At 40.0% G+C, this 71,192-nt stretch overlaps 6 protein-coding genes and 1 long non-coding RNA gene across 12 annotated transcripts in view; 3 read left to right on the top strand and 4 right to left on the bottom strand.

Moving 5' to 3' along the window:
- The window catches only part of ctnnd2a (catenin (cadherin-associated protein), delta 2a), a 247,828-nt gene extending 240,711 nt beyond the window's left edge, over positions 1–7,117 (bottom strand). For 3 of the 4 annotated variants that reach the window (XM_085762953.1, XM_085762950.1, XM_085762952.1), the window contains exon 1: positions 6,629–7,094. The gene's annotated coding sequence lies outside the window, so the exon portion shown is untranslated. Of the gene's footprint in view, positions 1–6,628 lie in introns of all 4 variants that reach the window. The other variant, XM_085762951.1, reaches the window with a different exon arrangement.
- Positions 7,118–13,433: 6,316 nt separating this feature from the next.
- Positions 13,434–18,841, top strand: LOC146966451 (uncharacterized). Its single transcript, XM_085762595.1, has 5 exons — positions 13,434–13,767; positions 15,351–15,476; positions 16,360–16,446; positions 16,901–17,020; positions 17,929–18,841. The coding sequence occupies exons 1-5, from the start codon at positions 13,765–13,767 to the stop codon at positions 18,082–18,084; spliced, it is 492 nt and encodes a 163-aa protein (XP_085618721.1). The 5' UTR covers positions 13,434–13,764; the 3' UTR covers positions 18,085–18,841.
- A 430-nt stretch (positions 18,842–19,271) lies between these two features.
- On the bottom strand, positions 19,272–28,802 carry zc2hc1a (zinc finger, C2HC-type containing 1A). 2 transcript variants are annotated; one of them, XM_085762591.1, is made up of 10 exons: positions 28,766–28,802; positions 28,001–28,074; positions 26,976–27,092; positions 25,942–25,968; positions 24,613–24,754; positions 24,385–24,527; positions 23,565–23,670; positions 23,364–23,439; positions 22,308–22,412; positions 19,272–21,009 (listed from the first exon to the last, which is right to left on the bottom strand). In XM_085762591.1, exons 1-10 carry the CDS (start codon positions 28,782–28,784, stop codon positions 20,874–20,876), a joined length of 945 nt encoding a protein of 314 aa, XP_085618717.1. In that variant the 5' UTR covers positions 28,785–28,802; the 3' UTR covers positions 19,272–20,873. The 2 variants fall into 2 exon arrangements, with proteins under 2 accessions (XP_085618717.1, XP_085618718.1); XM_085762592.1 differs by lacking the exon at positions 25,942–25,968.
- Positions 28,803–30,225: 1,423 nt separating this feature from the next.
- pkia (cAMP-dependent protein kinase inhibitor alpha) lies at positions 30,226–33,259 on the top strand. Of its 2 annotated transcripts, none has more exons than XM_085762593.1 (3): positions 30,226–30,355; positions 32,184–32,364; positions 32,886–33,259. In XM_085762593.1, the coding sequence occupies exons 2-3, from the start codon at positions 32,211–32,213 to the stop codon at positions 32,960–32,962; spliced, it is 231 nt and encodes a 76-aa protein (XP_085618719.1). In that variant the 5' UTR covers positions 30,226–30,355; positions 32,184–32,210; the 3' UTR covers positions 32,963–33,259. The 2 variants fall into 2 exon arrangements, with proteins under 2 accessions (XP_085618719.1, XP_085618720.1); XM_085762594.1 differs by lacking the exon at positions 30,226–30,355 and adding an exon at positions 31,767–31,865.
- Positions 33,260–33,660: 401 nt separating this feature from the next.
- LOC146966448 (uncharacterized) lies at positions 33,661–34,209 on the top strand. The gene is made up of 2 exons (XR_015034471.1): positions 33,661–33,876; positions 34,070–34,209. It is a non-coding gene; the product is annotated as an uncharacterized LOC146966448 (long non-coding RNA).
- A 1,777-nt stretch (positions 34,210–35,986) lies between these two features.
- Positions 35,987–41,983, bottom strand: bco1 (beta-carotene oxygenase 1). Its single transcript, XM_085762590.1, has 11 exons — positions 41,736–41,983; positions 41,514–41,642; positions 40,898–41,027; positions 40,375–40,522; positions 40,131–40,281; positions 39,422–39,642; positions 38,945–39,202; positions 38,749–38,854; positions 38,545–38,639; positions 36,669–36,780; positions 35,987–36,531 (listed from the first exon to the last, which is right to left on the bottom strand). The coding sequence occupies exons 1-11, from the start codon at positions 41,797–41,799 to the stop codon at positions 36,377–36,379; spliced, it is 1,569 nt and encodes a 522-aa protein (XP_085618716.1). The 5' UTR covers positions 41,800–41,983; the 3' UTR covers positions 35,987–36,376.
- Positions 41,984–51,659: 9,676 nt separating this feature from the next.
- On the bottom strand, positions 51,660–69,038 carry LOC146966446 (TLC domain-containing protein 4-B-like). The gene is made up of 7 exons (XM_085764047.1): positions 68,590–69,038; positions 63,201–63,370; positions 60,726–60,815; positions 59,366–59,424; positions 59,087–59,181; positions 54,597–54,670; positions 51,660–54,371 (listed from the first exon to the last, which is right to left on the bottom strand). Exons 2-7 carry the CDS (start codon positions 63,359–63,361, stop codon positions 54,053–54,055), a joined length of 798 nt encoding a protein of 265 aa, XP_085620173.1. The 5' UTR covers positions 63,362–63,370; positions 68,590–69,038; the 3' UTR covers positions 51,660–54,052.
- Between the last annotated feature and the right edge of the window lie 2,154 nt (positions 69,039–71,192).

Genomic DNA, 71,192 nt, shown 5'->3' with positions numbered 1-71,192 from the left:
GAAAACTGTCTAATTACTTTCTCACACATAGAGAACAAGTTGCTGTTTTAGTCAATAACAGTCCAACAGGAAAGTGAAGCAGAAATGCAAACAACACCATTTATTTACAGGAAGTCAAAGAGCAGCAGCTTTCTGTGGGAAAAAAAACATTGTATTAAATATACTCTGGCACACAGACTGCCCAACCTTTGCTCATTTAGTATATAAACTGTGATGAAGAACCCTCATACATGTAATAAAGGTCATAATCAAACACAAGCACACTTCCACACTTAGTCATTCATGGCAGAGCCAACCGTGGGTACATTTTCGCCCGGGGAAATCAAGATGATCTGTGCTCTAGCTATGGTGTCTCTTTGATGCTCAATTAGCCCTGGCAGACCTGGCTAGCTGAGCCAATTATTAATTCGGCTTAGCAAGTACAGTGTGACAGGTGCAGACGTGATGTCATGGCTAGGCAACCACAGACATATTGCTCTAACTGCAGGCCCCTGCACTGAGAACGTACCATTAGGTTTTTAATAGGCAGCATTTTCATTTCTGACACTTTTAAATATAGCATTCTGCAATAACTCTGCTTTTTTCCCGTCATCGTGCTGTATCGTGGTGTTGTTTTTTTGTCTTCACACCTCTGTTTTCTTTCATCTAATGATTCCTGGTTTTTAATTCAGCCTCCCCAACACGTTCTGTCACTAGCTCTTCATTTTCCACCTCTCTATCTTTCCCTTTACGCCCCATCTTCCCAATCTTTTCCACCATTTAGCCCTTCCCGTGAATTCCCTCTCCTCTCACCTGTATTCTTAACCCCCCTCGCACTCTTGATGCTTTTTGTCACATCAGATATTTTCCTTTCCGCTTCTCTCTCTCTCTATCTCTCCATCTCTCTCCTTATGTTGTTCTTCCTTCCTTCCTTTGTTTTCTCTTGTACTAAAAATTGAAGGGAAGGAGGGAGGATAATGGCGTGGAGAGGGAGGGGAAGGGCAGCGGGCTGACAGAGGGAGTCCCATCTGCAGCGAGCTCATTAGACGATGGGAGGAGAATTGGCAGCAGAAACACACTAGTAGGCATCCACACACACACACACACACACACACCCCTCTTGCTGTCTGCCTGTCTCTCCGTCTCTCATACACACATATTGCTTCCTATCTGGACTCATTCCAACACTGACACATCGCTACCTCCCCTCCCTCTCGTCCTCCCCGTCTTCTTCCTGCTGCGCTCCTCAAAGTCCTCCTCCCATTAATCACTACAATATACAATACACAGCAATTGCTGAATCGTTTTCCCTTTTATTACCTTCCAGTAGCATGAGGCCATATATTTTTACTACATGTAGCATCAATGAAAATCTAGCCATAAATCCAAAGCACTGTTAAAGTTGGACAACTTTTCTCCTTCTCTTTCTTTTACAGAGTCAAAAATAAGTGTGAGATGCATTACTGACAGAATGATTAAACGCTCATGGACACATTAGAGAGGACTTAATAGTTAGTTGCCTGTGCTTGATCCTGTTTTTGTAAATACTGTCATCACGCAACCTGCTAGACGTCTAAATGAATTTCCAACAGAACCATTCACCTGTAAGTCAATGTACATACACAATATTTATCTCTGCCATTTGGAGCCCAGTGAAATGTAAAGAGGCAGTTGCTGTCCAAGCTGCACTAATGTAATGACATTGTCCACTTCTTTGACCTCTGCGCTACTACTATAATTTTGTCGGTCTTCTCCAGCTTTCGTGTGAAGGTCAGCAGATGGTGAGGATACAATTATGGTGCTGGGAAGCATGAAAAAAGATGGGCGTCGCATCAGCATAAAGCCTACAGTATACTATACTAAAAAAAAAAAAGAAAAAAGTTTGTTGTGAAGCATCCTACGTGCCACCACTGTGTTGTCAATTGTTTTGAAGTGCATTAAACGTGTTTTTCTCCCCAAAGGGAAAACGTGTCATCCTGCTTCCCCCTCCCTATAAAAAAGGACAAAGAGTGTGAGACAAACCAACACCCTCAGAGCCGTGAGGGATTGTCCTGCTCAAGGACACTGCAGTGATGTACATGTAAATGGGGCCTTGACTTCAGACTTTTTGCTTGAGGAATGGGCTCTCCTACCACGCTGAACAGCTACCTATCAACATAAGTCTTTGTCTCAAGCAGAGTGATGAAAAGTCCCCTTGATCATGCTAAGTCACATGCATATTGATGAAAAAAAGTATATATTTGTTTGATTATGTGGTGTGTGTTTTTCCACAATGCAACTGAACATCATATACATCCCATATTCATCAACCATCTCACTGCAGAATCATTTATAAGCTGGGGCAGGGTGCTAATGTGTTTCATTCAAACTCTAATAAACTCTATAATGGTGCTGCTTTCTCAGATCCTCCCCCACATTTCCTCACTACAATAATAAAGAATGTCCTCCCGTGGACAAACCAAGGGACAAAGCAAGACATCTATGATATTACCTGGACATATCCCCCGTATGATAGCCATGTTGGGTGCACTACACGGCACCCTTGAGGGGAAGAAGAGTGACATTAGATGTTTAATGGAGTGTAACATGTATGCAATCTTGTAACAACTCCACTGTAATGGGGGATATTGTAAAATTGTCCATTAGCAGTGGCACATCAGTGTTTTTTTATATCGTTAAACCAGCTCATGAGCATCTCGCCACCAACACCAGAACCACGTCAGCTGATTGATGAAGACGCCGAGGTTGTCGATTAGCACGTTCCTCCTCATGTCCATGAATATGCAGTCAATGCAGTCAACAAGTATGGATCAAGTGTCAACCATTTGCCTAAGGCCCTTTCACATTGAACTTAAATGGATGTATAGGGAAAAAGACCTGAAAAAACATACGTATACAGCACATAACAGAGCTCAAGCACACCAACGTGTGAAATCAAAACGGTTGCTCTTCATTATCTTTTTCATCTTGATGGTGCTTCATGTTCTATAGCTGAATTTTCTCTGTGTTTTTTCCGTAAGTCATGCATTAGCAATAGGCTGGATAAAAAAACAAACACATATGCCACCTACATAAAGAAAACCTCCCCACCTCTTTTTATTTCCTTTGTTTGCACATAATAGCGGTCATTCAAATCAACAAAAATTAGACTGATGATAAAAAACGGAACTGTAACATTTTTTTTCCCACTATAGAATGACAAATGAGCAGCAGCTGATGTCGCCTCTGGGTTTGTCTCGCACGATATTTGAATCTTCTCTGGAGAAAAGCCATTTGTGATTCTCTCCTCTTCAACATCTAATCTAATCTAATCTCACCTAATCCCATATTTAGGTTCTTAGAAACAGATGAAAACAATATGATTTGGGATGTCGGCCCATCTTGTGTCTGGTGTTAAAAAAAAAAAAATGTACAGTGCGACATCTTGGGGAAGAACTTCTTGGTCTTGGGCCTTGAGGTCAGATTTAAGTATAGATCAGCACCTCTGGACATGGCAGAAACTCATTGTCTGGCTGACTGACAGGTGCTCCGGGTTCTGCCAGTATAGGACATTCTGGATGCTCCCAGTGCTGTCCTACATGTCATATGAATTATGAAAACTCCTGGAACAAGTCAAAGGAGAAAAAGATGGAGATCGCCTCTCATCCCACTGGTAGATTTCAGTCTTGTTATGAAATATAGATAAAATGAAATGATAAAATTTCACTGCAGACATCAAAATTTTACAATACTCAAAGTCATTAGACTGTGATTACATTACTGCGTCCTCTGTCAAATTTCTTCATCAAAGTGGACATTTGACTGGGGAGTTCCCTCCTCTCCTCATCACAGTCTTTGCTCATTATCATATGTCAAGATTTGGCTTTGCTCACAGCGTAGTAATCAGAGAAATTTCCTTCTTGCTGCGTGTTTCATCCAGTACAGTGAATAACAAAGTCTTACTGAAAGGTACTGGCCTGCTACGACATACAGATGGTGACAAATTAGAGGAAAAACCTGAAAAATGAGTGCAGAGATTGGATGATAATGCTCCCATCCATATATCACGAGAGGTCACGAGTGGTTTAATGAGTATGAAAATGATGTCAATCACACGCTATGGCCTTTGCAGTCACTAGATTAGAGCTAAGCGAAATGGCCTCGACATGAAATCTCTTCACATTTTTTCACACAATTTTATTCCCTCTTTAATACAAATTACACAAAATTAGACATAGAAATTATTCAAATATGTTTCAAGCTGGGTGGCTCCTACTTAAGTGATGTGACAAAATGATTCTGGTAATGTTAGCAGCGTGTTAGCAGCAGTTTTCCAAAGCTGCCACTGTCGACTGCAGCCCTCTAGTTGCCACAGACTTTTGTCAAACTGCAATGGACAGTTGTTTCATCAAGATCAGCCACTAAAAACATTCACTACACATTACTACAAAGGAGTGGCGACAGCTCTGTACTGTAATTACACAAGTTTAAGTGAGATTTCAACACCATCATAAGGCATTAATATGAATTCATCGATAAAACCGATCTAGCACCCAGCTCTAGATGCTGCTCTCCGCCAGCATCATCAATACACCAAATGAGGGAATATCTTTTGGAAGAGTGGAGTTGATCCTTCCAATACAGTTCAGAGACTTGGTACGATCAAAGCCACGAGGCGCTGACGCTGTTCTGGCACCATGTGGCGTCCCAACACCTGACTACTGTAACACTCTTTGTGCTGCTTCTTCCTTTCATTCGTCAGCCGTCTGTATCTTATCTGATGTGATCTGCACTAAACCACACCCAACCAACTTTTACTCTCTGAAGATGAAAAAAAAAAAATCAAACTAGTCAGAGTTACAGTATTTTTTATATCAAACCCCTCCCTGCCTCTGTGCTGGTACAGACAGGGATAACTATAATTCAGTGTCTTCCCTTCTCACCAGCACTACTCTATGAGGCAACTGCCGGGCCAGCTCATCCTGGCAACTCTTTGGACTGTCGTCAGCACTCCATCCTGTGAATGCCTGCCAGCAGCCCCTCCATCCGATCAATAGGCACCGGCGGCTAGCTTTCCCCCCTTTGCTCTCTCTCCCTGTCTTTCTCTCCCTCTCTCTCGGCTACCACAGTATAAAGACTGTTCTGTTCTGCCGGTGCAGCATAGTGATTAGGCATTAGGCCTGTGCTGCTGTGTGAATTAGCTTAATCTGTGTCCATGATGAAGGACAAGGCGTTTCATGCCCACTGGAGACATTCACTGGACATAAAAGAAGCTAATCTTCAGGAAATATAGAGATGGGATGAGTGAGTGTGTGTGTGCGTGCGTGCGTGTGCGAGACAAAAATAGTTGACACAGTTCCCACAGTGATTGGTCTTTTGTAAGTCTGCTTATCCTTCAGCAACAAAAAAAGAAAAATCTGAAGTTTCGAAGATGTGTGGCTCGTGAGCAAGGAGCGTGTTACACTGTCATCACTTAAAGAACTGGAAAAGTGGATAACATGCTGATTTAAACAGTCGGGAGCTGTGGTTGTCTGCGGAGAACATGGGAGGGAGGAAAGAAAATCTATATTCCTACACCAGAGGTCAGTTTAAGGGGAATTAGAGGGGATTGTGTTCTCCGTGTTACACGGCTGCTTACCTGGCCACAGAGGAAGCTGCTTAAACTACAAATCTCAACACAAAAGTTTTATATTTCCAGAGCGACACGGACTGGAAGACAAGGGTGTTAGTGTGAGGAAATACACTAAATACCCCTCCCTGCTCTGTACATCACTGCCTCTGTTGTCCATCATGCACCTGTGCTGACATGAAGGAGGCTGAACATGAACCCACTGCATGCTTAACAGCAGCCCTGCCCTCCTCCTCCACCTCCTCCTCCTCCTCTCCCCCTAACATCATCTGCTGGATATATTGTACGCCCTTGACAAACTGCCAGCACACAATCCCCCCCCTCCTGCAAATGTCTATTGATCAAAGCACAAGCAGGGCTGTGGGAAAGGTATGGAGTCTTACCCATACTCTTACCCTTGTATCACCTCGCATATCCCAGAACCACACAGACAAGAGGATATTCCATAAAACTTAATGGGCATCGGCAGACAATGAGATTTATGAGCAACATAATAACTGAGCCACTAAATTTGACCCACAAATAAATCATGTATCATACTATACAGTAACATCACAGCCAGATGTGCTAAGTACATACTGGAGTTGTCAAAACAAAAATAATAGTCATCTGGTGAGGAGGAGTAACCATATCCTCTTTGTTTACATGGCGCTTTCCGCACCTTTTGACCACTTTTACGCACAACCAATGGTGAAATTTGGGTCAGCAGTCAGCTGGAGCCAAATATCTGATGTGCTGGGTAATCTGAGCACAGCCGGACGTTGTTTCTGAGAGGAGCTGCGCAGCAAGCTTGTTATCAAAAGCAGGGCATCATGTCTTAAATCAGCACTTTCCCAAAAATCCATCCAGCACGCGTGATCCAGAAGTCATGTTCACATTTCTGCACATGCAGGCGCCTCTTGCAAATTGCAAAAGCACACGTCCCACTCTGATAAATCACAAAGGGGCTAAAGACACGGGCGTTTGAAGATAATGTCACCTTCTCCATCTGTGCCCAGTTAAATTAAGTGTCAAGCAGGGGAAAATAGCGCGATGACTTACCGAAATGAGATCCTGGCCACTGTCAGCGACCGGTTTCCCCCTCGTTTCCCCCCGCTGTACCTGGTCCGCTTCTCTTTCAAGTCAATCCGCAGTGTGCTCAGATCAGAACGGAGCGGTGCGCCTTCTCGCTGTGTCCTGCGTCCAGAGTTGCCGGGGATGGAGCGACCATTTGCCGGGATGCTGGGACGGGGGTGCAAGGCTGAGGCATCCGCAGGGAGTAGGAGAAGGATGTTGGAAGAGGTGGAAAGAGGAAGCGGAGGAGGAGGAGGAAGAAGAAGAGGAGGAGGAGGAGGGTGAGGAGGAAGCGACCAGGCGCTGGGTACGAAAAGCGAGACAGAAAAGAAAGAAAGAAAAAGAGAGAGAGAGAGGAAGAGAGAGAGAGAGGAAGAGAGAGAGAGAAGGGAGAGCAGCAGAGCACTGCAACGACGGGGAGGCAACACCATCGGAAAGGAGGAGGACAGGAGCTCTGTCTACCTCCCGGACTCGCTCGTGCAAATGCGCGCGCGCGTACCTTTGCCATCATAGCAAGACATGGAGCGCCATCTTCAGGTGTTGTGTAATAAAAAATAAAAAAAGAGGCTGGGTGTTGTCTCAAACAGTACAGTTGAGGTGCTGTATGATAGCATATGTCTACATTGTACTTTGAAAGACATATGTGTGGCTCTTTAAATCATTTCTGTAAAAAAAAACTCCCGCAAAAGAAACATTTAATTCTCGTCTCGGTACTAGACCTCCATCAGACAAACAGCTTGTTATACGGACAGGACGTCTTAAATGAGGAAGTGGTTACACACGTGTAGCCCATTATCATTATGACGTCAGAGTTTCAATCATGAGGACAACCAAAATGCATTATCACTAAAGAAAAGAAAAATATATCTAAAGAGATATTTCTTGTTATAAAGACTTTCATGCTAAGTATGGGTACTTTGGTAACAAAATATTCATCATCATCATCTTTACATCATAATATGTGACTCCAGAGCTGAATAACGGCAGTGTTCCATTGCTTTGTGAGAGTCATCCATGGTCCTAACAGCTTCCCAATCACACATTACACACTCATGCATCAACTCATTTCATTGAGGCCTAAACCTCACCATAATCACTACAGGTCCAACCTCAACTCTCACCCTAAACCTACAGTACAAGCTCAAGCCCTCACCAAAACCATGATGTTAATCGACAAGTGAAGTGACTGTATTCTATTAATTCTGGCGTAGCTGTCTTCTCAGGGTTTACATTCCTGATAAACCTAAAGCCTATAGCGTTATATCATAAAATATAGCACATGCCATGTTTGCATATATTTGTGTAATCTGAAATCTGAATATGTTGGGAATTTTGATTCTATTTTCGTGAGCTGTGATGTCATGGATGTGTTCAAAACAACCCATAATACCATTACAGCCAATAGGGAATTTGAAAGATAAATACTAAAATCTTTCCCATATTGCAACTGAATTGCGTTAATCTGTTGCATATCTCTGCCTGCTGCTTACTGGCTTGTTTACAGCCTGGTAACAGATTTTTAATCAACTTTATAAATGTCAATGAAAGTGAAGTGTAGTGTGGTCAATTGGATTTTAATCCAATGACAGATGTTTTAATTTACACATATACTGCGAGTGGAAGTTCAACCACCAAACCCATAAGCAGGAGAACCTATATACACCTGCTTGTCCATGTGGTTATCCATTCAGCCAATTACAAGGCACCAGTGACATGCATGTTTAATCATGCAGATGCTACAGGTCAGGAGCTTTAGCATGAAAACATTAAGATCTTACTGACCTTATTGGTGTGATTGTCTCATTTTATCTTCATTTTGTCATGGTTATCATGTTTTCCATGTCACCTCTGCCGACTAGATTGAATATACATAGTGCATACATAGAATATATATAAGATCTGTGTATGGAAGTGTCACGTTGTTACTACTGTAGATGTTAAAAGAAAGGCTACAGCGACTCAGATAACCACTCTTAACAAATGTGGAGAGCAGAAAAAGTGTCTCTAACTGCACAATGTGTGATGGTCAACAGCTGCAGAGGACCACATCAGGTCGAAGCCTAGAAAGGCCATCATCATCATCGGATGAATCTTGATTTCTTGTGAGCCACGCAGATGGTGGGGTCACAATTTTGCGTCAACACCATGAATCAGTGCTGGTGATGTCGTAGTGAGGAATGTTTTCTTGGCACACTTTTGCTGCTTAGTACCAGTCTATCACAATCTAAATGCCACAGCCACAATTCACCTTTATAATGCTGGAAGTAGCCATATTGGAAAGCTATGGTCATCTCAAACTGGTTTTATTTAAGAAAAAAAAAAAAGAAATCAGTGGGTTCAGTGTAACCTGTGGCCTCCTCCGTGCCACCACACCTGAATCCAGTAGTAGAATAGCTTTTGGTGGAAGTGCAAAAGACAAGTCGGCGTAAATTATGTGATGCAATCATGTCAACCTGTAGCAGAATGTAAAGGAACAATTGAACTTGTTTTGAAAAGAAATCAGTTACCCAGTATTAATGGCTATGACGGTGTGTTTGCACATGCACATTTGAAGAATAACCACTAGATGGTGCCACTAAACTGAGATACAACATGTAGCCTTGTATGCGTTTCAGATTCAAGGTACAAGATCCATGAAGGTCCAAAGGTTATGTTGGTTTATCAATACAGCTAAACAAATATTTGTTTGTTTGTCGAGATGCTTTATACAGGGCAGTGTATCATTCAATCCTTAACCTTTGGGCAACTTGTTGCACAGTTACTTTATATGCATGTCCATGATGCGGTTTTTAGTGGACACTTGCGGTCACATTTAGTTTACATTTAGTCACATTAAATAGTGTTTAATGGTCACAGAACTGCAGACAATGGAAAGAATGACACAACTTCCACCTTAAATGACTCTACACAAAGAATCCACAAGGGTATAAACATTGGTTAAAATTTAGTTTTGTTCTCATGTTTATGACAATTTCTATGACTTTGATTTACTTTTGGAAAACAGATTGGGTCATTCATTCCACACTTAACCTAAAACAGAATTGGGTGAAAGTTGCATCAAACACTATTCTTCAACACCATAACACAAGTCACAGTATATTGCTGTCTTTTTGTGCCGAAAATGTGGAAAAAGAGGATGTTGCAGCATCTGCTGAAGAAAACAAAGTCTGGGTTTAAATATAGCTGGTTTCATTCATGCGTGGACAACTCAGAGACTTAACAGCAGCAGGGTGAAACAATGAATCAATCAATTGACTGTACTGAAGTACAGTGAAAAACATGTGAACTACAGTATAGGGTATTATTTTAGGAAGTTGGAAATGTCTTGGCTATACTGCCAAATATGACGAGCTATCTCACAAGCGTCTCAAACAGCAAAGAAAGAAACCCCCAGATAATACTTATAATAATAATACTAATAAGACAATTTTAAGGGTGAAATCACACTTGCATGTTATTGTTGAATATCTCCGTCCACCATCATGGGCATTCACCACTACTCTGTTTTCCAACTTTCCACCAGATTCTGCAGTTTGGCTGCAGTTATAGTTGTGACACTAGCTGTCCATGCAGGCCAGCTGTGCTTTTCCATTCACTCAGAAAACTGTTTCTTTATGGATATGATTTTGTGCAGTGAGGCATTGTTATGTTGCAACAGTGAAGTTCAAGGTAATTTAAAATACCATTTTAAACCGTAAACCGTGGGTATGTGCTACTTTTTTTTTTTTGCAAATGCGGGTGATATTTCATTTGGTAGTTTATACATCTTCAAGGACAGAACAGTCGTTCCACACTGCACGTATACAGGACATGGATACAGCATGGTACAGTGCACGTGCAACACACAAGACAATTCCAGTAATACTTGCCGATTTGCTCCCCCCTACTTTCAGTGGATGTGTGACATTACACAAGATCGACCAAATTCCTGTTTTTTATTCTCCTTTCTGTCCGTCTGGTCAAACCTTCCCATTCATAAAATGTATTGCAACACAACTTACGAGAAATGTTCTCAGCAAATGTAGTTTTCTCACAAGAATATTGAGCAACTATCTAGCCCAGGATCCATTTCATAGTCACACCCACATGTCATAAAGTGTGTGTGGGTGTGTACTTGAAGCAAAACGAAACAAAAAGGTTAACTATAAAAGCAAAATTGATCAAAAAATCATCAGGATTTTTGTTTCTCGTCAGACCAATTTGTGAGGTTATTATGTTCATTATCTGTCATCCTTGGCTGCACAAGTCTATTCCATGAGTAGTCAAGGGATTAGTAACACTTACGTATATAATTTACTAAAAGTAATGTGTAATAAGTCACATGTAGTAATAATAGGCCATGTGATATAGACAGCTGTTAAAAATACAGGAGGATGCTTAACCACTTAACCATGTGACCTCATTAAAAGTCAAATAATTAGAGGTGTGTGCCATGACTAGGTTGCTGGATGACAAATAAAGGAGACACACCCAAAATAACGAATTGACATTTATTTCAAAAAATAATAACAAATAAAATGCAGTATTTTACAATCCCTCTGCTTAGAGACAGTCATAAAAGGAAAGAAATGCAGCAAAAACGGTCACTGGGTGGATTGTTGGGAAAAAGAAACACACACTGGTGCGTGAATATTTAAATTGGCCCAATACTGAAAAGTACAACAAACAAGGCTGGCTCACAAACCACAGAAAAGTTGCAGAAAAGTTGCCTTTTCCCTCCTTCATATTCACTCGTCTCACAGAAAATGTCCTCCAAACAACTGGACTATTAGTCTCTTGATCTGATCAAAAAAAAAAAAAAATGAACCAAGCCAGCACACACACACATACAAAGCCAATAGTAAAGAAAACAAAAAACCTACAACTTTGATTTAACTTTCTACCGTCCTGTGTTGTCAGTTAAATTAGATTAAGATGCAGAGAACCAACATATTTTTGTCTTTCATAACATAATTTGCTGTAAATTACTATGTGAATGCTGCTCTATCCCATGTACAGTGCCATTTACAGTCTATCCAGACAGAAGACAAAAAATTATTGGACAGCCAAGAGGAACTTGAATTCATTCCAGTGCAAACCTCTCCCATCCGGAGCACCACAGTGACCCCACAAAGGTAAATGATCATTTGTAATACTTAATGCAATTGTTCAAATATTTCTTTTTATAACATCCACAGTGTGGATGGATCCAAATATTCAAAGCTAACAAGTTAAACAGGGAGAAGTTTGCATTGTCCCACAAGTGTGAGACAATCAGCTTGAAAGAAATATAATTACTGAGACACCTTTGATGTTGTCAGTACACCCCACACATAGTTGGGATATGAATCACAACATACCAGGAAACAAGAAAAATCCTGCTCTGAAACCTAATCTGTGTGTGATTGCTGTTGTTACAGTTACCCTGGGCTCCTTCCGAGTCCCACGATGCAGTGCTTCCTGGCACCACTGTCATATGTTGATGGATGTGTTTAACTGCCAACTCCAATACTGTAAAAATAAAAACATGAAGCATGAAAAAATTATGCAAAGTCTGTTCTGTGCATGTGTCTTATCTCACATGTAACTTTGACACAGTCTGAGTAAAAACACTAGGCTGTGTCCAACATGGGTTATTTGAATGCACATGCAGGAACTAGGTCGGTAACAGTCATAGAACTTGTTTTTATGATCTAAACCAAATGAGCTCAACCTTTATTCTACTGAAAAATGTTATTACACATTTTCTGATCACATCTCAGTTCGCATTCCAATAATGGCCCACTAGGTAGTAAACATGATCTGAGCTAAGATGTGGGGCAGATGGAGTCTATTATGAAATTTCTGTAGTAAGTGCGCCACGATCTTGATTTATCCGGAAGCTCTTAAATCATAATGATAGGTTTTAAAATAGGCAGGTACATCAAACAAGTTAAATTTAGAACTATAAGTCGATAATATCTCATAATATTATTGCACTGGGGCACCTTTTTTGTTTAATCTTTCACACAGCTATACACTGACATTTGTTGAAAGGATCACTATGAAAGTGGATGTCCCTGAGGCTGGTACGGGGAAGCGGTGTTATTCAGAGGTGTTTCAATGCTACTACTATAAATATATATATTTTTTGTCACTTTGAGGTGGAAATTAAGTTCAGTGCAGGACCAGTTGTCACAACACGACAACAGACATGTTTATAAATGCCACTCCACCGGATAGACAACTTAATCTTATTAAACAATAAATCATGTTAATGTGCCAAATGCACTATTTTATCACTTAATGATTTCCTGTTAATAATTCAACAAATACCTGCCTTCAATGTGCCCAGGGAGAGTTTGTGGTACAACCACAAATGACTGGTAATGGATTGATTATAAGGCCTGAAAGCAGGTGAAGTCTGTTTTCTATCAGTACAGTGAAGTTCAAACCACTTGTCTGTCACCACCAACCTTAACCAAATCTCCATCCTACCCTCAAAACTATCATGCTGAGCCAGAACCTGTTCCCCATCTTTGAAATCTAATGTTTAGCAGCCACAAAGGGACACAGTAGGTGATGAGAATGAATGAATGAATGAATGAATCCAACTCCTAAGGGCAGTTTTGGATAAGTGAGCATGAATGACAAGATTAAGCTGTCTATCCTCAGTCCATCTCATCTGCAGCTACGCGTAAAGTCTTAGTTTTTTTTTCCCTTTACGTGGTGAGTGAATGAATGGTTCAACGCACAACGCACAGTCACCTAGCACGGAGTCATGCCCTGCACTCCAGCTGCCCCCACCACCACACGAGCCGCCAAACACTGGTTGAAACGCAGTTTGTCTCTATCCATCACCACGGTGCCAGCACATATTACTTTAGCCTTAACGTTTAACACCACAGTAAAGTGAAACCGCTGCAAGTGAGGACGGAAGTAAATATCACATGCTGTGGTTGCAGAACCGAGTTAGGCAGGACGTGGACGGACGGTATTCCTTTGCGCTCTAAAGCCTCCAGAACGCGGGGATAGTGACAGGACGACCGCGCTTGTCTCCACAGTGTAAAGCCAGACAAACGGAGCACCTAAGCCGCAATGAAGACGCACGAGAAAGTTTATGTTTCCAGATCTAGTCCGCGGTGAATATGAATGAAGAATGACCAATGGTAAGTAAATGGCACGGATGTGACTCAAGTGGCCTAAAGTGGTGACGCACTGAATTAAACTGACATTTTAAGACACCGCGTTTAAAATGAGCTGAAGCCGGAGTGTAGTCCACGTTAGTCCGGGGTGGAAAGAGCACATTGACGCAGTCTACGGCATGTAAAGCGGAGTCGGGGGGCGATTTCCGAAACTTACCGGGAGTGCGCATCCGTCCCTCTGCCTTCCCTGCCGAGCGACTGGCTGATGTGCTGTATGTTCGCTGGAAGGCTTTTCCAAACAGGGGAATTCCGTGTGAATAACTTCCCATGTGCCATTCATAAGGAAACTGAAATAGCCGTGGCTGACTATTTACGGGAATTTACCTGTGGCTTACAGGAACTGGCAGACTTCTGCAGGGCTCCCTCTGCCAACGCTCAAATCAAATGCTATGTTGAATACCCCAAATAATTATTAATTCACGCAAAAGTAACAATAAGATGTATAAAATACCACCTTACGAATCCTGCAGGTAATAATACACGTGGTTTACCACAGATTTAACAAGGTTAAAGAATACAATCAGCATGACTAGCTCTTACAGAGTGGATTTTAATTGCTAAGGTGTCCAATGTGAGCAGCATTATCAACATTAGCTGTTAGGTGTAGCCATAGGGGTGTAGCTACTGTCAACTACTTTGTGTACTGTGGGCTTCGTCACCTGTAGATATGTATTGAGTATAAAACACAAATGAGTCAAGAATACTGAAACCGGTAACTGGTTTCAATGTTGTGGCTGTTGTGGTTGTGTGTACATATACACTATGTACAGTGAGGTCCAGAAGCCTGAACTACTTCCCCAATGGTAAACCACAGTCCTGCATACACACACACACAAACTGAGGTGTGTGCAGTGTCTCTTGTCTATCAAAAATGAATTTCTCCCATGGGGACAATAAAGACTCATCATCTTATCTTATCTTAAACACATACTGATATAGGATTTACAACTTTAAAACATGTAATAGGTCTTAATTTTTTTATTTGACTAGTGTAAAGCTGTTATATACACAATATATTAATGAACTAGCTGGGCCTAGAGCTCTCAAACAGAAACAAGTGAAAAACTATTTCCCTCTGAAATGTATAGTGATGACAGATTCAAAGGATGGTAGTCGACGTAGTTTAAAGTATGTATTTCCCATCACTGGGTTTAAATACAACATTTTTAACTTGAAGCAATATTTCTGCCTCATGGGAGTTTGCATTGAGCTTACTGTAATTTCAGTAGCCGGGGTTTATTGTACTGTGTTTCTAAGATGAAATACATCATGTGAAAATGTGTAAAATATTGTAATTGCCCTATGGTTGTTATTTAGGCCAACTTCATAAAAGAAATGGAGCGAATGATTTATTCTACTTTGGTAATGTTTCTCTGGAGGGCTCAGTAACAAATGTGTTTTAAAATGAGCAGATATTCAGAGAGTTACAGTATGTTACACGAAGAAATGTCCATGTGTAATGTATGCAAACATTTTGGATTCTATAACTAACCCCTGTGTCTCTGTCTCTCTTTCTCTCCCTCACACCGTCCCCGAAAAACTCTCAGCCTCTTCTCTGCATCAGTCTCCTTGCTCTCCTCCTTCTACCTCTATCTCTTTCCTGCATAAGTGACAGGTCTGTGGTTCAATTAAAGGACAATTCGGAAATCGTCAAAGTTGATCTCGACAAGACAGTAAGACCCATTTCTTATACGTACATACACTATATATATGTTTTCCCACACTAAACACAGAGGCAATAGACATTTATTGTCCCTTTGTTAAAAAAAAAAAAAACGTTACAGATAAGCAATGACAGCTCATTGGATCAGTCTCATCAACTGTTCAACATATACGGGGCGATTTCTGGACATGCACAGATAAGTTGATTGCTGATATAAGTCATAACCCTTTGATGGTGTGACATACGGGAAGCAAACAATCAAGTGAAGCATATAAATTGGGGCTAAGTCCTGGAGATGACTATTATGCAAAAGAAATTGCGACCTGATATAAGCTATTAAATGTAAATCATTGTCTGTGCATGCACTATACAGTTTCATTGAAAAAAGAAAAAGCCCCGACATGAAAGCTGCAGCCCATCATACAAGGAAACTGAACTGAAATGCGGAAAGAAGCATGGTTGCAGGTTCGCTGGTCATAAAACAAAGACTCTCAGCCTACTGTTAAAAAATAACTGAATGAAAAATGGTATTTCACTCTCCCAAAGGTTGGGATTTGAACCAGCTGTCCTTAGAAATTCGTCATTATATACTGTAGTTATTTCCACCAAAGGGGACTTTGTAGATTATGAGATGTGCAAAGAATTTTTTTTTGTTGCAAAAACGTTTTGTTTCCTGTATGATGATCCATTCTCACTGGCTGCAACTAGAGGTTTTAAGTTGTAAATGTGCTGCGTCACCATAGAGGCCACCGTCCACCTTCTGAAACATTCTCTGGAAGTAATAAAACGATAAAATAAAATAGAGAGATTAAATAAGTAAAAAGACTTTAATCTACCCACCTCTTCAGTTGTGTTACTAATATTGTGCACTGTCATGTTCTCATTCATTCAAGAAAGAAAGCATTATGGCCTTGCTGCATAATTCATCCTGCCATAGATCATACGTCAAAATACCTCACTGCACACCACCAGACATCGCAGTAAGTAATAATCATCTTTGTAGTTGTCAGCTAAAATGTTAATCAATGTGCTGTTTTTTATGCCTATCTTTCCTGTTACATAATTCAGTAATGTTTAAGTTTCTGAAATGTTGCCAAAAACATATCAAGTGGTTGTAAATCATGAAAACATTAGACTTTGTTTGATATCTACTGTGCCATACAGCTACTACACGGTATATAATAGCATCTCTATTTCGCAAAATGTCTTCATTGCTTACAGCAACATCTCTAACAGGTGGTTGGTGCACCCATCAACCTTTGCCCAACTACACAACTCACTGCCTTTTACAGTCAGTTCATTATGATGCATAGCACTAGGTCAAAGGCGGTTGATTACGTAGAAAACGGGATTCAGTTTTTATAGCCAGGTCACATTAGACACTGTATGATTCAAATGTTTCATCTGACTAATCTGCCTGTGTCTGTTCTGCAGAATGTCACGAGCACCTTGCACGACCTAACCTGCAAAATGAGGAATTTAAGGATTTCCGACACAGACGGACTGATTGCGTCTGTCATAAACTCATTAGTCTGCCCTTGTCCTGAGAAATCGGTAAGTGTTGCCACATTTGTTGAGCGTCAGAAAGTCGTTCTTTCAGTTTGAGATTTTGGCTCGATCCTAGCAAATACAGTGGAATGTTGGCATGCTGTGGTGTTTCTTTCTGCCACATAGGTGGTGACTCACCGATGGCTGACATAGCCAGTTGGCTTTGTGATTGTGTCCACAGTGTTTGTTTCGTTAAACTAGTAAACTGAGTGCCAGAGACAAGCTAGAGCAGAAAGTGGACATGCAGAAGTTCTTGCAGGTTGTTTGGTTACTGTGGCTGCATTTTCAGGCGTCTCACACTAGAAAGCCACAAAAATCAGATATCTGGTTAATTCATAAGTGTGTGTTTCTTTCTTTCTGAGGTCAGCTCAGTAAGATGAAGTACCTTTAAAAAAAGAAAAAAAAGCTGGAATTTAATATGTGTTTTCCCAAAATAAAAACCACACCCCTTAATCTCTAGATCAGTGACAAACTTTGCCGTTCACCTGAACTTCATTTTGAACATTGTGGCGTCAGAATCAGATTTGATGATTCAGGCTCATAGTTGAAGCCTGAGTCAGAGGCTCCTAAGAGCTTTAGGCTAAACAAGACCAGCACAGGCTTAAAACACTGGTTCACACGGTAACATGGCTTGATTTTTTAATTTTTTTTTTTGCAAACATACCAGACTTGTGCTTTGATTAAACACCATCAAAGGCATTAGACATTAGAAGCAGAAAGTAATTTTGCTGTATTAGGTCAGGCCTTTGATTTGTAGGGTGAGCCTGGTTTCAGTTTACAGTGATAAGAATAGTTAATTTGTGCCTTGGAGAAACAGACACAATCACTGAAATGCATGTAGTATTGAAGCTGTCAATAAATGGACTGAACTCTAATTAGCATGTTGTGTTTGTGTGTTGACCTCTATTGACAAGACTAAAGAGCCCAGCGCGAAGTTGAGGACGGCAACGAGACGAAGGCGGAACGAGCAGGGGAAAAAAGAAAAAAGAAAGCTCTGCAGAGCCAAGGCGATTCTGTCCAACATGACTGAATGCTACCAGATACTCAACACACTATTAGCAGACACCTGAGACCAAACTCCAGAGAATGTTGGGGCAAAAAGACAATCCCGTTGGATGCAAGACGAAGCCCCCTCCCGCCCCTCTTTCTTCATTTAAGCTCATGTCATGTATATACTGACTCTACACATAAATAGCCAAGCTATGTAGAAACAAGCTGTTAAGCCAACTGGGAAAGAATGCTCCAAGGCCAGCATATGGGAGGGCCACACACATCTGCTTTGGACTAGCTGTGTGCTGCAGGAACCGCCCACCACTGCCTAAAATTCCCACTCACACACTCCATACATCATGCACGACGCACCAAAGAAGCTCTTAGACGGTTGAAAGCGTGTACACAAGCGAAACTACTTTGTACGATTAAGTTACAAGGAAGTTTTTCGGAGTGATTACATTGTAACGAATACGCTATGACACGAGTGCTCAAGCGTGACCAGGAAATATTAAGGTTCTCCGATACAGTTTTGGTTTCACTTTGGATTAGGAGAGACTAGTCCTAGCACATCTCTCTGTTATCTCTGTTATCTAAAGCTCCTCTGTTGTTTTTGGGTGTGTGAAGGTCAGTTGGTGCTCAGTATGATTGATATTTTAAAAGCACAGATGGTTGAGTTTGTCTCACGGGCCTGACTCTGTTCTGGGATACATATAAAGAGGCTTTCTTGTCACGTTCAGATGGTGATTTGATAAATGGTATAACAGGGAATTTAAAAAAAATATATATATACTCACCAAGAATGTTCTGGAGCCAAAATGCACAACTGCCACAATTATTTTTATCACTGTAGAATTCACTGTTTGATGGTTTGTGTATCAGAAAAGAAAAAAAAAGCATGCATTCTTTTTTTGATAGTTCCAGGCTCCCACTTTCAGCGCAGCAGCTATTTTCTTCCTTAACGCATTATCAAGTCGCTAATTCTTGTTTGTAAAATGTTCTTGTTAACATTTAAAGCTACTAATATTGTATATGACCCTTGAAATGTGTATTCCAAATATATTTATATCTATGACAATGCAAAGGCTCATGTGTTAAATTGTACTTATTACCGTAAATGATAGTGGTAAATGATAATAATTAATTCCCATTTAGGGATTACCGGTAATAAAGTAATTGTTATTCTTAAATGATTTACAGCATTACAGCACTATAATGTTTTCTACTTCCTTTTCTCTTCAACAGACTCTCACAACTCCATCAAAGCTGTCGTAATGGAAGTTTATTGATAGTGGATATACATGGCATTAAGTGCACAACCAGGTATCCAGGCTAACAAGTGTTATAATCAGTACAAGAACACACCTGTCCAGTCTGTTTAAATATTCTCTGTCATTTAAGGTAATAGAGGTTGCTTCTTGGAACTTGGAACAAATGTCTTCTTGAAGATAATTATACCTAATCACTGTTAAATGACCGATAAAGAGTTTGGCGGTTAATGAACGTGAACTTGGGGTCACAAATAGCTTTCTATCAAGAAGAATGACGAACCGTATCCATACAGAGCTTTTAAAATGACCGTAGTGTTACCGCACTTTTGATCCTAAACACATTAGTGCATTGAATACTGACTGAATAGACACATTCAAGAAAAAAGAAAACAACTGCAACATATCCAGGTGCATTAAGGTTTCGTACTCATTCAATCAAAAACACATTTGAAGTTTTTTATAACATTAACAAAAGATGCAGTTCATTCAGTGGCAATTAAAGGGAATAAGAAAAATAAATAACTCATTTCATTGTATAAAATGAGAGGGAATAAAATAGACTGGGTACTTGCTACATTTCTCTAGGGACATCAGGCATGTGATGGTAACAGTAAGAGAACTGGAAACAAACTCCACCTTTATAGTGACAGTAAAGGGAGCACTGACTTAAAATTTTTTGGAGCGGCCCGTTTCAAACCAAGGTGATATCCTCCCTAAATTCCAATTTTTGTCTTTTATAAAAAATTGCATTATTTTCTTCAGTAGTCAATCATATTGCACTTCAATAGCATATTCCATTTGTGAGGAAGTGGAGAAAGATGGGACTAAGGGATGCATTTTAAATCATGGTTGACAGAGGACTGAGATTAAGGGACATTCAGATCCACCTCTAATGGTTTATCCAACAGTTTTCCTTTACCTTCTTTTTCACATTTGACAGCCCACCTTTTGGCTCGTCTCTATCCCTGTACACCTCTCTCCTCGTCTGTCTTCTAAGGATGCACCAATGGCTTTAATTGTTGATACTGACTCTGCTCTACAGGGTACTCTCTTACTCTAAAATTAAGATTTTGTAATAATACCAACTCACATCACATCATTTCCCTTGACTACAAAAAAATGGAGTGGGAATTGTTTGTTTTGTCTTATTACAAATTCTTAATCGCTCCATGGTTGGCCTCTAGTTTCACAGCAATAATGTGTATGAGTTGGTGGAAACAGCAGCGATGATGAGGGCAAATTGCAATCAATCAGCTGTGTGTGTTGCTACTGTGAAAATGTTCAGTTTAACACAGCTTTATAAAAGATAGATTAGATTTATATGATGAAAAAGGGCAGAATCTGTACCTTTTTGAATTTGTACATTATTCAGCAGGACTGCAGGAAAACTGTGATACTACGTACCAACCATTTTCCTATCACAACTTTATTTTTGATTCACCTTATTCTGGTCCATACAGCCATTATAAAATAAAAGACAAAGCCACTTTACTGCTGTGAAACGAGACCCTAGACCAGAGTGTGAAACGTTCACATTCTAGCTCGAGTACTGTGTGTACCTCCACTTTCCCTCTACCTTCCCCTTTGTTTGACAGCCATCAGATGCACATCCTCCTGACCCCGCACTCACAGCAGAATTTGGCGGACTCAACGGGGTACTTGGTCCCACAAGCGTGACAGAACTTGCTCTTCATTCCTCCGTTGTCGACCTGGTTCTCTCCATCAGCATCATTCCTGAACAGAAACACAGAGATCCATCTTTTTTTTTTACGATGCCTTAGGGCTGCTGCTGCTGATGTTGGCGATGATAACAGATTATTAGAAGTTTGAATAATGTAGATATTTGAAAATAGAACAAAATGAGTATCAACTGAGTTGGTATGAGCTGAACGATGATAATATATACAAACAGAATACAACTATAAATCATGAAATACATGTTTGGTTGTTGTATATGTCACTGCGATTGTAATAATGCTTCGACATTCCTACAAAGTTTACAGAATGTTATTAGCAGCTATCTGCGCCGACTGTATAATCACCTTTTGGCTCCATGGACATTTTGTTTTCCACAAATCATATTAACTTCATCAAAACATTCAGTCTGGAGTTATGTGGCTTGTATAACCGTTTTCAAAACGAGCAAGATGCAAGCTGTTTAATTTGTTTATGATATTGTCCTGTCAGAATATGCATGAAAGAGACCAGACATCACCATGGAAACCCGAAAGCTAATCTAAATTAATCTGATTTTGATTAATCATAAGAGAAACTGTAAGAGGTTTTTTTTTTAGTGTGCATTCTTTGTAGAGTGTGCTTATGTAAAGAGGTTTATTCCATGGCACCAGATCAGACACAAACTGCAAGCAAGCAAACTCCTAAAACCAGATCTACATCCGGCCTTGCATCTTTCCAGTCAGCTGCTGTCTCTGACTGGAATGCTCTACAAAAACACCTTAAACTGGATAACTTCATCTCCATCCCGGCCTTCAAAGACGCCATCTCACACCTTTTTACAGATTCTTGCAGCTGCTTCCCTACTATTTAACTACTCAACTATCTAACCCTTTTCTTCAGTTTCTGCTTGTTGAACGCCCATACCTACCGCCGTTGGCCTAGGCCACTTTCTGTGACACACTGCTCGCTAATGAATCCTGTAATATCTGTAACAGACATTTACTCTCTTTTATGCTTGTAATAATCTTGTCTTCTATGCTTGAATATCCTTGTTATTAACTTTTATGCCTTGTTTCTGCTAAATGTTTGTATTGTTGTGTATATTTGCTATTGTCTTTTAACCTATCTTTTCTCCCTCACAGCCCCCTCCCCCCCATCAAGAAGCTTATGCCTCTTGTCAGGCCATCATTGTAAATAAGAACATGTTCTTAATTGATTTCGCCTGGTTAAAGAAAGGTTAAATAAAAAATAAAAAAAGCAATTCACAACCGAACCACAAGAGGTCAGCAACGGTGCATAGTGGTTTTCATTGATTCTCGCTGGCCTCCTGTGGAGCAACCGTCTTTCTGAGTTACCTTGATATATAGGTGTCTACTTTCTTCTTGTTGAGTCCTACTCCAGACTGAGTGTTCCTTGCAGAGCCATAGCCAGAGCTGGCTGCTCGAGTCTTGCTCCCCACACTAATGAAGGGATCAGAGACAAACAAAGGAGAAGAGAGGCAAGGATGAGTCAAATGCAAAACACACCTGTAGGGCTTGGTTTGTAGCACAGGTCTAAATCCTTTGAGCTTCTACTGACCTACTACTGTGGCAACAAAGAATGTGGTGAACACTTGGAATTACATGGTTTGGATTTTTGAACTAATGACACACAACTGATTAAAGCCATTCTTAGCTTCACTGATCAAGCGAACCTTTGGATTTTCTCATAGTCCTTTAACAACAATAACCTCGAATAAGCCTTTTAGAAGCTGCTGATCACTGGCAGCTGCACAGTGTTTTGGACTATTCCCCTAACAGATCTCCCTCAGTTCAAGCTCTCTCAGGTCATCCCATGGCATCTCTTTGTGGTTTGGCCTCTGACTGCACCACTTCAAAGGCTGGATTGTACATGTTTAAAGCCATTGTGTAGAAATTCACCTTGATGTTGCGGGTCATTGTCCTGCTGCTCCACCCAGCTTCTTGTGACCTTCACCCTGACATTATCCTAAAAGATACCTTTGTATGCTTGGAAATTCATTTACCCCACAATGATGGTGATCTAAGCTGTCCGGGCCCAGAGGCAGCAATGCCAGAACACACAGTACAGAGCTCCCTCCACCCTACTTCCAAGCTGGGATGATGATTTCATCTGCTCTTTTCTCATCCTTTTACTGGGTGGTTCACATATTTCATATTATATATTTATTTATTATTATTTCATATAGATTGTATTTGTTCATTATTCCAACATAGATGATGACTGCAGAATTAAATTTCCACTCATGTGTTGATCACCTGTTCAGTGTTGACTATTTTTATATTAACACACTTGTCAACAAAATGTAAGCTAAGTAGAAAACAAAATAAATAGCAGAAAGTTATTATTATGTTAACCATGGTATTGGAAATGCAGTGTTTGTGTGCACTGACCCTGATGGAGGGCTTGTGAGGCCGGAGGGATTACTCCTCATTGAACCTGCAGAGGAGGTCTTACTAGAGGGGATTCCTAGAGCATGAGAAACGAGGTTAGAGAAATGATGAGAGTAATACAAGATGACGTGGGTGTAATAAACCTGACTCAAGAGGAGAGAGGAGAGAGAGAGAGATATCAACACAGCAGTGTTGTCTTACCAGTGGGCTGTCCAAGGCCTGATCTCTGCGGTAAGCGAGAGGAGGCTGAAGGGATGGTTGACACAGCAGGAGAGCTGGCCTTCTTTACAGTGGCAGGAGGCTTAAACTGAAGACAGAGGGGGGAAGCAACACTAAATACACAATCATACAATACAAAATATTAGATATGGGAGGCAAGACACACATAGTGCAGAGCCCGCATTTATTGATCATGATGGAAAAGACAGGGGTGCACGGACTTGCTGTTTTTACTGGCTCCTACAATAACTCCCAGGTCATGTTTTAAAGGGAAATTAAATTATTAAAGTCTGGTCTCTTTTCCTCTGTTTTCCTAACCTTCCTCTTGGCCATGTGCAGTTGTTTTTAACAAAGCAGGCAAGAAAGCAATCCATTGGAGCGGTGGACAATGTTATTTATCATATACAATGTTCTGATGTGTATATTTGTGTAGTCTTATCCGTCATCAACAAGAAATTACAGGTTACGGGTCGCATTTGTGCCGTGGTGCCGCAGAGACGAGAGCTGGGACACCGGGTCGGAGGCTCTGATCTTACACGGTTGGTTTTTAGGCAAGAGACGCTAGGGGGAAGGCAGAGAGCCTCCATTCTCCCTGTAACAAGTTACAAGTCATTTATTTAACCATCACAATTACTCTGAAGCTGTTTAATTAAGGTAAAAATGCAGCATACAGTAGTTAAGGCAAAAAAACCCTGCATGGTTCCTCTTTAAAAATACTGCTAACCAGATTAACTCTAGTAAAAGAAATGATAGTTTCCAACAAAAGTAGCAATTGTGTGTACATAAAGTCACTAGTGTGTACCTGTGTGCGACCTGCAGGCTTCTTGGTATCTCCTAACTTGCCCTTGTTGGTCATACGGGCCGCCTGCTCCTGGCAGAACTTGATGTGTCTGTCAGCCGCACTCTCGTTGAACCTCCGCTGACAGAAAGGGCACTGAACATAGTCTGAGGACAAAACAGGTGGGGACTATTAAAAACAACACTCACAATGCACGTAATTAAAATCGCAGTAAAATACAGTATGTGTTACCTGGGTCATACGTAGGAGGAGGAGGTGGGGGTAACGGCCCCCCATCCTTCATGACCTGATCGACGTTTTTGGCAGCCCGGATGGTAGCAATGAAGTCCTCATGTTTCTTGCGCCAGTTGGATTTCTTCTTAGGCGGCTCTGGCTGGCAAGAGGCAACACAGAGGTGATGTTTACTCCAGCTTGTTAGGACCACAGCCAGACTGCCCACTCTGATATGTTGTCATGGCCTGAGTAATGATGAGTGCATCATCATTACTAAAGAAGAGCTGACTGGACATTTTGAAAATAAGGTCACAATCTGACACCTACGATCCAGCTTTTTCCTCAAGATCGTGACCTGGTATATCATAACTCAATCAACATTTGTATCATTTGTGGCTCCTCCATTAAGGAGTTACCATTGATGTGTAAATCACATAAATGGTAAAATGGTAAATGGTCTGTATTTACATAGCGCTTTACTATACCTGTGACGATACCCAAAGCGCTTTACAGTACATCGCATTCACCCATTCACACACACATTCACACACTGATGGCGGTAGCTGCCATGCAAGGCGCTGACCACGACCCATCAGGAGCAAGGTGGGTAAGGTGTCTTGCCCAAGGACACTACGGGGACTACCGGGACAGAGCGGGATTCGAACCGCCAACCCTCTGATCATAGGACGACCCGCTCTACCACCTGAGCCACTGCCGCCCACATAAGAACTAGACAACAACTAGAAGATACATTTTTCTAATGCTATAAAACTGAGAATACGTTTGTTCCAGTTGGAGAATAGAGTGAGTGTGCAGCGGAAAGCTGAAGTCAAGACAATTGTCTTTTGAGGAGAATATTGACATCTGAAGAGCTGGCAGGCAAAAGACTTCAAACTGGGCGCAATGACATAAGGAAGTAGTTAATCCAAGTGACCTACAGTGCCTTGAGACTTCATTACAACCTCTAGGGAGGCAGAAACTAAGCTCTGTAGTTCGAAGGGTGAGGTGTCAAACATGAATTTACAACAGATTCACAAGAATTATAGCAGTGCAGCCAAGAGAGAATTAATAAAACTAAGAATTAACACAAACACTGTAAAAGAAATTAAAACTATAATAGGATGCATTTGAATATTATCAGTTGAAGAATGTAGGTAGGTATGTGATTTTATGTTTTAATACCACCACTGGAGCTGACAGGCCTCCAGACTATTCAAGCTGGTGTTTCAAAGCAAGGACATCACTACGGTGCTAGAAAGAGTGGGTGAAAGACTTCTGTAGCAACAGTTGCTACTAATCATTTATACAAAGAGGACGGACAAATGAAAAAAGGACAAATCAACTTACTTTCGAAGTAGCAGATGAACTTTGTGACTGAAATACAATTGAAAGTGGTTTACACAATAATCTGCCAACACAAAATACTGAGTGTCCTACATGGGGCAGCAGAGATTCAAAACATTAGCTGTACCACAGTGATGATCATTATGTTTGAACAGCTGATTCCTTCTGGGTTCCACTGACCTACTTTGGGGTTTTTTTAAAAAGCATTTGGACCTATTTTAACTTAATCGTGTGGTAGATTTTATTTTAAATGCTTGAAATTGAACAGTAGACCCTTTGCTGTGGTGCTCCTCTGCACACAGGAGCATCCATGAGATATGGCTGCATCTCTTCAGCTCCACATGTGTCAAAGCTGATAAAGTCATAGCTTATTGATTCTACTTTCTAATATTTTTTTTCACCGGGGCCCACACAACAATGGGAGTGACCATCCTTCAGCGGCTTAGCCAAAGTTGACGATCTGATGGACGTCAAAAATGTCCTCCACAAAGAATGAGATAAACTTAAGAGTCCGACTATTGCGAATGAAAGCGAAAATGTAATTTCAGCTTTTGATTTATAACATAAAAACAACCCTTTGTATTTTGGGGGATTTTAGGTGTTGACAAGATGACAATTTTATTCATTTATAATTAAATGTATAATAGAAACAAGTCTGCAAAAACTGTGGGTGGGTGGGGGGTTATGCGAGTTTAACATAATAATGGCAAATGTTCACATGAGCCAAAGTAAATAGGCTCATGATTAAGGCAGTAGATTTGCTCTCCTGAGCAGTGTGTGGCCTGAGAATCAATTGAGAATCAATCATCCGTCTGATATGGAATACCACATTAAACCAGATAAGTCATTTTTTATCATGGACGTATGACCATTACCTTGACAAGATGTGTTTCTGAACAGTTAAATGACAAGATTGTATTGATGGTGACAGTCAGTGACAACGTGACAGTCAAAACAGATTCATCAAGTTTTCTGACATGTGCCTTTTTTACTTCGAATCATTAATCACATTAGATTCTCTTAGACATTATCCATACCTTTGGTTTGATAGGTTTGAGTGTAGGGATGTCTGTGCCCTCAGCTCGTTGTCTACTGGAGTCAAAAACCTTCCTCCGTTTTACCGTTGACTTCTGACAGATTTTGGCATGCCGATCCTGTAGGGAGGGGGGAAAGGGTAAGCGACAACAACACACGTGATTTGACGGAGCAAAAAAGAAAGACAACTAAGTAGGTAAATAATAGACACTTCCTTCATATTGAATTTAGTTTGGACTGGATCTAGCTCATATATCTTCTTCTGCAACATTAACAACACCTATAATCTACTGCATCAAATTTCTACAAACCTTTTAACATCCTAATGTATACATACGCTCACATCCCCTCACATATACAAATAAAAGTAATACCCTAATGCACCTGCAGCACTGCAACCACTTTTAGCTAATGAGGTTTAATGCTTGTTTCAGTGCACAAAAATCCATTAGGAGAAAACAATATGCTCCAATTAGCCTACTTACTGAAATCACTGTAGTGTCACTCAATAAGTAAACAATACATTTTAGTTTTTGTTTGATTTGTGTTTCTTTCATTTCAATAGAGTATTAGTCTTGTAATGAAAGTAACTGCTTTGAAATAGCTGAAATGTGAAAATCTGGTGTTTGTTTTTTCTCCTTGATACCTTGGTTACAAATGTCATTCCACAGCAACTATTATCTACAGTTTGGAAAATACTATATACTTTAGCATGTACATCTGCTTTAGCAAACAGCTCTACTGATTTGTCAAGACTTTATCTTCCCTACATAGAGCTCTCCACAAGGCCCTGCTGGCTACTGTGGGATTGTACTCAATTTTATCCAAACAGCTGACATCCTGTCAGCTGATAATAGCTGTGGAAGAATGTTGTCACCACAACAACCTCACTATATCTACACCCTAAGTAACAAATGAATCTGATTAGGGAAGTGCACTGAATCAGATCCACACAGTTTTAATTTCAAGGACTCTAAGGATTGTAGGCTACTGTAAACCACGAGGATGATTATTTTTTTTATTTTACCAGGACTTTCGGGAAGAACCATCTTTGACAGGTGTTGCATTGAGACAGATCCTCAGTAGAAGGAGCTTCACTATCTGCAAAAAATAACAGATGGGTTAATGGTGGGAAATCACGGGAAACAGAAATGGACCACACCTGGCCACCCATTATTTAGTAATGAAATTATCACATGGTTAATAAAACAGACAGACAAACACACACACATACACACACACACACTCACAATCAACATGGTGGTCAATATGGTGTCTTGGGCATTGTCTTTGCAAAAAAATTACCCCACTGCTGTGTCATATATTGTTGCTCAAATGTAGGCTATTACTTTTATTCAATCACAATGTAAAAAGACAGAGGAAATGAAACAAAAGCTGAGGTTACAGATATTTAACATGGTTCACAACATATCCCTGACGCCAGCATAACGGTTAACAAACACTATTCATTAAATGTTACACAACTGACGGCTCCTTGCAATACGGTGGGGGTTTTTAATTCATTTATATGTGTATTAGTTAGCATGCTAGCTCTGGATAGCGGCGGTAGCTAATGTAGGGATCACACCCAAACACAGACAAGTAGCAGCTAGTTTCATCTTTGGCCCTGGCGTTACCTAGCTAACAAGTCCAAACAAAAAAAAGAGGAGGTCGCTATCAAAACTGAGGAAATGTGAGGTCCCTAAACTGAGAAGTGTGTAAGTTAGGAGGCTGTGACTTCGACTTTAATCAACCAATGGCTAAAATAGTCCAGAAGAGGGGGATTTCTCACCTTCCAGTTCTTCCATCATTAGGTAATCCCTTGTCTGTCTGATGCTGCTGCCTGGCTGCTGTTGTTTCAAACGGCCAAAACTAGCAAGAGGAAGTGAGAGGAATCACTCCCGCGTACTTCCGGTTTGGTTAAAAACGCAAAGATCACCACTCAAGTTTTTGTCATTATCTATTATTTTGCCCACTAATTACGTGAAATATAAAGACATAACAAATACAAAAAAAAAAAATCACAATATGTTTTACTTACTGATGGATTTACACATAAATAAATTATCTTCATAGGCTACATGTGTTAGTGAGTTAAGCCTCAAATAATGATTTAGCCTATTCTTTCATAGTCATGCTGGATGTTTTTATTATTATTACATTGAGCAATAAGATTAAGTTATAAATAGCGATTTTCATTGTCCTATAATTCAGTTATAACAACGTTTTCATAGGACAGGATGGAGAGTGAACTATCTTGATAAAGCTGATCTTTGGCTACCAATAGCAACTGGCTTGTCTTCTGCCGCTTGATATCCTAACATCCCTGTGTGTGATTGGTTGTTACTACAAGGTTCGTGTTGATGCAAGTGTGCACTTCAAACAGCAGATGGGGCCTGGGAGGCAACCTCTGTTTCCATGCCCTCAATATTATTCCCAAATATGGAATTAAAGTATCCTTCCTTTTTTTTTTTTTTTTTGTTGAGTCATAATAGTAGGCTATAGTAGGAGTGAAAACTATAATCCCTCCTAATTTTCACTTAATTCTTTCAACAACAACAGCAACCCTATTAGGAAAATCCATATCACAAACCTGTTTAACATAATTTGTGATTTCACTAATGCATTTGTCACAGAATACATAATGGGGTCATGTTAGTCAAGTCCTTAATGAGAGTAGTGTGTGATCTTGTTGCCTGTTTGCCCAGTTTGGCATATTGAGCACATGCGGCAACTGAATGGAGCAATTCACTGCCAGCTGCTATGAGACCAGAGAAAATGTGATGCTGAATGGCTGCAGCCTCTGTGTATTCATTACAGCACAATCAGTGTCCTCTCTCTCTCTCTGTCTCTCTCTCTCTCACACTCAGACACAGACACACAGTGTGTGTGACATCTGACCTTATTCTATTGGTATTAGGGTTACCATATAATATAGCCTAATATAATATTATAATATAGCCTAATATAATATAATATAATATAATATAATATAATATAATATAGCCTAATATAATATAATATAACCTACACCACCTACATTACACTTCCTGATAATACTTTGTTGGCTAATAATGTAACTCATAGCCTACCTATAGCTGAAATGTTGTGCTACTGATGACAGCAATACTTTTCACATGTATTCATTATAAGGAAGAAAGCTCCGATTGAAGAAAGCTCTGTTCAATTGCTTTGGCCTGCTGGGCGTTTTCAATTTCAAACTTCAAACAAATTAGCGTTTTATTTTGAAATCTACCCGGATGTAGTTGTGTTCCAGCAGCTGCTTGACGTTGAGAAACCCTCGTTCGTAGAGCGGAGTAGTGGTATTCAACCTGATGTGATTCACCTATGCGAATATCGGGAAGCCCTCGAAACCAAACAGGTACCTATTGATAATTGATATATAATAATGGTAATGGTTATAGGAGTAGCATGTGCAACCGCCTTTAATGTGCAGCATTAATATCCGCGTAGGCTGCGTCCACTCAACTCTACGGGGGTCTTTGTCATCAGAGAGACACATAATAGGCTATAGCTGTTGATTTATCATCATCAATTTGCGTATGTCGACCCTGCACATAGATCTGCACTATTAATGGCATGTATTAGGCTACTTCAAAGGCTATATTTTCACTGTCAACAATGCAAGTGGTTTATTATAGAGCCCACTGTACACGACTAGGCTATATGATTTGATGGGCAGCATTGCCTCCACTTAGTCCTTAATTATAGACTATGATAATTGTTGGAAGACATCAATTATTTAGATCAAACTCTAACAAATGTTTTCAATGGACTGAAGAAAGCTCAGGGGCTCAGGGCAGGCATTAGGCTACTTAACTAATCCGTCCATAATAGATAGTAGTATAGATGCAGGGGCTCCAGATAGAGCAGTAACATAGTATGCTCCTCCTAAATAGGTGTTGAGCTATTGATGAGACTTAAAGTGGAAATAAGAGATACAATTAGTTGTATGGTTGTGTTTTGTTTGTTTGTGTGAGTGTATGTGCAAGGGTTTGGTGGTTGGGGTGGGGGTGGGGGCTGGAAATAGGGAGCTGGGCATCAGTTCAAGCTCTGCCCAGGCCACCTAGAATAACATTGGCATATGTTTCTGAAACCCTATTCCTGCACTGCCCTCATCGCTGCTAATTTTCAGTTTGGCAGCAGGTCAAATCAAATGGCCGCAGAGCAGGGGCAGCCAGGGTTTTGTTTTTTTGTTTTTTTAAATTTGGTTAATTAATTTCCTTTTCACCATAGTCTGTGACAAAGAGGCTGAGCACACAATCCTGTTGTGTTATGAAGTGACTGACCCTCTCATTTGTTTTAGAGTCTGTAGCCTACCGTGTATGAATCTGTGCACACAGACACATACACTCCGCTGAACTGCTGATGTTCTAGCCTACTTGGTGCAAAAAAGTGTGAATAAATAATGTAAACTGTCAATTAATATTTCATAGAATACAAGCATAGGAAACACATGACAAGACTGTTCTACATAAAAAAAAGGCCCCCTCTCTATAAAAATACATTCACATGCATTTGCAATTTGCTAATTTGCTAAATGAATTAATATCAATAACTAATAACAAGTCACAACTAGATTTACATAATTAGTTATGGTACAATTAGAATTGTAATATTAAAATAATAACTGTCTTCTTTTTGGAGTATAGTTATCTTGTGTCTGTTGCTTCCCCATGTTGATGTACAATTGTTTGAAACCTGTACATGGACAACATCTGTTGGGTCTTGCCCATCTTGACACCATGTTTAGAATGACAGCTGAGTGGGAGCGTGCTCAGATGATGACAGAGAAGAGGTCCAAAAATAGCCACGGTCAGTCACAGCTCGTGAGGCTCTGGAAATAGCCGCAACTGGACGACGGAGCTGAGGTCATTTTTGCAAGTTTCCCTATCGACTGACTCTTCTCCAGAGTGGAACTTGTATAGAGTGTTTTAAGTGCTGATGTTCAAAATTGATGGAGTTAATAAATCTTAGATAGACCGATTTTAATTAGTAGAAATGGGCCAGGACCTGCTGAGTGCTGAAGGGCAGCCTCGCCCAGGCAGATTGATACAGAGTATTAGAATAAGAGCAGAGGGATTTAGCCTAAATCTCTGTGGCATCACTGCTCTTTTGTACTTTAATAACCCCTTTGAGTGTTTATATTGCATTTCCTTGAAGAACACCATCTGCTGTGTGTGTGCCAGGTCCTGCTATGGTGAGGTGTCTCAGCGATGACGGATGTGGAGGTGACGTCCTACGAGGACTTCATCGCCTCTCGACGGTCTGGTCGCAGGAACGCCATCCATGAAATCCCACCGGCCCCTGGAGCGCCGGGACCCACTGACCTGTCACAGAGTCTGGCACAGCTTAACATTAATAAAGCAGGTAAAAAAAACAGCATGTTATACAACACTCATTACAAAACTACTTTGACTTTGTAGAGTGAAAGCATAAAATCTTAGTATTAAATTGGTGAATTTACTTATTTAATTTATTTAAGTGCATTTCTGAATAAAACACACATTAACTCTTGCAAAACTTATATCCTGTAGATATATTTTTAATGCTTTTTCTGAAATTATACTCCGTTAGTAATCTGCTCAGCCCAGATGGCCTCATAAGTCTCCTCTCCCAAAACCTACAAATAATTCACTTGTGAAGTGTTCTGTCCCCATGTTTAGAAGTTCGGTAAAGCTGCTCAGTTGCTGTTCAGTCACATACACAGTGATTATAGACAAAATGTTCTCCATTTGTCATGGATTTCACAATTCACATTAAATTATAGTAAGATAAACAGCAAGGTCGTTAAACCCTCCTTGCTGTTGTAACTTCCAACCAACCTTATTCGCACCACTGACTTCAGCAGTTGTAATTTATGCATGAAACTGTCTGTCTGTCTCTCTCAGGTGATGAGGGGGAAGATGCTGAGCAAGGAGAGGACCCTCCAGCTAAAGAAGAGGAGGCTCAAGGTGAGGGCAGCTGAACCACAAAGGGTGGCAGACATTTACAGACTCAGAGAACTGCTACCTGACCCCTGAATGCTGGGGCCTCTGACTGGCCAGTTGCATCCAATGGCTGTAAACACTCACTGCGAGATCTCCCTACTCCTACCATCCGGCCATCAGGAAGTCATCACTGTGGCAACCACATTGCACTTTCCCGTCTGTGCTTGGGTGTCTTCCTCCTTCCCTCGCTGCCTTTCCTCAGTGGTTCTTCATATCTGAGTGGATGTGATGCTAGATGGAATTGCACTGGTCTGAGAAAAGGGGACAAACTTTAATCAAGGATTCTTTGTAGAATGAAAAAGTGTTTGTTTATTCTGGTATGGCAGGAGGTCCAGCTCCATTCACTAATTCTACTGAATTTTGGAAAGCTTGCTGAACATCTTACAACTCCACCGTGCTGTCATCCACGTCAGGTGAAACATCTCAGACACTATTGACTCAGTTTGAAAGAAACGTGGGTAAATAATGTCTGCCATTTGGTTATTACATTGGTTGATCTGATGGGCCCAGGTCTAATCAGGTCAAAAGACTGTGCTTTAGTTAGAAACTCTATCTGCCCTTTCTTGTTCTTACACACTGACCCAACACCTGTGTTAGCCCTGTTACCCACTGCCAGGCGTCCTATATGCAGCTGGTGTCTGCTCATATTAGATGATAGTAATTCAAGTGATCTATACTGTTATTTCTTATTTTTATATGTTAGAAACATCTAGGTCTTTACATGGGAGATGATTTTTTTTAATAGTCAATATTTTGAAAATGCAACTTACTATTGATTTAACAAACTATGATTTATAATATGAAAATGTTGTTACTTTGTGTGAGTGAGCCATTAATCTCAAATACTCTTAGTGGGCTTTCATTCTTTGAATAATTCGGATGGTTGTTATTAGTTTTGGCGTTTATTTTGTAAATGTTTGGTTTCTAAGGTTTCTATAAACATGTCAGTATTAATGCTGTATCCTGGTTACCCAACATTAGATAAATGCACTACCTACATCCAAATGTCTGTCTATGAGTGTCTGTCTGAGAGTAGGATTTGTTTGTGGGAGGTGTCAAGATGAATAATTTATTGGCTGTTGGAGATTAGAAAAACCACAATACTGAATGCACTGAAGTACATTGGTATGTTACTGTATTTATATAAAAAGAAAGTGTGTGTGTGTGTGTGTGTGTGTGTGTGTGTGTGTGTGTGTGTGTGTGTGTGTGTGTGTGTGTGTGTTATGTGCTGTGGTATAGGGTGTGAGAATGACAGACACACTACTGTAATGGTAGCTATGATACACTGCCTTGTTTTGTTATACCAATCAAATACTGTGTGTATATATGCACCCTAAAAATGTCTCTTGGATTAATAAAAAACGTATGTATTGAAAATTAAATTTCTAACCTAATGACATTTTCTGATCATGAAATGCGTTTTTTATTTCTCGTGTTTTGAGAAATAACAGAAATGAACTTACTCATCATCGTTATTCATGGGCAATTTTATGATTAATTCTGAAATTAAATGACGTTTTACAATAAACTCAAAGGTCAAGAGTAACATTGAAACAGGTTATAGTGTGATGTAATGACCAGCTAATGACCAGATAATAGTGTTTTTTGTTTTTTTTTGCATCTTTTTATGTTACATGCCACTGTTATGTCAGTTATATTACTGTATAATACCCCATTGACATCTTTTGACTTTGTTAGTTTTGATAAATCGTTTTGAAAAATGAAATATGATCAAAACACATTATGTGTTGTCCTGCTTACTCATGAGTGGACTGAGTAAACCTGACCTTTGTCTCCCTCTTGTGGTCAAAGCCCCGACAATAGATACACCGCTGCTCCACTTTGTTTTGAAAATGATACAGTTCTGTAATGCAGCATTTGTTTTACTGTATAGCTGTGATACCTACATACTGTGCAACAAACACTGAAGTTTTTGATTCTGGTAACGGAGTTGATGCTCCACATTGGCATACAAAAAAGATTGATTATGCTTTGGCTGGTGATGAGTTATTGATTAATTCCATGTTAGTCAATAAATACTGTGATTATACTGTAGACCTATGTCATGCAATCATGAAATTAAAACAAGTTTTATATAGCACTTTTCAAAACCAACCCCCCCCCCCACACACACAAAATAAAGGATTTTACATATTGAATACTAATAGGGTGGTGAGGACGTTTTTGACCACAACCTTATACTATATGGTATATAGTTCACAGAGCCTAGGATTGAGTGATAAGACTGATAAGATTATGTTTATGGTACAGTTGTCGTTTTGGCATTAGAGCTCTACATTTGCAATGCCAGTCCTCTGCCAATAGATTTATTCCTCTTTATTAGTAGTCATATGCTGTAAAAGCTGCCTCTTTCTAAGTGAACGCGCCTAGGAAAACCCACGGGGTGACTGAGTTTGAAAACAGTTACGGGTGTGACAGCTTAGCATGATTGTGGTTGTCAGGCTGAGTGAAGCCAGATAATGGAAAGATATCCTAGGAATGGTGAATTTTCACTAGAAGACCATTAATTGATCAAAAAAACAAACAAACACAGATGTTTGAATTAAATTGAGTAAAAAAAGAAAAGAATGTGAAGCCACAGCATATATCACCACAGGAAATGTCATGATTATAGAATTAAACCATCCATGTGAATCTGTGATAGAAAGTATCAATACCCAGAAAAAAAAATCTTATCTGTAAACATACATGTCATGACACTTTTGCAGGCTCTACATGTCCTTGAACACAACTTTTGAGATAAGACAGGTCACTTAATGATTACAAATATTGAGGTGGGAGGTGGGCTGATTTTAAGATGTTAAACAGACCTACATGGAGAAGTGATGCCTAAATGTGATTCTGTCATGTTATTATTTAACCTCTACAATATCGTGCTTCTTTGTATGATGAACTACAAGATTTTATCAAAGGTTTGATTCTCACATAGAAACAATATAATATTGTGAGGAATTAGTACAACATGCAGACATCATTGGTCATTTACTCTTTATTTTAGTTAGTTAAGAATGGGAATACATGTCAAAACTTTTTTTTCTTCATTTTTTGTCTTTTTTTGTGAAAAGTTTAAACTCAAATACAATGTCAGTCATAGCCACATAATGCAGTAATATAGATAAAAGAAACACTGAAACATGCAACAAAAATCAATAAATCTGCATCTCATTAATAAACATATAGAAAAGCTTGCTTAGATACAATCATGAATGAGGAAGTCCATTAATCTATGCAGATCCTCATTACACTTTCTTCTTAAAGACAACACTATTCAGTATTGTGTATTTTACATTTGCATCAAGATCCCTGTGCTGTACTATTTGGAATTGTTCTTTTTTCCCTCAAGTTCTCCGAAGGCATTTGTACAGCTCTATCTAATTCCCCTGCGGGATAAAGAGTCCGTGCATGTCCTTGTGGAGCTCTGCGTTCACATATGCTCGAGCTACTTCCTTGAATGTCTTGCCATCAAGAACCAGCATGAAACAAGACTGGCCTGGGTTGGAGTTGATAACTGATACTAGAACCACACCTGTAAATGGAAAGGAAAGGATGTAATGTAAATACAAACTAGAATAGCCTACCAAAAAAAATGTCTCTAATAGTACATAAAACTAGCAACACCATTCATACTGCATACATGCCATAAACTGTGCATGTGATTCTTACCATCATCCTCTGATTCTCCATTTGGCCTGGGGACAAACACAGGTTCTGATGGCCAGCAGTTGTCTTCACTCCAGTAGATCATTTCCTTGGTTTCTGTGTCGAACTTGGCGATCTATAGGAAATCAATACATAGAAAAACAATTATTACACTGGAACAGTTATGTTTTTTAATGTTATATTGTGTTCAAATATATTGTAAACAGTATGGCCTTCATACTCTAGTACGATATGCTGCATGTGCTATAGAAATAATATTGACTTGTCTTGTTATATACTCTTAATAGTGGGTAGTGCTATCACTGCTAAGAAGAACTCTGGTTAGAGAGTGCTCATTTCCATATTTCATAATGAGTGAAATGAAACCCTGCTGTTTTGTATGCACAAAAGCACAGTGTCAGACGTTATGAGAGGCAGTGGCAGAGGAAAGTGTAACTGCTTCATAATTACAAACAAACGATTATGAGTAGTTTTTTCAATTGCATGTTAATGTGTATACAGAATGTTTATTTTATAATCACTGGTTCATTTAAATAAAAATAAAAACAATTTAATAAAAGAATTTATTTTCTCATTCTTTCATTCTTGTTACAGAATCAAAGATAACTTAGGATAGATAGCTTAACTTGTAACCTAGATAAGTGTTATGCATGCACAGTACTTTGGCCCAGCTACAAGCCATATACCTGGAAAAGAGCTATAAAGTTGTAAAGTAGAGAAACTTAGTTGTCCATTTAGGAACTGGCACTGACACTTTCCTTGAATTAGCTGGGTTGACTTTTGTCACAGTAACTTAATTATTAGGGAATCTTGTGATGTATTCCCAGATCATCATGTTATTGTTTTAAAGTGATTTGCAATATTGCTTTTACTGTAAAATCATTATAGCTGTGGTTAAATAAATTAATAACTGTATAAAGCATATTTATTTATATCAATCAGGGAGTATAAGTAGTTATATATTGAGTTCAGCTGTTGAGAAAACTTGAATGTATGAATAAAGTGTGACCTTAACAAAGGCCCTGTCTTCTATCAAGGAAACTCTGGATCCATGAGTCATGTTGTTGTTGCTGGTGTTGATGGGGCTGGCAATGATTCAGACTAATAGGTATCCTCTTGGAAAAGGTTTTATTACTTATGACGCAGTTAGCTTTCATTCAGGTTGGCTTTAAATTTTAGCACATGCATGCATATTTAAGTATACGAGTTTGATAATAATCGAAGCATTGTTTTTAATTATGACATAACTAATCATAGCTTTTGCTTAGAATCTAGCTTTTGTCACTTCCGTGTCCGAAAACAATTGAAAGTCAAAGAAAAGCAGACGTTATCCTGTATCACATCTCGAGTGGGAATTAATAAAAATATCTAATTGTCCAAACCAGGATGTTTCCTTTTGTACCTTCCTCTTTGCACACATTATTTGTCTGGACTGTGTGGGCAAAGTGAGACACAAGGGAATCTCCACCAACGTATTAGACCTTACTCAATACTTTGAAGTCTTGCTGTGTTTATTGCTTCTTTCCGTTGTTTCTGGTGACTTGCTGCACAAGTATGCCCAATGGAGAGGATACAGGTATTACGACCAGAGCCATTAAGTGGTTTGGTCTTTGTTGGTGCAAGTGGTCATTCATATTTTAACAGTGTTTCCCATCTTCTATTGCGCCAGCTGCTAATTCTCAGATCGGCAATGTGCTCTTCAATTCTATAATAACAATGCCGTCAGGAAATTTGTTTCCCATTCATATTGCCTTGAAAATGCTCTATCCTTCAAGCCATTCAGGTTTCTCTTGGCTAATAACCCTTATGAGACTAGACCAACCCGTCTCGTCTGCTAAATAATAATAGCTAAATAAAAAAAAGCAGTTGGGAATGTTACCTCTTTTGCCAGTGCCGAGTCTGCCACACAGTTCCCATAGACAAACCGGTGCTTCTGGCTGTTTAAGTCATAGTTCATTCTGGGGAGTTCGAATCCTGGTGGAAATAAAATGACAATTTTTCTTTTCAGATTCCAATTACTCTTGAATAAAATGAACAATAATTATTTGATATTTGAAGTGGTTATTTGAGATGCTTGTGATACCTTCTGTGAGCACTTCCCCCTGGCACAGCAGCTTCCCTTCTTTCTCCTTCACAGCACTGGCTGTTGTGTATTTGAGTTTCACCAGGTCCTCTCCAACTGCAACCCCCTGCAGAGCCCAGTCAAAAACAAACAATAAGTATCACAAGAATATCTTTTCAAGACTCCCAGATTTATTCAGTTTGTTTAAAAACATCACCTTGTCTGAATGGATGGGGATTGCGAATCTCCTGTAACCTGGTTTGGAGTAGTCCTTGTCCTGGAAGCCAGGGTTTTCTTTCAGCTTGTTCAGGTAGAACATCTCGTAAAGGCTGGTATCATTGTAGGCAATGACATCAAAGACCACATGACCGTCATCCTCAAAGGCATTCACGTGATGGTAGACGACCATTGCTCCAGTGTAGTACTTTGTCTCAACTTCTTTGCCAGTCTTTCTGTCTATCAGGTGGATCAGAGTCTGATGAAGGAATGACATAACACTCATTAGGAAAGACATTAAACAATAATGTTAAATGCAGTATTTGGATCTAGAGTTAATCCCCGGTTTTCTATAGTCTATAACACTGGAAGACTCTTTTCCTCTTTTATCCAGAGTGCTTCACACTTAGTTCAGTAGTATGCATATAAAGGATGATATGTAGCAATAAACAAAACACAGCTGGCAATGGTCACTTACATTTTCCTCAGGGCAGAACTTCAGGCAGCTCGCCCAGTTGACTCCCCTCATGTATGCGGTGGCCATCTTGAGGATGTCCAGTTTGAAAGGCTGCTCAATGAAGATGAAGTAGTTCTCTGTCATGCCAAAGCTGTGGTAGTAGCTGGGCGTGAGCAGGGAGCGGCAGGGAACTGTGCAGATCACCTCCACGTTCTTCAGTGCGGGGGCATTCTTGCCTTTGTCTTGAGAGGCAAAATGACAAAGAAACACAGCAAATAAACATGAGATGTGCAGTTGGGTTTCAAGGCCTGACTTACCAATCATTATGATGTATGTGGCATAGACTGATCCTGTGTTAATCATTGATTGCGTTTAACGCTCAGGTTTGTGGGACGTACTGCTTTCCAATTTGAGGAAAGCACATTTCACCACTTCTTTATCTAGGTCCCCTGCCTTATATTACATTAGCTTCAACTTTGGTTACACCTTGATGTCAGATTCAGAAATTAAAGAAGTGTGCACTGGCTTGGAAACCGTAAAGAGTATTTCAAAGTCTTATTTGCAATTGTGACACACGTGCCTGTGCTGTGATGTCAGTGGGAGCGGAGGGGCAACATCCGATGGGTGTTAAAGAGTCCACACGTTTTATATTTTCTACAAAGTACAGCTGATAGCACAGACAACACTGAGCTGACAGGACAAAGTAGAGCTGGTTATGAGGTTTACATACCTTTCTCTGACGCTGCAGGGACTTTAAACAGAGTGTATTTCGTCTTGCCCTTTTCTGCTATTGAAGTTCCGATGTTGTAGGCATTGCCCTCCTTGTCATAGTGTGGATGGGATGAGGCCAAGTTAACAGCCAGGTACTTCATGTAGTCCACCTGCATGAGACAGTTTGGAAACGTGTTAGCTCTGGAGCCAACTCTCCCCTTCATCATGTGTTAGGATTTTTCAGGATCAGCAGACGGTTTTACCTTGTCCTGGGTTTCAAGAGTCACAGGGTCAATCTTGCGAATGTAGTTTGTTTCGGAGGTGGCATAGTAGTCGTTTCCATATTTCATGAAGTTACTTGCCCCGTTGTCAGTAAAGTCAGGCACTGTGTGGTTGAGGAAGGTGATTGCCCTGTGCAGGGAAGTGAAGGGAACTTCTTATTCAAATGAAATAAAGAGGGGGAAATGGGGGATTGACCAACACAATAGGCAGGAATTTCTCACACGTCATGCAGAGACGTGTGATCTGCATCTCACTGACAAATCCACAACAGCAATAGAAACACCTGGGGGAACTAACAATCCTCATCATAATACGGATCCTTTGCATGGTTTGCATCTTTAGATTTACCCCTATTTCAGAAAACTCAAAAATGCTATTTGTGTACTGTTAAATCAAACATGCTGCCTGCTAAATATTGCAACTATATCACAATGTTGCAAAGAAATAAAATTGAAGACTATTACTGTAATGTCACTACATACCAAAACATTTAAGTATCCTTACTTGACAATGAAGTTCTTGCTTGGGTCTGGATAGGCCATTGTCCCCATTTCAGACACAACTATCCTCTTTGCTTCCATGTTAGCTTTGTAGGTGTCACTTCGGAGGAATCGGCTTCTGTGGGTCATTTCACCTGTAAGAAACAATTCAATTCAATTCAATTTAGTTTATTTGATAGGGACAATGCAGGTTAACATAACACTTCCACTCGTTAGAAACAAGTCAATGGGACTGATGTTCTGCATACAGAGATTACAGCTAATCCTAGTTTCCAACCCCCGTCCCTAGTTAGGCTTTTAGTAAAAGAAAGAAACTAAGTTAGTTTTATTTCGGCCGTTAGTGAGTTCCACATCTGGGAGCCCTTTATAGAGAAGGAGCTATAAGGCCACTTGCTGTACCCCTGGCGATCCTATCACTATTTTGTCTGCTAAAAAGACTGCACAAAACATCTGGTGCCAAATTCTGCAAACACTTAAAAACCAATTTAACTGAGGAAAATTTCAAGAAATTATCAAAACTAAGCAAACAAAACATATTTGCAGTTGTAGCTTGTCTGAACACCCACATGTGTTTCTGATTCAATATTTCAAATATAACAATGAGAATTGCAAAGACCAACCATCTTTAAAAGCAAAGCTGTGCATGATGGCCATCCCATCAAACCAGTGGTTGTAACTGGTTTCCCCCACAGAGAAGATGCCAGGGCCATTGCGCAGCAGGATGCCTTGCAGCCAGCTGGGAATGGTCCCTATTTGAGAAGAAACAGAAGAAAAACATTCAAGCAATATGATTTAAATCAGTGCATCTGTTGGTTCAATAGTGTAAAAAAAACTCAGCTCACCTTTTACTTCAGCCTTAAAAGGCTCTGGTTTCTCCACTGCGTTCTTTGAGAAGTCTGTGGCCATGGTTGTTGATAGAAGTGTGAGGAGGACCTGGAGGTGTCTGAATAAATAGGCCTCCCACAGCCGGCAACTGTGAAAACCACTCCCTTTGTCTTTCTTGGGATTTGCCAAAGGGCGTATTATCTTATCTTGAAGCAGAGCTGGCCGTCCCCATTAAGGATTTCATTGAAATCTTGCAGCTCAGTTCAGCGAAATGCTCCATTGGATTAGGGTTATGAGTCAATTTAAATGCAAAATTGGAATCGGCCCATTTTGTCTTTAGTGTTTACCTCTTACTGCACCTTTGGTCTTCTCCGAATAGCTTGCATAATCTGCAATTCACTTTTATTGACCACCATGTATTTTTATTTCCTTCTATTTTGATTCAGACTGTTGGATTGCTGAATGGCCGGTATTTTCTGGGTCAGCCTAGCAACTTCTTGGAAACTTCTACCTAGTTTCATGTGGATTTAGATGGATTGAAAGGGGATATAATAATATAGCTTTACAGCCCTACATACAAGCTTACAGTAACCCTAGCCCCAACATACTCTCCTTACCATCACTGATGTGGATTTTTTGTTAGAGTTGTTTAACAATCCCACCCTGGTAAAGTTAGCAACAATTAACCAGCCTCAGGACTGTTACCTTTCTGTTATCTCTCCCTCTGCTTGTGCCTGTGTTTGTGTATCTCTCACTCTCTCTCTCCATGTGTGGGTGTGTGTGTGTGTGTGGTTAATGGTGTAAATAGTATTGATATTATGGTATTGTCAGTTGTATTGTTCCATTTGGGGATAATGCTCCAATGCAGATGGCTAACATATAACTCACAATGTGATAATACACCATATCATATTCAAAGGTGAACACTGCTTTATTCTTTTATGGCGTTCATATGTTTGTTTCTCAGAATAAGCTGCTGATGACAGAGCTGTATCTATCCTGAGGTGACCAGACCAACCTGCAGTACAACAGGGGCAGGGGCTACTTCTTATCTACGTCTCTGCTGTAGTCATGATCTCAGTTGTTTTTTTTCCTTAAAGGTCATTGAAATGACATCAAATGCACTTTACACATTGGTATGAACTTTAGCTTCAGCACTTACTAGAATTCATATCTGCACAACCTCAATTGTCAGAATTCCATCTAACATGAATTTCGTTCTTAAGAAGAATTATACCAAGAAGTGGTTCTGATGCGTTTATGACTTTTATGCAATGGGCCATATAAAGACTGCAGTAGCATGTTTGTTCAACACTGGATGTCTGTTTCAGGTGACTGCCATTATCTGATCAACAACAGATATTCAGTCAGTCACTCTTTAGCTTTTTAAGAAGTTAGTCAGCCCTATCACTGGATAGCAAGCTCAGCATAGTCAAAGTTATGTTCTGCAAACAAACAACACAAACCAAGGGAAACACAAGCCTGTCAGAAGGTGTGACAACACAAGATTTGAATCACAGGTTTAAAAAAAAAAAGTTAACACGTTACTTACCCATTAAATACTAAAATAATGTTCAAATGAGTCCCTGTGCAACATGTTTTACAGTCAGGCCCCTCTGACAGCAGATAAAGAGAAAAACCGGCACAAAGCACTAAATCAGTCATTACATCTAGACAATGAAAAGGATACAAGCGACAGTCAGTCAGGGATACTTATCGGCCTCGGTTCCGATCGGCAGTGACATAAACGCAACACCCAGGTGAGCACTAATTCTCCCCTTTTTCCTGCCGTGACGACTTTCAGGACACAAACACCGTAAACAAGAGCGGACACCTCTGCGGCACAGTGCTGTTCAACCGGCTGCACCTTCCGCTCACAGGGAGCAGAGAGGAGGCAATAACCTTAAAACATTTTTGGAAGCGTCATACAAAGCCCCCCCCTCTCCTCAGTGTGTGTCTGTGCTGTCTGGCTGCATGTTACAACTTAACTTCTTGCCAACTGTCTCAGAAAAGGCCATTTTAGGGTCATTTTTGGAAAGAGGATACACAGCACAAGTCCCACATTCCAAGTAAGTAAAAGCATCATACCTAAAGGTATTTGCAACATGATTAAAGCATTCACTAAATATATTTTTCATATGCACCAAGATTAAAACAAGTTAGGCCCACTGTTTTATTGCTGTGACTGATGAGTGTATAGCCTACCTGTTTTAAGAGTTCATTATGAGTCATTACTATTCATTTAAAACTTCATTTGCACTTTTTTTCTTGTCTTTGTATTGTACAACATCCAAATTGCATTCTTACAATTAAAGCATAATCATAGGCTGTGTTGTTTAGCTAAATTATATTTTATAATGCACCATAATTTCAAAGATGATGTTCACCAGTATTAAAGTAAAACCCGTTAGTTGAGCTTTAAAAGTAGTGTAGAAAAACAAACAACAAAACAACATAAAATGGAAATGAGTGAATTTGTAAAAAAGCTACTGAAGTAGTCTACCTTTAGCCTCATTTCACCCCTAATTTGCATAACTCATCAAGTTTGTGTACATGTTTCTGGAGAACCAGCTGTTGACCAAAGGTGAGCAGCCTGAGGACAAACATGTCCCTCAATTAGTACAAAGCTCAAGCCTAGACCCTGTATGTGCATAAAGCTACTGAAGCTACCTTTCAAACTGATACTGGACAGACATTGAACTCACCATTTAAAGAGCGAAACATCAGGCAGGTTACTCTCAGCATTTATACGATTAACTTAAATTGTTTGTGTGCATGTCAAAAACAGTGGCAAGCTTTAACATAGGCTACCATTGTCAGATGTGTCATTCGTTCATTAAAATGTTTGTGATCTTGATGAAAAACCTAGGCTAGGCTATATGTCTTGTAACCATGTCAACATTGATATATCACAACAGTATACCTTATTCTTGGTCTTATGGTCTTCTTTTGAATGTGTAGGCCTACTATTTTTCATTTTCTACACCACCAAGTCAAACAGCAGATAATTAGCCTAAGCCTATCACCGAGTTGTTTACCAGACCCTGGACAGATAGTAGCCACAATGCTGGAGTTGCCCCTCCATTAATAGCATTGGTGTTTGCGTTTGAGTTGGTCCCACTTTTATCTCAGAAATTGAGTAGCCTAGTCACTTGAACGTGGACGGAGACCTTTGGAAACTGTGACGTAACGCGCACGGTCGCATCCTGATTGGCTCTCCCTGCGCGACACACACACACACACACACACACACACACACACACACACACACACACACACACACACACACACACACACACACACACGCGCGTGAAAGCAACACAAATGAAATGGAACTGTTACTCACCATTATGTCTTTGCTTGTAGGTTACAATATTACAATTCAGCATTTTAACGCTACACGGCCTCCCTAGCCTATTTATTTTTCCCCATTCGTCGTAGTTATTGAAACACATCAATCTACTTCCTGTTTACACCGGCTCGCGCAGGCGTGCGTGATTGCCTCACGTTTTCAGGTAGGCTATGTGGACTTAAATCGTTTTTTTTTAACAGCGTAAAAAGATGATGACGTATGTAGCTATATGTAACCACAGTCATAAACTGCGGCTGAAAACGAAGACCTTTGGAAAGGGTGACGTGCCTGTCACGGTCGCTCCCTGGTTGGCTCTATCCTACCTGTAAAAAAAACAAAGTGGAAGAGACACAGATAATGAAAGAGAAGTAGGCCTTGTAGTGTATTTTCTACCTCCTAATTATGTTAAGTAATTTACCCTGATGGTTAATTGTGAAGGTGGACGTTATAACACAGGCTGGACATCTACTGTCAGAATGATTGAGCCTTGAGTGCATGACAGTGACAGATAAATAAACAGTTCAAGGTACATAAATACCATTGTCTGAAAAGGAGGTCCAAAGTAACTGATGACGTCAGCTACTGTACCACTCAGTGTGGCAGCTGACTCTTATTGATTAAATAATCATTTCTTCTGTATAGAGAGGTGGAGTTTTAGAGAACATACTACAGTAGTCTATATAAGGTCAGGACTTTTGGCTAAGACCCAGAGGTCTCGTAACTGGCTATATAACTGGGATCATCATCATTTGTTTACAAGACATCTAAAGATTGTAAAAATATTTAAAAAAATACATACCGTATTCATGTGACATTAAAGACAACCCCTGCCATGCTAAGGAATAGCCTTTCTGTAATACATTGTATTGGTGGTGGGGGGAGTGGGCTGTGTGTAGGGGGTTCCGATGAGCGGGAAATGTGGGCATGGCTGTTTTTTTACCATCAAGGAGTGTTTTGGGTGAAAAACTAATGCTTGCAATCAACTCCGAATCGTGAAAAACCTCTAGTTTGACCCCTCACAAGCTAAGGCCAAATTAAACACTTCGGAATGTTCAAAACTCATGTTAGGAAATCCAGGTGGTGGCAGCCAAAATAGCCTAAATAAACATACATGGGATAATATTTCAGGTTGGGATCATCAAAATTTGTTTACAAGACATCTTGAAGATTGTAAAAATATAAAAGTTAGGAAAAAAATGTCAATAGGGCGCATTGGGAAGGAATTCCTGTGATAGAATTCCGCCATTGTTTTAACTTTTTTTTGTGTTTTTTTGATTTTTTATGTACCACACATGATTTAATCGTGGCAATCTTCATCTCTACCAATTCCTCATGCCAAGACAAAAAGAAAATGGGGTCAGTTGTCTCTGTAGGATGTATAGTTCAGGAGCTATATAGATTAAAATTTTTCATTTTTCACAGTCGGAAATCCAGGATGGCCACAAAAGATGTTCAAAAAAAAACATGCATGGGACAATAATTGGCGCGGGGATCATCAAAATTAATTTACTAGACACCTTAAGGATTACAAAAAGCTAAGTTAGAAAAATATATCTTTCGGGTGCATGGGAACCCCCCCTGGCTACTAGACTAATAGAGGCTTCTCGAAGATTCGGCTTTTTGACACTACATCTTTTTTGTAATAAACTCCTTTTTACCATCTACAAAGAAGACATGTCAGAGTGGTCATCTTTTCATCAGCATCGACATCAAAATATACCACAGCCTATCACATTGTTATTAGGGTCCGGGCAGCTAAGCTGCCGGGAACCTATTGTATTCCTAGGAATTCTTTCTTCTTCTTCTTCTTCTTCCTCTTCTTCTTCTTCTTCCAAGGAAGTCATACTTCCCATGGGTGAAAACCATAGACTGTAAAAAGAATGGACGTAGCGTCCGTGACGTCACCCATTGGTTTTGGGGAGTCGTTTTTGTGACTCAAATATGGCGGCCTGAACAGCGCCATGTTGGATTGGCCGGCCGAGAACCCGCCCACTGGCCTCGAAGCAGCTGTCCACGGAGCTGCTCAGACCTGTCACTCAACGTTTCCGCGCCCTGATTGGCCAGAATTTTAACCTAATAACAGTAAAACTGTAGAGTTAAAAAAAAATTCACCCCCCTCAGAGTGTGTGCGGGGGTAGAAACTATCGATTGAGACGAAAAAACGTTCTGACACCAGGCTTTTAACATGTTTACTGAGGATGTAAAGTCGGCGATTTTAACATGGGGGTCTATGGGGAATGCTCCCTTCTGACACCAGCCCCCAGAGGAATTCGAGGGGATTGCAGTTTTTTGAACGCGGAAGTGAGCTTCACTTCTCAGACCGACAACTGCCCCCTTGGTGAAAACTCACCAAACTTCACAGAAACATCCAACCCCATGCCAGATTCACTCAACTCCAAGGACATGTGCCCCCCCCTCCTAGGGGGGGCACAATAAGCGTTTAAATTTAAAAACTTAAAAAATTCCTACCAAACCAACGGTAGATGCTACAGTGTTGAAACTTCACCACAATGTAGCCTCAATACTGCTGAAACTTTTGTCCACTTAAACTTATTACAAATTATGAAGTCCATCACTCTGTTTTTTTCAATAACTGTAAAACTTTTAAAATGTATCTCCTCCCACAATTTTTGCTCAATTGACACCAAACTTGCTACAGAGCATCTCCAGACCGTCCTCCACAAAACTCAAAAATTGAGCCTACAGTGCATGAAAACGTTTGACTGTAAACAGTACTGTAAACATATACCATCAAATTCTTGCTAAATACATTTTCAATCTTCCTGAAAAAAAATGAGAATATTCTGGAGTCATGGTTGATGAAGTTTGGCAAATATCAGAATTTTATCTCAAAAACTGAATTTTTGAGAACATTTTGAATTCTGCTCTCATGGGAACAACTGCAGTCAATGTGAGACTGGAATTTTTAAACATCAGATTTTCTCTTATGAAGCAAAACACGTATCATTAAAAACAAATCACCAACATTTCCATGCTGTCAAGATGCAATTTATGTATTATCAGATTTTTGTTTAGATAACTAAATTTCTGACATTTTGACCATTTCATCACAACAGCTGCCCGGGCGCTGGCTCACCTGAGTGGATAAATGAAGCTACACAGCAGGTCTCACTAACAGCTAATTAGCTCAGCGATTTAGGAGCTGGTTCTTGGTGTCAGAGATTGTGAGTTCGAGACCCAGCAAGGGTGATGATGATGATGATGATGACAGATCAAAATGTCAGATGTCCTCAACATGAAACACAAGACAGTTGTACTGATGGTGGCATCACAGCAAGCCTCTAACTTAAAAAAAAAAACAAATAGCTTGGACTGGACCATGTGCGAAGGCTCCTAACATCTTAGACTCATAGTAGATGTTTGACAAATACATACCAGAATTTTACCTCAAAAACAGCAGACAAATCTGCCTGCACGACAGTGAATGGTTTACTCAATTTGTGAAGCCACTATGAAACTACCACGTGTCAATTAGCTCAGTGCAATAGACAACGGTCTTTGATTCCACGGGTTGTGGGTTCAATCCTCAACTGGTGCAAATTGAACATTATAAGGTCAACTGTCTTGTCTTCCTATTCTCCTGTTTGTTGCTCAGAATTTGCCTAAATTTGCCAAAATTAGCCCGGACCCGACCCATTGCTGCGCAGCAGCTATAATCTTTGTTGCATTTTAACACTGCCGAAAGTGACCAAAAAAGGTGCTATAGCCTAATATATGTAGGCCATCAATTCGCATTTTCGCGCATTTTTGCAGAGAAGGCAGTTGTTACTATTGTTGCCTTTTTACATCGGCACGCGCATGCCCAGTGTACCTGATAGGGTATAAGGACTTGGAGTTACTCAGTGGCAGTTAGTGTGTTGATATATGGTAAATGGCAATAACAAGCCAATACGTCCAATGTCTCCTCCCCACTTCTGTAAGTAGGCTATTTATTTCCTATGAGAATATAGGCTACCTAAAATCACAAGCCACTTGTATTTTGCCACAGGGGCAGACAAGTGTGATCCTTGGGCAACTCAGATGAAGCTTTATTTGGACTGTGGTATTTGTTCAGACTATGGTTAACATATTAATGAGTTTCATGGACGATGACTAACAGCAACCAAAAACAGCTGTAAATTACAACCTCCTATTGGCTCCAGATTTCTCTATTGATAGTCCAGGCAATCTAACTAATTGTAACAGAATGTTTTTCACCATACATAATTTCTTTGAAGTGTCCAGAACAACATACTAAAAGTCCTAAGAAATATGTTTAATTCTCATTGATTTACTGTATAAAGTCAGTAAGTGTGTGGCTCATTTGCATATTCAAATTAATTTTAAAAGAAACTTGTAATAGAAAAAATGTTACATTTGATAGATACTTTCATTTTGTAAACTTTCATTGTGATAGCAGTAAAGGAAAAAAATAGCCCCATTGGGGTGTATTGTTTTCTGGCCTTATTGGCACCATAGACTTTATATACAGTAAATCAATGAGAATTTAACATATTTCCCCAACTAGGATTTCTTAGGACTTTTAGTATGTTGTTCTGGACACCTCATAGAAATGATTTGTGGTGAAAAACATTCTGTTACAATTAGTCTGTCAGAAAACGCTACAACACTGGCCTCTAGCGGCTCACATAAGACATTATAGGGTAATGTATCTCGTGCAGATTTCCAGTCAGTCCAAACGATGACAACGGTTGCTGATTACATCTTTTAACAAAAACAACTGACTTTGAGACCTTAGCAGTTTTTATTTAGTATTCATTATTATTATTATTATTATTATTATTATTATTATTATTAGCCTATTATTTTACCACAGAAGTAAATCATTTGAAAACGGTGGGGTAAAATAAAGTGGCTGATGAAGATTTATGTGGGATTGTGTGACCAGGTTTTGCCGTGGTTTTACCAGCAGAGGGCAGAAATGATACGATGAGTCTCAAACCACAGACTTTTTAGGTCAAGTGGGACATTTGGCATTAATGGTACTGTAAGGAGAAAATCAGTAATAATTGACATTGCAAGTTGAGTCTGAATATTTATTGACAGTGAAATGTTTCAATAGCTTGCTTTCTTCAAAGCAAATTACATGAGCAAAAACATGACAATGGTGTCATAAAATAAAAATGTTTAAGACTAATTAGGCTCTCATGTCAGCATGTCCCAAGCAGATGTAATGACTTTGATCATGTTCTTGGCAGCGCAGTGAAATCCAAAGAACACATTAAGGGCTCATTAATGATGTACTCCAATGTGCCAACAGAGCTTTGTCTTGATTGATATAGGCTACATCACATCAGTTAATTTTGTATTTATTGTAATGAACAAATAAAAATGTAAATGACAAATATTTTCTCATCTCCAACACATTCATAGAATGTCACTAAACAGTTCACCCCCTCCCATCTCCCCTGCATATAACATTCAGAACAGAAACACCAACACCAACACCAGATTAACTAGCTGGTAGCAGCACAATGCTGTTTCATGTTTACCTCTTTGATTAATAAATTAAAGACAAATGGTGCACAGATGATGCCAGACGCTCGTAGTATTAATGTTTATTTGCGCTGCCAATGTTATAAACTGTGCTGATTAGTATTCAAGTATTCCCTTACTGATTACTTCTGTGCTGGATATTATACTAAATATCTGCTTTATGATGTTCTCATCACATCGTTTTCATCATCGTCTTCGTCTGTGGATTACATTATGCGGCACAGTACAAGAATAACGTTTAATTAAACATTATGTACATGTACTAAGAAAAAGAAAACAAAGAACAGAACTTGTCTCACAAATGTATATGCTATTTTGTTTATAGTGCAATCCCCATGCAATACCACATGCAGTTATAGAGGGTGCATGAAGAAGACTGTATTGACCATGCATGACCTTGCATTCAGAGCCACCCCTGATTCTACCAGAGGTGACAGTCTGCTGCTGTCCTCAAACCATTGCATGATTTCCAATTAAATCCAGTGACATACTGGAAAACGCTACACCCTGAAGATGCGAGATAGTGATATTTCTTTTTTCTTGTAATGTTAGATGACATACACCCATAATCAGTTGTCAAGTCCATCCTGTTCCAAATACACTGTGTTGCTGGCGTAACTGAAAGAGGTTTTTATCAAGGCAAACTAATCATCATTACTAGTGTGACTATCCACAGCATGCAATGCGAACAGAACTGATCTGAACCATTGAATTGAACAGCATGGTTGCGAGTTGGCACTGTTGAATGAAAATCCTCATGGAAAAAACAAAACAAAACAAAACAAAACCCAACATCATCCTGTGACGACACCTTACCATGGAGTAGTAATGACTCAAGCATTGGCACATATACAGACATTTTTGGAAAATGTAAAAACTGTAACAAAAGCAAGAGCACTAAAACAACCAGCCATAACAAGCCTTTTGGATTTACATCTGAAACTGATCTATTACAAAGGCAAAACAATCACATTAGACGAGCATCAGACATGAAAAACACAGGTAAATCACAGTGTCTTGATGAGTTGGGAGTTAACGCAATATTCACTGTGCAATCATTATCCGTTTAAAAAAAAAGGCAACAAAATCAAATTCTGAACATAGCAAGGCGTACTTTAAAAACTAGCAATCCCTTCGGTTTCACAAACATTTGACAGCTTTTGATGTACAGCTCATAAAAAGATACATTTACAACAAAAATTCAAGTAGATGGTTTCAGAAATCGATTAATTTGACTTGAAATTTGAGCAAATGATGCATTTGCCTTGAATATGTTTGAGCTGAACTGTTCCATGTGTTCAGTGTCAAATTATGGTCAGTAGAATGATGCTTAAGAAAACAATTATAACGTCAGTCTTCACAGCTTTTCCATACATTTATACTCGCTGAAAACAAAACTCCACTGGATTGTTAACAGGAAGCTGTTCTTATTACAATGCTCTTAAACAATCCAAAAAATATTTTTGACATGAACTTTTACCAACGGAAACACTGGTTATTGTCAAAACTAAAATCTGCTAAAACAAACTCATTCATATTAGCAAAAGAATAGAGTTTCCTCCTTCATGGAAAACGCACTATAGCAGCATGCAGCTTGTTGGCAAATGTTGCCCAGGGTAAAATTAACAGTTTGTGCCTAAAAAGATATCATAAATAGGAAGTGTGAATATTATATAAACCTCAGATCAACACCTGATGATGGAAAAAGTAAACGAGTGTCAGAATCCTGCTAACATCTCCCATCGAACCTCTTAGTATAAATGGAACAGCTGAAAGAAGTCATTCTGTAATCTGTGTTTGTAGGTTTGTCGGTGACACCAATTCTGTATCCGTACTCCGGGTCAGCTTCACCACTTAACATGCAATGCACAATGTGAAATAAATATAATGCTTATTCCCACATGATAGTATGGACAAATAACTTCTGTTTATGTAATGTGAAACGTTTTGTTTGCATTCTCAGGTTGTATACACACTTGATTGTGGATTTACAAATCAGACATTAACGGTGTGAAACTGCTCTTGCATTGCTTAATGTCACAAGTAAAAACACAGTATTGACATTCAATTTCCCTTTTAGCACCTCTGTACTGACATAACCTGTACATCAGTGTCCTGTTTAACTGCCTGTGTCTTTTTTAAAATCCCATTTGCCTCGATCCCAGCAAGACCTAACAAACAGACTCAGAAAGTATTCAGACCCCCTGGACTTCTTTTATTTAAATTCAAGTTTTTCCCGTTATCAATTTACACTTGAAAAATCTATAGCATTACAATGGAAAAACTGAAATATCACACACATCGAGTTCAGACCCTTTGCTATGACACAATTAGCCTGTGTGGCTCTCATTCGATTCTTCAACATGGTGAGGGTGCAGAGTCCAGCGATGTCCTTAACGAAAAACGATTTGAGGATGTAATCACTGAGAAGGGTTCTTCAACCGAGTGCAGGCTAAAGGGTCTGAATACTAATGTCAAGGTGATGATACAGTTTTTCCTTTTTAATAAAATTCCAATCATGTATTTAAAAACAAATGTTCTGTTTTTGAATTGATTATTTAAATAAATAATTCAATACATTTTTGCATAACATAATAAAATGTAGGGGAAAAAAAGGAATGGAAGAGGTCTGAATATTTTATGAATGCTTTTAACACACAGCATACCAATGCCCATTCAACCTGACATTATTTAAATTATTTTGGAAGTAAACACATCCAAGACTCAGATATTCCAATACATTTCTTAAAGGCTATTTAAAAAACAAAATGAAACCTTTCATTGAATGGCAGTGGATGAAAGATGAATTGACTCATTCATACGTATTATTATCATTCTTTGTGATTACACTTAATAAGATCCGATTGTGACTCAATCATATCCCTGCAAATTTATCTCAAGGAGAAAAAAAAAAAGACGCTTCACCCTTCAACAGGCATTTGACAATGATACTATGGCACTGACCATTGTTGTGGAATCACTAAATGCTTTCTAGGATCCCTCAAATCTTTGTGTCGTCATCAACCTGATCTTAAAATTTGTAAGTCTTTTGTTGAACAGTAAGTTTGTAAAGAACGGTAAACTTTTTGACAATTTGTGTTTTTTGGGCTAACAGTCCACTGTCCCATGACAACCTCTTTTGTGTAGTGGTAAATTGTTCAAGAGAAAAATAATTGACCATGCACACAGAGTATTGCTAAGACGTCATTTCATGGCTTAGGGATGGCCACTTAAAAATGGTCCATCGGTACATCTCAGTGACTGTGCCCGCTCTCCCAAAGAAAAGAAAAAAAAAATCTGTTTCCCCTCATTACATTCAGCCCTGTAATGTCACGAGTCCCAGGTGTGCTACATCTGAAGCAGCTCGACATGTAAGGGTCCAATCTGCCGCTCACCGATGCACTGAGAGTGACGTCGTCTTGTCTCTATTGTGGCGTTTCCACACCACTGACACCCTGGTTCCCCTTAATCCGTCTTCCCATTCTCCTGAGGTGTGCCGGCTTTGCTCCGGTGTGCCGAACGCAACACCTTGTAGCAGCCGCGGGCAATCTTATGCATCCACATAACGTTCATGACGTCCAAGCAGATACTGGAGCAGATCCAAGCCACGCGGCCACCCCAGGGTACCACGTAGTAGGCCTCAGTGCCATAGACTGCATACATACGAGTGTAGTAGACTGGCATGACGGCGATGCGGACCACGAAAAAGACTACTGCCATAGCAACGCCATTTGCCATGTTGGGCCTGGAGGACTTAGGATAACCAAGTACCTCAAAGAACCAGCTGAAACATAATATACGGTTGAGAAAATAGCATCGAGCTGGACAAAGATGCTGTATATGCATGTTATCATGTATGACCACAGCTTTATCCAGATAAATAGTTCAAAAAACATGCAACCAGCAGTGGATTTCCCAACAATTAACACAACCTCCAACATAATAATAATCTGCAGAAATGCTCCAACAATGAATTTTAAACCCAGATTATTAGTAAGCAGATACGTACCGCTGGTTCACACATGGTGTAGAAAACTCAGCGAGCAGACGGAAGTTAGCAAAATAAGGCAACATTCCTTGGCCCTGGAAGAACAAGGCAAGAACAAGAAGACAACAGAAAATGAAAGGGACAAAAACAAGACACTGAGTCATTTGGATCAGCATGCATAAAGCTGATGCACCATCTGCTCCTTGGGGTAACACAAACAGCATTTCTTATCAGTACCTTGGACTAACAGCGGCAGGTACTGTACATACAGCAAAGATCCTGACGAATCAACAAAACTAAGGTATATCGAAGACCTTTGCATGCATAACCATATCATAATTCATAATTTACCATCCAATTCAAAATTTAGGAAATACTTTTACAGCATGGGCAGGTCTAATATTAGATGAAGCCCCCTCCAAATTTAGACCTATTTGGCAGATCTAACAAAAGACCGTTCTCCGTCAGGGCACATAATTATTCCTTCAAGTTTTGCAGGCCAAAATTAGACTGTCGCCTTTAATTTCCCTTCCTAATGATTCATTCTCCTCATTTATTGTGAGCAGAGACTCATCCTACACTAAGAGTGGGGTACAAAGAACTCACAAGGTACAAAATAATATAAAACTAGACAGTGACTATAAGTAAAAGCAGTGGATAGACAGCCTAACCAACCGATACCACCACTGGCCTCACTTCTAGAGAGCCTCTACAGAGGTTTTCATGATCAAGTACTAAACGTTCATCTTCAACTGCCCTTGAAAAACACAACCCACCACCATGCACAAATGCCAACATGAATAACAATTGTTTTTCATTTATTCAGGTAATCATCACCAATGCACCTTCACAGCAAACTACGGTATATATCAACTATTTCTAGTCTTTTCACCCTGAGTGCAGAAAAAAAACATACTGTTAGGACTGAGTAACATCCCAATATATTCAGAACATATCAACACAGCACAGGCTTTGATACATATAATGTACATATACATATTATAAGCCAGCCACTAGTTGAGGAAGCAATCAAAAGCCATGCAGAGTAAAAAAAAAAGTGATGTTTCAACTGTCAAATATGTCACTGTTTAGAAGATCAGGGCCTGAATTCCACATTGTCTTAGGTTTGGAATAAGCGCCAGCAGCTTCTACCTGCCTTGAACATGAGTTTAAAGCTGGATTATGAGTACTTGAGATTGTAATTTATAAATCTAGCGATGGTGGCAATGACACCCGATTCAAAAATGCACAAGCGGTGGTTTTTGACCTGGACAGAAGCCACTGCAAAATCCTAGTATGAGTGATAGAAATGTAATTGACATGTCTTTATTTCCATTACACTAAATAGAAGTGCACAATTTTCAGCTACTGCTAAATATAATGATGAAATGAAAGATGATGTTAAAACCAAGATGCTTTCAGGAGACTGATCTTTAACACTGTTGACCAAGGCTAATTTACTACATCAACAACAAACAGTGAGACTTAAATGATGCTGTCAAAATTGTGCCATTAGCCAAATAAATTTGAATCAGATTTTCTGTCTGAAAAAAGTGCTGTTGTCTAAAACTTAATTAATAAGATCAAACACAAAGGTCTAAATCAAAATAAGGATGAAAATCAGTTTCAAATTTCACTAAGAAACACCTAAAAACATAGAATTCAAAGTTACTCGGCTTTTGGCCCGATTTATAGAGCATGAAGGAAGACTTACCGTCAGGGCTGAAACAAAAGCTGGTCATTTAAACATACTTACTATGTGATACAAACAGGGGACATCTGCATAACAGTTTATATACCATGTGATGTAATCTTTTCACCTAGCATGAGCATACTAGTACCTCTAGGAACTGGTAAGTCCATACTGTGACTGGGCATCATATCTGCTCAGTGCAACACAACAGCAATAACAGCAGACAAGACAGGAATAAAGAAGTCCCAATCTAGATCAAAGACCTGTTCTGGGTTTTTAAATGATACACAACTGTTTTGGTAGTTTTTGCATGAACGGGGGGGCGGGGGATGACACAACCCAACTTTTGGTTGGTAGTTTTTGCATGTAGGGTTTAAAAGAGGGGCTATTTATGTTAAAGTCAGCGGAGGACACAGAGACAGACAGACAGGTACATTAGAAGAAACTCAAAAGAAAGATGCCACCACAGTTGGAAGCAAATAAGAAGCAACACTTACAACACTGAGAAGAAAGCATGCATCTATTATTATACAGCATGTTTCCATCTTTCTGATTAAGCTATACTTAATTGTTAAAATGGACACAAAAGACAGATTATGCTGTTATTAAGAAATACATATAAAATGACTTCAACACTGTTCAATCCAGACATCAATGGCTAACTAATCAATATTCGAAACATGCCAACAATATCATGAAATTGATCTGATTTGTATATATTTTTTAATACGTTTCTCAACTGTAAGTAAATTGAATTAGGCCTAGATTTTGTTGTATGTCTCAAGGGGTAATATTGAGAAGGTAGAGTCTTTTTGTGAATTTGACATGTACATTTCCACATAAACACACTCAACACATTAACTAATAAGACTAAGACAACAAATGACAAAGTTGACTGGGTACAGAACTAAAGAAAATGATAATGACATCAAGGATTAGCCAATTTTATTGTGTTTTTAAATGCAAATATAATCACGCCTACAGTAGTGACTCATTATCTGTTTTCTCTCCATCACTGTTGAATAATGTGGAGCATTCATTCTGTTATGCCACATGGATTGGAGATCTAGTCTGAGGAAACAGTCATGAGTGTCCAGTAACAGTATGGCCTACATCATCTCATCTACCTAATTCTATTTAGACACAGGTGCTTGCTCTGTTTCTCCAAGTGAAAGGCTGGATTTATAGTCAGCAGTAAATTATAATTTAAGAGCGACAATGTTACACTCTTAAATTGGTCCATTATGGTAAAGACAAAGAAATGTATCGTAGTGATAATACACATTAAAAGTGTAAAAATGTAAATTTGAGTCACATTAAAAGAAGAAATCTGTAAATCCAGCCACTGACTGCAATGTCCAAAGGGGTAAGATGTAAATCTGGACTGCAGCATTTTTGGTTCAAACCAGATGTCTGAAGTGCTTTACAGCTTTACACCACAATTTTGTGATTTTCCAATTACAACATGAAACCAAATTATCGTACAAAGCATTTAAGCATTTTTTAAATCCAAGGACGTATGGGGACTTGGAAGCAGAGCAATGCACGCTGTATGTCCTCTTGCATTGTTCCATATTGAAAATATTGAACATTTATCGTAGGGGGGGACAAACAGGAATGACCTGTAAGTTGATTTAACTCAAATAAAGTGGGTATAAGGGGAAAAAAAGAATTTTTAGAGCGTTAACAACAGTAATTCCATCAGGTACACCTGACAGAATACATTCAACATGGTGTTATAAAAAGCTTTGGCTATTTGGTGACGCATTTTATCATCTGGGGTCATGTTGATGGCTTTGTCAGCTCTCCCTCATCAGGGAGTCTGAGGAGGAGTGTAAGAGAAGAGAGAGAGGAGGCAGCACTAGGTTCTGGCACAAAAACAGACAGGCTGAAGGTACTGTAGATAAGTCAGGTAAGTCATTAGGAGCGTTAAATACTGTTTGTTGGCATGCACAGCAACAAGAAAGGAACCCTGTCTTTATAGAAGGCTTCAGAGCTGCCAGCATGCACACAGTGGTTACAGTCCAGCATTCGGCTGCGCTAAGATCAGAGCAGCTCAGCGTACGTCACATTCACACAACATTAAAAGGGGTCAGTAAAACAAACAGAAAGCACAGATATTGTAAGGGCAAGGTGAAAGGGGAAGGAGGAGGAGGGGGGGGTCATCAGCCAGTACCATTATTGAGCATTCCATGCAAAAAATACCATAGTCATTCATCTCTATGATAATTATGCGACAGATCCTGGCGACCTAGAGGGTTTCAGATTGAACCAAGAGTGAACAGCACTGCCCATAAACGCTGAGTACACTGAACAACCTCCATGTAGATAAGCTCAAACTATGTACGAGCAGTGGAGTAATAACCAATGAGTCACTAATTAGGACTTCAAATGGATTTTGAAATCAACATCAAGCTAACTGCTACAAGTGCTGAAGATAAATGAAATGTCAAATAGCCTGAAACCTGTGATTATCAGTGTTGTTACTGGAATCCTTACAAACACCATTTAAACTGTTACTTCGAGTCCTTTTTATCTAAAAAAAAAAAAAATACAACCAGGAAAAGCAAGAAACATCTTCATAATGAAACTGTGAGCAGACACTGATTTTAACCATTCATAATGTGCTGTGCAGGACTCCGACTAGGCTTCAACTACCCTATATGGAGCTGTGGGATTGTATGAGGATGGCCATGGGATGGCCCACTTACTGAATAAATGGCTACACAGACAGTTCAACAAGACATGGCTGTTCACCCTTGGTTGTCTTCTTCCCATCTTGCCTGCACGTTCTGCTATTGGACAATAGGGCACTCACCAGTACATAGTAGTAAGCATACAATGCTGCCAGATGGTGAATTACAAAAAACTTGTCGCCTATCGCCTTCCAATAGTAAAATATTAGCAGCAGATCTGGAAAACAAGAGTACAAGGGAAAGAGAGAAAACATGTCATTAGTGCATTCACAACATAAAAAATACTCTGTAAACTTTTACTATAAACTCAAATTCAGTTCTCTTTTGCATTATCAATGATGTGCATGCTTTCTGGGTCTCACTTACAAACATTACCTGGGTAAACAGTGTGTTTCTCTTACCAGATATGAGGTAGCCTGTTGTGATGGCAACATTAGTCTTCACCAGTGTAGGATCTCCCCTATTGAAAATACACATTGGGTTTGACTGGGTTTGTGTGAATGAATTTGAAAAACGGGCTGTCTGTAAGTTTTCCTGCCAGGAGCAGGTGGTGTTGATTGTTGTTAAAAAGCACTTCAGTTATTGTTGCGTTTACACGACAAGAGGTGACGGCGCTCCCACTGAGCAGCAATATGTTCTCAGGGAAGACTGGAGGCTATAGTGTGTCTCTGTCAGCTAGTGACATATTGGGTTGGGGCTTGGGTTAGTATGCATGCTAACATAATGAAGGAAAGAAGTGATAGAAATTGTCAGCATTGCCATTGCTTTTCATCACTATAGCTGTCTATGGATATTCTCATTCATCCAGGTCATCGTTATCTCTGGGCAACAGATTTAATCAAAGGCAACTGGACTTGTATTTGTCTAGGAAGACGTTTCACCTCTTATCCAGGGGCTTCATCAGTTCGCAATGCATCAGTCTGACAAGTCCTCACTAGTCTTGTCAGGACTCGTCAGACCAGTGACCTAGTCAGACCAGTGAGGACTAGTCAGACCGATGCGTTGCGAACAGATGAAGCCCCTGGATAAGAGGCAAAACGTCTTCCTAGACAAATACAGCTGCTTTAAAGGGGACATATTATGGAAATATCACTTTTTGAAGGCTATAGTGCGAGAACTGACAAAGAAATCTGTAATTTGCAGGCTCCCTAGATTGAAATCCATGTGGTTTTATGAGCTGTTCACTCAGTTGTCCTCCAGTGATGTAACTAGCTTTCTAATTTGCATAACCCCACCCCTAACTGGTATATATCCTTGGGGTATTTTGACCACAGCATGTCACAGACATGTCTTTAAGACACCTGGGAACTATTTTAATTTGTGGAAAAGGGGCATAATATGTCTCCTTTAAAGATTGATGGTGGACCTGCAGTGTTTCTTCACAACACACAAGAAAACAGCTGTTAACATAAGTCTCTATGGCAATAGCAAACCATACAAATAGCTCCTTTAAATAAGTATTGGTATTAAAACCCTGAGGATTGGTAATGGTAGTCAAATTCAAAATGGTTGTAGGTAGCCCCTGAAAAACTTCCAAACACAAAATTTAACACTCACAAGTTGCTGGTGTATAACCCAATTCTGCTGCTGTGTTTTTTAAAAGAATCAACACACACCATCCTCCCAACCCTGTGCATACTGATTCAACCCATTCATGTGTAGCATACCAGACAAGATCGACAGACCAGCCATGTTTACAGCTGCTAAGTATGGAAAGTGGACGTTCAGGTTTACAAACATGATTCACAGCCAAACTCTCACCAGACTGGATCTTCATTGACCGGGTCGTCAAACCACAAGATGTAGAGACAGAAGATTCCCACCAACAGTGCGTGGAACGTCGACACTGTCCTGAAATGAAAACACACACACACACACACACACACACACACACACACACACACACACACACACACACACACACACACACACACACACACACACACACACACACACACACACACACACACACACACACACACACACACACACACACACACACACACACACACACACACACACACACACACACACACACACACACACACACACACACACACACACACACACACACACACACACTGCTGTGAAGATCTGCTCCTGTCTTGACACATGTCAGAGATTTTCTGCTCCCATCAGTGGAATAGTGCACATTTATCTTCATTCATGAAAAGTGCCTTGGAGCTGCTTTGTGGTTAAGCAGTGAATTTTGAGTACTCACTATGGATCAACTGATCCCCTGTCAGGGCTGCACACAGATTCAGACCAATTAGACTAAGAGATTAAACACTGCTGAAGGGTCAGGCAGAGCGGCACTCAGTCCCAGTCAATCATTCAAGCAGTGAGACTGTCCAACAGTTCTCAGCAATCACTCATTAAGACAGAGTGACAGTCTGACTCTGAGATGTTTTTATCCCCATAGCCTATATCCATCTCTATGAATCATTAATTTTTATCTGCTCATAATAAACCATGTGACTATATCAATTTCACTAGTGCTCTCATGAGTTATACGCTGAGTGTGCAAGATGAAAATGAATGATTCATGCAGGTTGGACCGGGCTGGTGCCCTCAAACACTCAACCCTCCTGGAAATCCACTGTCTCTCAACCCACTGTTCGGCCTTCACTGTCATCGCGCTTTACGATAAGAGCAGACAGTCTGTCTGTCTCACTCTATCTTTTCATTCCGATCGAGATGTTCTAACCCACATCTGCAATGCTCCCATGACAAGTTAGCAGATTAAACACCAACATGACAACAGATGACATGCGGTTGTTGTCTGATCAAATGGTCCATTCATCGGTATGAGCACAGACGCCTTCAAGCATTCCTACTTGTCTGTTCTGTTTGACCGATGAACGGTGAAGATAAGATGATTCAGTTGATTAAAGGGTGACCTGACTGTAAGAACAAGTGAACATTTAAGCACAAAGAACATTCATAATTAAATCCTTAGAGGAGCTTGAAATAAAAAACAGACAAGAATGAAACCAAAAGAACCCTAAAATGTTCACACCACTGTGGTAGCCAGCCAAAGAATAGACCTCTGTGCAATATCACAAAAATGTAAAATGATCCAAAACTGCCTAATTGTGCAGGTCAGTTTACCTGTGATCACTACAAAAAAATAATTGCACCTGTGATTTCAAATGTAGGCCAGAGGCTACAAAGTCTGCAGCACAGGTCCAGCAGTGGTTAGCTGGTGTAGGGGCTTTACCCTCAATGACTGAAGGCTCAGTGCCATCCTCGGAAAAATATATGCATTGCACAATTTACTATTTACACAACCTTGCATTGAAAACCAGACATGCAAGTGTTTCTGGCTTGGAACATGATGTTTCAGAGATTGTCAGACAGTATGAAGGACACTGCATGAAGTCAGCTTCTGTGAAAGCATCCAAGAAGAAAACCTGCTCCTCACACAGCACAAAAACTTGATAGGGCTGCAACTAACGATTATTTTCATTATCGATTAATCTGTCGATTATTCAAACGATTAATCGATTAGTTGGCGATTAATTTAATAATCGATTATTGTTCAATTCATTGTTGCAGCTATACTTAAAGACTAAACTTTAAAGAAGTAAACTATCATCTAAATAATGATCGAATCTGGCAGCAGGCATACAAAACATAACATACTATTAAAGAACGGAATAACATTAACAAGTGGTGTTCTGACTTTTGTTGCAGTTGAACCTCAAATATGGACCTTAAAATGTTGTTTAATTAATAAAACATTGATGTTTTTCCATATTTGTTGCCTCATTTCTTGTCATGAGACATGGAAATCTCAAGGATTACAATTTAAAAGGATTTCTTTTAACTGCTAGCTACATAAACCCATGATGTCAGCGATGAAGTTGGTGAATAAAATAATACTATACCCAATACAAACAGGCATGAAAACTGTAAAGGGTTGTAAAAAGTCTAAATTTTGTCTTTGTTCAAAATAGCAGAGTGATATAGGGTCAGGCTGAAAAAAAAAAAAAAACACTACAGCACTATGCTGCCAGCACCTTGAAGCAGTGCCACATAGAGCCAACATAGAAAAACACACAATGCATCTTACTGGTGAGTCAGATACTATGTCACAGGAAATATGTGGGTTGACTGTCAGTATCTTTGGACTGAGCTGAAACGAATCCGCTCTGGCCAACATCGAAGCTGAGCTCACACTCTGCTGCCGTACATAGCGCGTGTGAATAATTCCTACTCATCGTGACCGTTCACCTTGAGTTCCATTCCACCTTCTGCTTGTCGCTGAGGCCGAGGAAGCCGCGGCTGATGCGCATGGACATCCACGGGCTGACTTTGTGGAAGAGCCACTGGAAGGTGAGGAAACTGGTCACCGAGATGGTGAGGATAAGCTGGCTGAATGGGTCCATGGCCATCCAACCCCACTGTGGGAGAAGAGACGAGTAAAAAGGTTAGAAAAGAAGACTTGGAAAGTTAGTGCTACCCTGTTGGTTCATTATAACACTTCTAAGACAAAAAACATAGGGTATTAGCAACTTTCAGGGCTACCTTTACTCCATCGGTCGCTTTATACCTTCAGAAACGGAATGGAAATGTATTTACGTGACAATGACATGCTAATGTGGCTGTGCTACTTCCTTGGTTTATGTTACAGACTGAACACCGTGTGGTTTCAGTTCACACAGCATCTCAACCCACATACACACGCCTCCTTCCTCAGGAAACTATACAACAAAAAAGGAGGTGTTCGTTTACATGTCCACACTGACTGGATGTAAAACACGCTTTTCAACCCAGTATGGACCTGACTGACTGATCAGCAGCGCTATAACCATCTGACAGTGTCCTACTTTACAACTTAAAGCAGAGCCATGGTATGAGTTCTGTAATTACATTCTGTTTCCCTTGGTGTATTACAGGGCAGAGTGTATCTTCACATCAATACATCATACATCCACTGGTGCTGAGTGGAAATCTAATGACATTCTGCACAGCTACTTATAAAACTACTTAGATATTACCCAAGAGCATCTTGAACACAATGAAGATAAGAGCGTTAATGAATAATAACACGCATAACACTGTGAGAGACAACAAACATTTGGTGGAGCATAAGGTTGATTAATGTGAAACGGGGTTATTTAAGCACTGCATATACTATTGACATCCTGAACATTTGATAATTTCAATTTTGACGTCTTTTATGCTGGATCTGTGTCTATTAGTGGATCTATTCTCTTATTATCTGAACAAAAGAGCTTCATTCTCTGGAGCTCTGTGGAAACATTCATTCCATTTATTTATTTAAGCCTCGAAGGTCACTGAGGTTTCCCCCTCGTCTGCAGTGATGTCAAGATACACAGACGTTATGCAAGGCCAGTTACAGCATAGATATTATTGAGGGTGGTGAACATCCAATTGGAGCTTTATGGATAAAAGGTAACAGTATAAATCACACATCTCTACCAGTGAGGACACATTCTTTTCAATGATTGATGTAACAATACTAACAGTAGCTACAGATGGCCTGATGTAGTATTATGTATGTAGTAGTAGCTATATATGCATCAAAGAGAAACCAAATCCAGTTTGCCATGCACCTATGGATGGTCTCATAACACATAACCAAACTGGTCGCTACAGTCAGAGCTTCTGTGAATGTCACTGAGTCACCGTCAAAGACTCACATTATGAATATTCACCTCAACAACACAGAATAACATGTCCAGAGGCGAAGGCTCAAGTGTGTGGGTCTCAAAAAGCAGGTTTCAAACACATCCACTGATGCTCTTTGAATTCCTTTCACCAAGACGACTTTGTGTTGTTGCGGAATAGCATTGCATAACTAAGAGACATTACTGTTGTTGTGTGACAAATGTGAATCTGTTTCACTTGGATAATGAGTCAGTTTGATCAAACCCTGTGTGAATAGATGGGTGCTGAATCCTCAGAGGCGGTAATAAAAGGAAATCGGATGTAGGACACTTAAATTGTTTATTCATGCATTGCGCTGACATTTTGGGAAGCCGCCCCTCCTCAGCTAAAATCACAACAGTATGACAACTAATCAAAGGTGAGCTGTGTGACATAATCAAGCACAGTAGCACAGCCAATCAGAGGGCTTGTATCCTGAATAACATCCACACCAAGAGGGATTTTGCAACTCTGAACACGTGGATATCATATAACGAAAAAACACACAGGACGATGTAGAGTATTTATCCAAAGTAGACAGCATAAACTTCAAGACACTCTTGCGATGGAAGTCTCTGTGCTTGGGTTCATCATCATTTGCAAACATGTAGGCGTTCAGCACATGCTGTACAGTGCTGTGCTCTCCTCCGAATCAAGCCACCAAAGCTGCATTAGCTTATACAGTAGTTGAGCCTGCATGAAAAATGTAATGGTGCTCCTGTTTGTGAGAGCATCACTAAAGCGGCTCCATTATTTATATTGAATTAATTCCACAATGCAAAAAGGGAATTTTTGTACTGTTATATTGAATAATGCAGGTTAAGACTAAATCATTCAAGTATTAACTGCTTTCTGACCACCTCCATTTTCTTAGTTGGTTAGTTGCAGCTTTATGTTAAAGAAATACTTGTGATTCTGTTTGTCCCTGTTTTGAATTGATTGACTTTTATCGACTCGACATCACTGTGAATCCCCACATGATCTTCCCCTTAAAGTAAAATTAAAATTAATGAATTAAAACGTTTAGATAAAAGCAGAAAAACCCCACATCCATCTACATGAATAAAATACTTTGCTTTGCAATGGTTAAGTTTAGTTTTACACTGATAGGACCTGATTTTGAAAGGCACGCACCTGTCTGTACACACTAAGGTCTCTCAGCTGACAATGCAGATCAGAGCAGAAGCCAAACCCAAGAAGAGGAAGGAACTGCCCGCACAGCTCAAAGACCCGACTGTGATTTGAGTCGAGGCTCAGATCTGAGGAAAAAAAGAATCCGCTGCACTGAAGTTCCCAAGAGCAGGCCTCCTCCATAACTCTTGAACTAAAGGGGTGTTGAACAACCCTGACTCTTCCAAGAGTCGGCGGCTCGGCCAAACTAAGCAATCAGGAAAGAAGAGCCTTGGGAAGAGAAGTGATCGAGTACCTGGCGGCAACTCTGGCCGGGTGGTGGAAAAAAACTCCAGAAGGACGACTGATTCTGAGTGTCATGTATGATGCTTTAAACTGAAATCAAACTGTTCAATCTTGGCCTCATCAGACCAGAGAAACATGTCTATCAAAGTCTGAGAATCCTAAAAGTACTTGTTTTGCTCTGAGGAAAGGTTTCCGCATGATCACTCTACCATAAAACTTGGATTGATGGAGTGCTGCACTAATGTTTGTCCTTTTTGTAGACTTCCCTGATGCGGCTCTGTCCAACCTATTGCATGTCCTGCAGGTGGACTCCAATCAAGGTGTAAAAACATCTCAGACATGATCAGAAGGAACCGCAGATACATTCGAAGTGAGATAGAAAAGCTTCCAAATACTTTCATCAATGTAACATAGAAATCTAAAAAATCTGTTTTTATCTTTTCATGTGATATTGAATGTAGATTCGTGAAGGCATTTTTTGAATGTTAGTGTAAGACTGAAACATAACAAAATATGAAAGATGGAGGGGGTCTGAAAACTTTCTGAACACACTGTACATCAACAAACTACAATGTTTTCAAAATTTCGACTTAAAACATTTACAAAAAAGTAACTTTTAATATGACAAGTAGAATTCTTAATATATATATATCGAGCAGTTCTACTATTATATGGATAATGTTCCAGTTACTCTCCTGGTATGATGGCTTTTTTCTAAGTGGTCAGCCCTGTGGCGGAATATGAGAGCATAGTATAAATGTTGTTGAGCACTGGACGGTCTTAAATTAACATAGTGTGCAGTAAAACCATGCGTTACAGCCCAGAGCCATTGTTACATTCCAAAAAATCTATCCATCATGTCTATATTTGGATGAAGTGTGTGTCCTCTATAAGAAAACAAAGACCCAAAATTAGCAGCTCTACTCACAGTCTGGCCCGTAGCCAGTAAATGTATGTCAGAGACAGAGGTCCACAGCAGCCACTGGGAGCCCACTCCACTGAACTGTTTTATGAGTGTTGCATTGAGCTATTTGCATACTGGATAATTTGACTGCTCCAGCCATTGGTAAGAGGCCAAGTCTGTTAACTTTGGTGACATATTTACATCTCCTCTGCAACTGGAGAAAGTATCCTCAAGCACAGGCCTACAAAAAAAACAAACTCATCTCCCTCCCTGGAGCTCTGGCCTTGGTGATTTTATACCTGCCTGCTGTGCTGTGTCAAAGAAATGCTTGAGGACTAGCAGCGTGCCTCATGGAAACACTGTAAACAACAAGAAGCCACCAGGGGACCAGAGGCCAATTCCACAGAGTCCTCTCCTCTTGCCTGCCTGTAATGCATTAGTGGGCAGCGAGCTCCCGTACTTAAACACAGCACGCTGCGAGGCAGAGAAGACTTTGTTATTATGGGGGACACTTCAGGAAACCGTGAGGTGATTCTGGGTAAGGGACTAATGTTACTCTCTGTCGTGCTTACAAAGCACATGGCACTATTTTAGGTACACACACACACATGCATGTTTGTGTCTGGTGAGTGCGGTACAGGAGGACAGGACACTGCTGCTGCCAAGGGCACATTCTGAAGTTGAGTGAAGAAGAAAAAGACAGCTGAAAAGCCTCAAAGAATAAAGGCTACTGTACATGACATGTAGCCTACACAGCCTCTTGAATGGAAATCTGCTTTTTAGCAAACACATTAGCATTTACTTGAATGGAACTGTGGACTGAAAACTATGAGAAATCACGGAACAAGATTTAGAGATAAAAGAAATAATCAGATGATGCAGGCTATTTCCTGACTCACCTGTCAAATATCATTGCTATTTATTCAAAATAGACCTGTGCTGATAATAATACCTCCAATTAAGAGTCAACATTATGAACAACAAATTTCCTTTTTGCTGCAACATGCTGGTCTCATAAGAATCAATTTCAAAGTAAACCTATGTTTGGGATCACTATTATACTGTGTCAACCATAGAGAACTGCATTCATGGGCCCAGTCTAAATCATGCTATAGGTGATGTCTATTTCCACTGCACAAGAATGAAACTGGTTACTTCCTGGCAAATTGTTTTGCAACCTTCATATGCATCTAAAACGACCAAATGGCAAGTAGCCTAGAGCCAAAATGCGCTTGCGTAAGACAGGAGGACCCTTTTCTTTTTAAAGGGGGGGGGGGGGCGAGATGATAGATGGATGATAGGCTGAAGAAAAATAACTTCAGCTGTGCGTGTATTTTTATTTTATTTATTTATTTCTATTTTTTTCCCCCCAGCTGTTGGATTTCCCCCCCTCAAAGCTCACCTTATCAACGGAGGTGTTAACGTCTTCTAAGATATAGGACAGCACATACACTACACACGCGAGGCCAATTCACGCCGCATTGCCTGGTCAGCCTGTGTGTGTGTGTATGTAACGTGTTGTGTGTTGTGTGTGTGTGGTGGGGGGAATAACAGTGGCCTGTGCCTGCTGCTGGTTCCCGTGTGCACCAGCCGTGGGCTACACATGACATTACAAAATAAAAGACTCACCTTCTGACTTTCATTAAGATGATCTCGGCGCCGTCACTCTCTCAAGTGGTTCTGGTTTCCAGGGTCGCTCGTGAACGTGAAGCCGTGTCCGTTGAGTGAAAGCTACAGCCATATCGAGTCATTTCTCTCTCTCTCTCTCTCTCTCTTTCTCTCTCTGTGTTCTCTCTTTTTTTTCTCTCTCTCTCTCTCGATAAACAACACAGCCCGCCTCCCTGCCTGCCTGCCTGCCGCTCCTCCGCGCTATAAACTCGGGCTGGACGCGGAGTGTTCTCCGTGCCGCGGCTCCGCCACCTTTGCGGTGTTTACCGAGAATCCCGTGCGGCGTGAAACGTGCATAATTGCAGAGGTGCGGATCGTGAAGCTCGACGCTCGATTAGCGTACGAAGGAGAGGAGAGGAGGGGAGGGGAGAGGAGAGGAGAGGAGGTGGGGGCGTGCATGTGTGTGTGTGAGGGAGGGAGGGGTGTTGGTGTTGGTGCTCTCTCTCTCTCTCTCTCTCTCTCTCTCTCTCTCTGCCCATAGGGATCAAATTTCAACTGAATTCTTAAAGACACACTCTCTCCCCCCCCTCTCTCTCTCCCTTTCTCGCCCTCCCTCTCTCTCTCTCTGTCTCACACACACACACACACATGCACGACCACAGCGCTGTGCCAAAGAACACTCACAGTCTATTTATAGCCCAGGCTTGTTGAACTGATCCAGGGTAAATCAGACAAGATAGCCAGTATAAGGCAAACTGCAGCCATGGCCTACTGGTCTTAATATCAATGAATCCCTTAAGGCTTTTAAATCAAACCCCTTGACTGAATCCTTAAAGTCTTGCATCCATTCTCTCTCTCTCTTTTTTTTTTTTGCAACATCCTGCATGTGCATGCTCGGGCCTATAATGAGTGGCCCACTGAGGGGAAAAATGCACAAGGTCATTAGGCTACTAGAAAATGTAAATATGGTTTGCTTACTCCTTCTCGCTCAATGACAGGATACGGTCATGGCCCACCCATAGGAAAAATAGATGTAAAAACAAATCAGGACAGACAGTTGCACTATAGGCATACAGCAGCCATTTCTAATGTTCCCAATGTGGAGCCACTGATGTTATGGTCCCTGTCCTTCCCCAGATGTAGGGCCGGAGTGCGGAGCCCACCAATACACATTACCAGGGGGGTGGATGACAGATTAAATGACCTGTGGGTGCAATATAAAATTACACTTCCTATAAATTGAATGAGGAAAGCCGGTGTATTTAAAGCACAGAGGTGTGGTTAGGTCTACATCATTGTGGCCTGATTTGTAGTTGTGCAGGCTCTCGGTTTAAGGTGTCACTGATATGTGCATAATATGATTCCACTAGAGTAGACCTTAGGCAACTATCGGTGCACCTATTACAGGCATGGCCGAGCCCAAGTCTGCACTCTCTCTGGCTCGACAGTGGCATCCTACTATTACGTATCTTACATTGCATGTGTCACTTTGTCCTGCTAAACCTCAAACCTCTGATAGGGAACGAAGTTGGTCATATTACATAAATGTTGTGCTTGATTACAGCAAATATCTTTTTACATCTATTCATAACAAGAAAGCCAGCTATTGTTGAAACAAGCGACTAGCCATGATGACTGGGATTCAAACCCCCAGCCTTCCAATCCAAAGTCAATGGTATTACCCGCACTGTCCCATCCAGTTGGGTGTGTTTAGCCCTCACAAACAGAACTGATCACAGATCATGCCTGACAGCTCCCTCATGTCAGTGTTCAGAGAGAAGTGTCTGCCAAATTAGTTTGGCCTGTGCAATGTGTGACTCTTGTTGTTAGGGTTGTGGGTTTCATTCCCATGTTAACAGAAATCACCCTGGCAGTACCCCCTGTGGCACTCTCAAAATATCTGCTTGAAAATTTTAATTATTATTCCTTCTCATTTCAATATTGTTCATATACATACATACATACATACATCAGTACTTTAACGGTTAGTTGTTGTTGTTTTTTACATGTGAAGATTTGGGAGGTTTCTTGTCTGAAAGGTGCTTAGAAATTTGAATGAACTGTTTTTCCCTGTGAAAAATAATCAGCTCTTCCCGTGTACACCCTTCTCCTCCACCTCCTCACTGCTGCAAAACATTAACTTTAACTACTGTTTTTTTCTCATTCACATTTGTTGACATAGTGATTCACCAGTTAAACATATAGGTTGTTTGTGAGTGACAGACATGTTTGTCAGCTTCTCTGGAAAAACCCGCTAAAAAAAAAAGAAAAAAAAGGCTCTTAACGTTACTTGGTAAGCAGCCTTTTTTTTTCTTCTCAGTGGTCTTGTTTGTTTGGTCACATGTGACTATGTGGGTATAAGGTCGCCACCTCCTGTGCTTAGATGGAGATCCAGGTACTATCATCTCTGCTACTCATCCAGAATTCAGAGAACCACGGTTACGTTGGTAAATATTGTTGTTTTTATTGCGTATCTAGGGTAATGAGTGGCCTAGAGAGTTCAACAAACCCAACAAACAAACACTTTTTTTTCATTGCACGCTGTATTTACACTATTCACACATTCAAAACCTGAATCACTTTATTTTTTATTACCTACAAAAATAAGACTTTTGGTTTCATGT

The sequence above is a fragment of the Trachurus japonicus genome, chromosome 20 (assembly GCF_045865225.1).
Source record: "Trachurus japonicus isolate A0001 chromosome 20, Traja_1.0".
Taxonomy (NCBI): domain Eukaryota; kingdom Metazoa; phylum Chordata; class Actinopteri; order Carangiformes; family Carangidae; genus Trachurus; species Trachurus japonicus.
Note: the sequence above shows the minus strand (reverse complement) of the source record. Positions and strands in the feature narration are given on the sequence as shown.

Bases quoted from the DNA above. Each gene is read 5' to 3' on its own strand.
- LOC146966451 (XM_085762595.1), top strand. The intron at 15,477-16,359 runs GTAAGACCCATT...CATTCATTCAAG, and splicing joins AAGTTGATCTCGACAAGACA to AAAGAAAGCATTATGGCCTT. The intron at 17,021-17,928 runs GTAAGTGTTGCC...TCTATTGACAAG, and splicing joins GCCCTTGTCCTGAGAAATCG to ACTAAAGAGCCCAGCGCGAA.
- zc2hc1a (XM_085762591.1), bottom strand. The intron at 23,671-24,384 runs GTACACACTAGT...CTCTGTCTTCAG, and splicing joins AGCCTGCAGGTCGCACACAG to TTTAAGCCTCCTGCCACTGT. The intron at 23,440-23,564 runs GTAAGACAACAC...CTCATGCTCTAG, and splicing joins AGGCCTTGGACAGCCCACTG to GAATCCCCTCTAGTAAGACC.
- pkia (XM_085762593.1), top strand. From the start codon at position 32,211: ATGACGGATGTGGAGGTGACGTCCTACGAGGACTTCATCGCCTCTCGA. The intron at 32,365-32,885 runs GTAAAAAAAACA...TGTCTCTCTCAG, and splicing joins GCTTAACATTAATAAAGCAG to GTGATGAGGGGGAAGATGCT.
- bco1 (XM_085762590.1), bottom strand. From the start codon at position 41,799: ATGGCCACAGACTTCTCAAAGAACGCAGTGGAGAAACCAGAGCCTTTT. The intron at 41,643-41,735 runs GTGAGCTGAGTT...CTTCTCAAATAG, and splicing joins TTTTAAGGCTGAAGTAAAAG to GGACCATTCCCAGCTGGCTG. The intron at 38,855-38,944 runs GTGATGTTTTTA...TGGGCTCTGCAG, and splicing joins TCCCCATCCATTCAGACAAG to GGGGTTGCAGTTGGAGAGGA.
- LOC146966446 (XM_085764047.1), bottom strand. From the start codon at position 63,361: ATGGCCATGGACCCATTCAGCCAGCTTATCCTCACCATCTCGGTGACC. The intron at 59,425-60,725 runs GTGAGAGTTTGG...TATTTTCAATAG, and splicing joins GTCAATGAAGATCCAGTCTG to GGGAGATCCTACACTGGTGA. The intron at 59,182-59,365 runs GTAAGAGAAACA...CTTGTTTTCCAG, and splicing joins AACAGGCTACCTCATATCTG to ATCTGCTGCTAATATTTTAC.